Source organism: Alosa alosa, chromosome 6 (genome assembly GCF_017589495.1).
Source record: "Alosa alosa isolate M-15738 ecotype Scorff River chromosome 6, AALO_Geno_1.1, whole genome shotgun sequence".
NCBI lineage: Eukaryota > Metazoa > Chordata > Actinopteri > Clupeiformes > Clupeidae > Alosa > Alosa alosa.
This window is the reverse complement of record NC_063194.1, coordinates 729,028-801,116: the sequence shown is the minus strand read 5'-3', so window position 1 is coordinate 801,116 and position 72,089 is coordinate 729,028. Positions and strand designations below refer to the sequence as shown.

Genomic DNA, 72,089 nt, shown 5'->3' with positions numbered 1-72,089 from the left:
AGCGTACTTTTGCCTATATTGGTGCAGCAAAAGACGACCTGGGTTCTCTTACCCTATTTAACTTCAATGTCTGATCACAATTCCCCTTGTATGTGTTTCAATGAAATAAAACTGGATGTAAATAACTACGTGATTGTCTTTTTAAACGGACTCCTTATATGTAAGCTTTTTAACTTAGTTATTCTAAATGTAGTCAGTATTCTCCATCTTAAATGTATGTAAATATTAATCTTACACACCAAATCTACACACTTCAGTAAATCAATGAATTCTCAACAACCAGAGGTAAAGTTTAGGCATATGTATTGAAACAAAATTCGTTGCATGTATATGAAATTATAAATTAAAATGCATTCAAAACTTTAACTTTCAGTTGCTTTTAAATCAATAGCATTACCAAATCAACCGGTTACATATAACCCATGTATAATACAAGCAGTTTTTTAATGATACACTTTAAACCTATGGGCCCAAGATTAATTGCCTACCTAAGCCGGTGTTGCACCAAATTCTGTGACCTGTCGAATTTTGTGACTCTAGAGGGCGCTGTTTTATTGGAGTCTATGAACAGCGCCTGATGCAGGCCTGAACCGTAGCTTGGGGGCGTTGAGGCCTTAAAACTGTAGTGGCCACTTCACGCGAATCGCGCAACGAAAACAAACAGATTAACTCACGCAGTTGGTGGAGATGTCCTTGCACAGTCCATGCACCGTCACTGCAGCAAAGTTCACGCACACTTGGTGTGTGCAGTTTCTCACACGCGGTAGTCGAGTATCAGTTCAAACAGCAAGCTCCCTCCGGTTAGGCTCGCAGTCTTTTTCCTCAAAGGCAACTCATTGTCTGTCGAAGCCAGTTAGCATAACACAGTCGCAGCTACCGAGTTGCTAACTTTTCAGACAATACTGTTAACTGAGCTATCCTGACAAATTCGTTTTGAAAATGTCTCCATGTGATACCGACTTCTTTCGCATGCAAAGTAGTCAATAGGTTATCGGTCTGACAACCATGAAGTGTTCACTAAGCACGAAAAGTAGCATTAATCACTTTACAGTTCTCCAGTGTGATCTTCCGGTATCTCGTCTACAGCCAAAGAGCGTGAATTCTCCTTACACCGCATTTTCCTCCTCTCGTGACCTCTCACCTTCCCCACTGATTGGCTAACATCTTAACCAAGAAACAAATTATTTTATATCTTTCAGTCATTTTCTATACATTTTAGTATGACAAAGTAGCAATCTTTTCCACATGAATTTGTACAATTATTATTTAACATGAAAATAAAGAATACAGTGTCTGTGTATTTAAATGCTTACAAACAAAAGGAAACTTAACCATGTATTTCCTACAGGGTTACACTAGTACCAATTTACTTGTTAGGTAAATTGGCAAGACAGTATAGCAAATCAAAGCTGAATAAATCAATGGGCGCCGCGTTTCTAAGTTGCGTTCTCTTAGATGAAATAAGTTGAGCGATATTTTTACTCCTCTCAATATGTAACGTTAGTTGTAGAAAATAAGATGTGAAATCACATATTCTGTCAGAAATGTAATTAACTTATTACCTTTCCTCCGGTTGTTATCTGTAGTGCAGTCTGTAGTGAACTATTTTAGCTTGCTAACTTCTAAATGACAAACATCAGACGTGCTTGTCTCAACATTTTCTAAGATGACATGACTTGAAATAGATGAAGCACAACTTCTCAATATTTAGTTATAGAAAACATGATGTGAAATCACATATTCTGTCAGAAATGACATTACTGCATTTAAGCAGTTTGTTACTAGGTGAAATGTAATCTGTCTTTATCTTGATGCAAGCCAGGCAATCAGATTTAGGGTAGCTAAACCCATGTGTAATACAATGACTTTTCATAGGCCTACTTAGAAATATTTCGAGTATATTCTGAGGATGCTTCAATAGTTTAGGCTACCTCTTCTTTTGTGTGCATACATGCACAAATCTGTAGTTTTGTGATTTTATTTTTTACATTAATAAAGGTATTTGTATGATTTCGCTCTTGTTTCAGATGGAGAATGACAAGACCTACACAGACCTTCTCGCAAGCCTGAAGAGGTAGCTGACTGCTCATGAACTTGCGCTCACAATGCTGAAGACCATGAGGGGATGGAGGAAGAAGGTATAGATTTATGTGCGTAGGATGGTGCAGACTAAAAAAGTGTGTGAAATATAGACTTGTTATGTTCTTTTTTACTCACATTGTTGTCCCAGGCATATGTGGTTTTACCAACCGGAAGGAATGGGAGCTTGTGCTTAGTAGGCCATCATATGCAAACAGTGCAGGGGCATGGGACAAAGACCCCAGAAGAGTTTTACAGGTTTCTGGGATTGATAATTTAAATGGGGTTCACTTCCCTCCCTAATATCCATTGCTACTGGGGAACCAAGTCTTGGCAGGGATCAGGGGACATTGACCAAATGATGAATACATATTGTGTACTCCAAAAACGAGAATACCAGAAAGCACTTTTTTTCTCCATTGACATTGCCATTGTCAGTAGCTTCTTGTTATTTCAAGTTTGACAATGCAATGCAGAATCTGGTGTTGAACCTAGGTTTGGTAGCTACAACCAGAAAGAATTTGGAGGAAATCTATCACAACAGCTGGTAGGCATTTCTGTTGAAATTTCAGCCTCACCTTCAGCTGCTCCAACTACTACTCTGTTGTTTTTCCATCAAGTACATATTCCTGTATAGCAGGAGCTTGTTATAAAAAACGTACATAATAAAACTAAAGTAGCTTGTATGGCCCTGGAGTGTAACGGTAGGCGAATTTGTTTTATTGATAAACAAATTGCTGTCAGATTTGGCATTCTGCAAAAGGGGATGCGTTTAGTAATGAGTCATAGCTCTTCTGTGTTTAACCTTCAGGTTCCCCACACCACCTTTCTCTATCCTCCTCTGTAAGTGTGTGTGTGTGTGTGGGTATGAGTTTGTGTGTATGTGTTTATTCTCCACAGGCTTGTTCTAAGTATGTAATCCACTTTCAAATGTTTAGAACACATTGAGTTTTGAGTTATGTTGATTGTATTCCTAGCTTTTCATGAATAATAATACATTTTATATATGTATATAATTTTCATATTATACTGTTTTATATAAGGAAGTTGTATTTGTTGAATCAAATGTATTTTATGTCTCTTTTCCGAAATGGTCTTCAATGAATACAGTATACTTACTTCCTGTATTACTGGTAAGGTACAGTATGTTTTTTTTTAATGTCATTCTTATTGACTGTAGCATTTGCTTATATACAAATAAATGGTTTATTCTTATAGACCAAATACATCTAAACCATTGTTTCTGACTTGATTATTAGTTTTTATGCATACTTTTATGTTGTTGGTGAGAAAGTGAATGTGAATTCTGTCAACATTCTAAATCCCATTTCCTGCATTTTTTACACTGATCACTAAAACTTTTGAAAGGTTAATGATATTCCAATACAGTCTTTTTTGTTAAATAGCCCACAACTTGCTGAACATTTCATACACTCTATATTTTTCTCTATCTTGTAGAGAAATATGATGAAAATTAATTTTTATGTGAATGAAAGGGAGAGGATTTTCAAATACTGTTCATTACTATATCAACATTACCATATGTATTTTACATCATTTCATAGAACTGATCCTTCTGATTACAGTGGTATGTATATCCCATTGATGGTATGTATTATACTCAAGAAATAAGGTTTTTTGTGTGAGGAGGTCATCCAGCACCAAAAATGGAATGTTCGGCACGGGCACGAAAGGGTTAAACCCCATCTCTTCTTCGTCCTATATTCTGACCGATATACCATCCAGTATAGTGCCACTACCCTACACCCGAATCAGTGCAACCTTATAACCTCCCCAATATTGGTCCTTCGAACCGCACGCATTATACAAGATGGAGTTGGGAGGAGAGATGTCCCCCGATGTGAGACCGAAGCGTCAAACACGACGACCTGCTAGACTGCAAAACTATGAGGTGGACTATACAGGATACCGTCATAGAGACCAGTTACAATTGGGTTTATCATCTCCAAATATAGATAGGGTAGCGTTCAGTCCATGGAACCCCTTCCTGCCACTTCAGACTCACTCTGTTAGCGTCAACGGGGATGCTGCTCACTCTGAGACTCCTCAGCTAGCCCCTGGCCGCCTCCAGAGGAGAGATTTGATTAACAATGCCGTGCCTGAACAAATACCCTCATTCCTGTTGAGCCCACAACAAACCTCCCATTATCTTAAAGAAATGAGGGCCATTCAAGACGAGAATAACAATCTGCTCCAAACCCAACAGGCCTTCCAGTCAGGCATAACTGAGCTTAACCAGGCACGTAGCGAGATTAGAGAACTAATTGAGGTAGCCCGCTCACTGAGAGCTGACATTGGGCAGTCTAATGCCCCAACCTCAAAGTATAGCACCTATAAACCTCTTCAATCTAGTACCTTAGCCTCAAGGAACTTCCCCGTTGGAGTACAAACCGAAGAGGAAGTGGAAGAAGAGGAGGAGGAGGATTGGCCTGATCCCCCTTTAAGGAATGAACCTGATGTGGACCTGTATAAAGGTATATATAACCTTAAGTTGGAGGCATCAGATCTAGATCGTAGGCAACCCTACTATGGCCCTAAAGACCCTGCACAAACGCCTTTAAAGCCTCCACCGCCAATACAGCAGCATCTTCAGCCTCCAGCCTCTGCTCCTCATACAAGGATGTCTTACCCTGTGCAGGTAAAACATCATCAGCAATTACCTTGCCCTCCTGCACATCCCGCTCAGCCTCTCACACAGCCCTCTCCAGCCTACCCTGGGTGAATGTATTCAGCGCCCATCCAGCACCCACTGGCCGCCACCAGGGCACCTGCCACAAATCCTAGCCTGCCACTGCAGCCCCCTGTCATCGAGCAAGCGTATAGAGGCCCTAGACCCACTATACCTAAATTCATTCACCCAGACCCTAGTGAGTTTGCGAGGCTACGCATAGCTTTAGAGAACCTGCTTCCATATGATTCCACGGAGCTCTTCAGGTATCAAATACTTGTAGACCATCTAAAGCTGGATGAAGCTGAACAAATAGCCGATGCCTACCTAAACTCACCAACCCCTTACTCTGACACCATGGCTGCCCTGCATGATAAATTCGGCCAACCTCACCAGCTCGCCTTAAGAAAGATAGCCAGTGTTCTAGAAGCCCCTGAAGTCAAGCGTGGTGATACAGCGGCATTCCAGAAATATTCCCTCCAGGTGCAGTCACTAGTGGGCCTGCTGCAGACATTGGGCCCTGAAGGGGAGACTGAACTCATCTGTGGCTCACACGTAGCTCGACTCTTGAGTAAACTTCCACCAGAACAGCGAGCTGATTTTCGCCGTCATCATTTCAGGTAGCCCGGAGCCACTCACACTCTGTATGATCTGTCAGAATGGCTCCGCTACGAATCGTGGTGTCAGGGCTTTGACAATCAAGCCAGTGTTAAAAGCGGAAAGGCAGGGCACAAAGGTTGATGGTCGTCAAGGGAAACAAGCAGTAACGGTCCTACACGGTGCTGGAGAGGCTTCTGAGTCCACGTCTTCATCACACCGGGAGAGTTCAGTGAAGAAAAAGGTAAAGGCCAAAGCCTACTGTGCATACTGTGAGAGTACAGAGCACAGAGCATCTTAGTCAATGCAGTGATGTCGCCGAACTCTCCAAAGACCAGCTTAAAGAGTGGATCCAGGTCAACAAGCGCTGCTGGCGCTGTGCACGAACTCATCAAGCAGCTCAGTGTAGATTAAAGAAACCTTGCAACCTCTGTCAAGTTTGCAATCCTTGACGACGGATCAGGACAATGTTGTTGTCAGCTGCAGCCAAGCCTCTCGGCATAAAGGGATCCCCTGAAGCTCTCCCATTACGCACTGTGCGTCAGGACATCCAGGTACTTCACGGACACACTGTGTCTTTCCGTGTCTCCTCGGCTGCTACCCCTCAAACCAGCTATAAGATCGATGGTGCCTTTACAGCCAGCCGTCTCAGCCTAGCTCAGCACACCTATCCCATTGATCGCCTTCAGCAAAAGTTTAAACACCTCCGTGGCCTTTCCTTACCTGCCTTCAAAGAAGCAACGCCATCCCTCCTGATTGGCTCTGACCAGCCCCACCTGATAACGCCTGTCGAACCCGTCAGACTGGGCCCTCCGGATGGTCCTGCAGCTGTCCACACTAGGCTTGGGTGGACTCTCAAGGCCCCATCCAGTTCATGGGGGCGCCACCCTGCAGCTGCACAGTGTCTGTTCACCTCTGGCCCACCACTGACGAACGAGTTGTTCAAGCACGTCGAACGGCTGTGGAAAGTGGACATAGTGCCTCACCAGCGGGAGAAAGAGGTGACCAGGTCAAAACAGGATAAACAGGCCATCGCACTGCTTGAAGCCAAGACCATCCGCACTGAAGTCGATGGGGTCCTCAGGTACGCTACGCCACTCCTGCGCCACGCGGCTATGCCACAGCTGCAGGCACCCATGGAGTCAGTTCTGCCTATGCTACGCAGCACGCAGAGGTGTCTCCTAAGAAACCCAGAACAAGCAGATGCCTACAAGATAGAGATGCACAAACTAATTGAAGCAGGTGTGGTTAGGGAAGTCACCCAAGAGAACACCCCTAAACAAAGCTGGTACATCCCCCATCACCTCGTCACACACAACGGAAAAAATCGCCTTGTCTTCAACTGCTCTCACCAGTACTTGGAGCAGACTCTGAACCAGAACCTCCTACCTGGCCCTGCACTCGGCGCCTCCTTGCTGGGTGTCCTGGTGAGATTTCATGAGCAACCTGTAGCCGTTAGTGGAGACATCAAGGGGATGTTTCATCAGGTGCACCTCCTGCCTGATGACCGTCCCCTGCTGAGGTTCCTGTGGCGTGATCTAAAAGCTGATGAGCCTCCCAAAGTGTTCGAGTGGCAGGTTTTGCCGTTCGGCACCACCTGCAGCCCCTGCTGTGCCACATATGCTCTGCAACACCACGTCATCAATTACAGCAAGCCTGACAACGACCTGAGATTCTCTGTGGAGAACTGCTTCTACGTTGACAACTGCCTGCAGAGTTGGCTGAGCCTGCTGTCCTCTACTGGCTTCCAACTGCGTCAGTGGGCCTGCAACGATCCGAGTGTCCTGAGTCACTTACCTCAAGATGCCAGATCAGAGAGCTTAGACCTGTGGCCCGCTCAAGATAAGACCAACCCACTGGAATCAACCCTCTGCCTCAGCTGGAACTGGCAGACACCTCCTCTCCTTAGAGACTTAGAGACAGACTCCTTAGGTTACAAACATCGGCCAGTGGTGTATAAGACACCTACCCTGAGGAACATTTATAAAGTCGTAGCTACACAGTATGACCCCTTAGGTTATCTGTTGCCTTTCTCCACCCGGGCTAAGCTCATTATCCGGCAGCTGTGGGACAAGCAACGCGGCTGGGACGACTCCAATCTGCCCTCTGAGCTTCTGCAAGCCTGGTCCAGCTGGGAGGCTGAGCTCAAGTTACTGTCTCATGTCGCCTTCCCTCGTGCGTATGTGCCGACTGATGTAAAACTAGAGGGGGTCACCCGTGAAGTGCACATCTTCGCAGACGCATCAGAGCAGGCGTATGGAGCCGAGGCCTATATGAGAACCGAGGACGCTGACAGCCACATACACCTGGCCTTCATCCTAGCACGCTCACGGGTAGCTCCAAAACGCCTGCATTCAATTCCACGCCTGGAGCTGTGTGCAGCTCTCGTGGCCGCACAGCTGGCTCGTGTCCTGGAGAGGGAACTCACCCTGAAAGTGGCCCGTACGGTGTTGTGGTCGGACTCCACTACAGTACTAACCTGGCTACACTCCCAGTCTTGTCGGTATAAAGTATTCGTCGGAGCGAGAGTAGCTGAGATACAAGAATTAACAGAGAGCTGCACCTGGCGCTACATAGACTCAGCGAATAACCCCGCCGATGACTTGACGAGAGGAAAGCCCCTTAAAGCCCTAATTGAGCCAAACCGATGTCACAAGGACCTCCGTTCCTGCTCCAGAGCCCTGACACCTGGCCTGAGCGGCCCAGCACTGAACCGCCTGAGGACAAGACAGAGCTCCGCAAGGTTGCCTTCTGTGGAGTAACAGTCACCTCACCTGAAACGACTAGCAAAGAGGGTAAAGAGTTTGAGATGTGGCAAGAGCTCATGGACACCACCGCTCAAGAGCTCCAGCCTCTCAGCTCCACCCCCAGTGCTGCTGAGTATCGACAAGCAGAGGTAACCGCTCTCCAGAGAGCTCAACAGCAGTCCTTTCCTGAGGACTACCCACTTCTAGCTGCAGGGAAACCTGTCCTGTCAAGGAGTCGTTTACTTACCCTAGCTCCTGAAATGGACAAGTCTACAGGCCTTATAAGAGTGGGTGGGCGGCTCAGACGACTAGAAGGGCAGGCGGATGTATCACTGCACCCTATTGTCCTGGATGCGGCTCACCCAGTGACCCGGCTGCTTATCCGGAAGTATGACGAAGACCTGCATCATCCTGGCCCGGAGCGGGTCTTTGCAGAGCTGCGGAGGTCATATTGGGTCATCCATGGTCAGGAAGCAGTCCGCAGACACCAACACACTTGTGCAGAGTGCCAGCGCTGGAGAGCCCTGCCTGCTGTCCCTAAAATGGCGGATCTTCCCACCGCCTGTCTCCAACTACACAAACCAGCCTTCTACTCAACTGGCGTAGATTGCTTTGGTCCCATGTCAGTGAAAGTAGGCAGACGCCAAGAGAAACGCTGGGGAATTATATTCAAGTGTTAAACCACCAGGGCAGTACACTTGGATGTCCTAAGTAATATGGACACTGATGCCTACCTGATGGCCCTGAGGCGATTCATCGCCAGAAGAGGAAGTCCTGCCGAATTGTGGTCTGATTGAGGGACTAATTTTAAAGGAGGAGAGAGGGCCTTTGCCAACATGGTACCAGTCCTACAGACACAGCTCGCCCACCAAAGGATCAAGTTCTGCTTCAACCCACCTGCAGCCCCAGTCTGCACTCTACACCTGTGTGGGGTTCCAACCTGTTCCTGAGGAAGTGTTACTCACCGTTCTCCTAGAAGTGGAGGCTATCCTCAACTCAAAGCCACTGGGTTACATGTCTGCTGACATTGCAGATATTGACCCCGTGACTCCAAATAGCCTGCTCATGGGGCGGCCTGATGAATCGCTTCCCCAAGTGGTCTACCCAGAGAACGAGATCCTGAGTCGTCGAAGATGGCGGCATTCACAGGTACTGGCGGATCACTTCTGGTCCCGATTCATCAGGGAATACCTACCCGGCCTGCAGACCAGACAGAAATGGCAGGCCTCACCTCCTGAGCTCCTGGAGAAAGCAGTGGTCCTGATGGTGGACCCTCAGCAACCTCGGGCCCTGTGCTGCCGCACTAAGGCAAAAGGTTGTAACTTCAATTTTGGCGAATATGAGTTTTTGTCATTATTAGGACAATAAACATATGTTTTATTATGTAGTCAAACAATTCGGTTGTTTTTTTGGGAGAAATAAGATTATGTTTTTGCCGTAACTTCAAAAAGCCAAGGGAAACATCAGATACGGCTTTATGCCTTCCTTTCACGCTGCTACTAAACACTGGATTGAAGTTACGGTGCGAAGTTACGGCAAGCTGCCTTCTGACTGACCATCAACGTGAAGTTGTAATGACGGCTGGAGTTATGTCTAGGCTATGCATTATTCAATTAAATCACCTCAGACACACACTAACTTCAATAACGTGTATACAGTAGCCTACATGTTTTGCAGTGCTTGCTTTTTGTTAGATTGATAGCTTTGAAACGTAGCCTAGCCTAAATGCCAAGATCAAGGAATGACATATGCTGGTGCATTAAAGATAGGCTAATCTTGATAGCCTAGCCTAACTTAAAAGCCTAAACTCAACAACATATTCAGTAAAAAGCGTTGCATTAGAGCATGGCTTGTAGCCTAGGATATCTTAATTCACATCACAGCCCCGTAATACAAGGCTACATGTCAACTGGAAAAAAATTGTTTCTCATATGCTTTTGCCTGCAAATGATAGTCATTGACTGAAAACTACGCGAGTTTGTTGGCGCCGCAACGACACACCTTTCACACACACACACCAGCAGCAGGAATGAAGTAATATAGAGCCTACCTCATGTCTGATGAAGGGCTTGAGCTGGCCCGAAACGTCACGGTAATAAAAATATAAATTGGGAGCATATACTGGTGTTGCAGACATTTTCCTCTTTCTCATCTGTATTTACTAAATAGTCCATGAGCCACAGGGGGTCGTCACTACCACTTGGGATTCTCATTATATTTTTCTGAAAGCTACATATCTCTGGAGTATAAAATGGTATGATAGCAAGTTGGATCTTGTAGCTTTGTGGCTGTACAGGCCTTCAAAGTTGACCTCTGATTTAAAAAAAAAAAAAAAAAAGGAAATTCCGCCTATTGGCTTTTTTTTTTGTTAAAATACTCATAAGAGCCCAGAAATCCAAACCTTATTATTACTGGAGCATATGTGGTGTTTGATGTTGGCATACATATTTTGACTCATTATGTGATTTTGCTCTTCATTTTGGTTGATTCAATTCAAGATTTATGTGCAAAAAAAAGCTAATTTGAGTTTTCAGAGCATGTTATATTTATTAGGGCAATACCTGAATGCAGACCTTATTGTTAATTACTATTCTACCTTCCTTACTTTCAATTGCGAGTTGAAATTAATGTTAAATGATGACATACATAGGTCTGCAGTACAAATGTTTATTTTTTTAATTGTAGCCAAAACGAAAAACGAGTACAAAGGATCTTTAATCTATTACAGTTTTTTCTGATTGCTTAAACACATTTTTTGTAGCTATGGCTTTTTTTGCAAAACTCTACACACAAATAGGAAAACCTTTCACCCAATCAGCAAAACATTGTAGTTCTCTTGCAAAAGCTAACACACCTTGCTTAACTCTTCACACTTTCGTAAAAATGGTGTTTTTGTATCAAACAGTAAACACAAGCCATCACAATAGTAAGCACGCAATGTGCCAACTACACACTGATGGTATGAATAACAAACACATCTGGCTTTTGCTTTCTCTGTGCACAAGGTAGACTACTGTATGTCAGTTTGAGGTCATATTTTTGTCATAGTTCTGTAAACATACAGGGATCCAAACTTCAAGTATTAGTGTTTATTTACACACATCTATCTATAAAGCAAGAAGCGTCTGTGTGTGTGTCTGTGGCACGCATATCTCGCTGGCCGTTTGTCAGACTGACCTAAGATTTCGTATGTGGCTCGCGCGTGGCACAAATGTGTGCACTCTCGATTTTGAAGATTTTTGAATGCATATTTCAAAATATGCTTATTTACGTAGGACGTTTATCGCTGCACTGTACTGTTTCCAAGGGGGGCAGTTTCAGGGGAGCTCCACCCCATGGATCGTGTACTGACAGTGGCTAGGTCTCACTTTGATGATAGTCAGTCGCAATTTAAAAAACGGATAAGGCTACTCGGGAACCGCTTGTGGGTTAAGATGCAAGATGATTATCATGTCTGACCTCACCAATAAAGACTCCCTGTATGCAGTTTGCTTGCGTAAAATGATTACGCGGATTTTGCAACAACACGCCAACAAACACGGGGATGTAGTGACCACTCAAAATAAAAGTATGTGCAATAAACTGACACTTCAAATAACCCAAGCTACTTTGGACTTGAGACTTTAACTAAACAAACGACAATTCCAACTGCAAGGTCCCAAATTGAAACGAGCGATAGGCTAATGCCACATAGCTAACGTTAGACAACAAGTTGCAGACTGAGCGACGTCACTTATCACGCCATCATCAAACACGGGTATGTAATGACCACTCAAAATAAAAGTGTGTGCAATAAACTGACGCATAGGGAAGCATTCCTAATAGCATTAGGAAGTTATTCAGTACACACTGTAACTCACTTATGTCATTCTGATCTGTAGAAATGTCACATGCAGCCATGCCTACATTTATTAGGCTACACATGTATTAGAGGCCACATTAATTATAGGCTAATATATTATAATATTCAGTATTCATTATTGAATGCTTAGCTGGAATGATGTTTCCCTAGCATCCTATTTTTAAAGCAGGCATACCTGTGGACATGTAATTGAGCTACGGGTTTTCTTCAGGAATGGCATGTTTGAATGGGCACTGCACTAGTCAAAACAAACAGAAGTGTGTTTTTCCAAGTCACAAAACACAAAATAGCAATTTCACTGAGACAAAACAAATCAGTCTACATCAGGTCGTCTCTCTCAAAATTTCGTCTACATCACATGCAATGTCCTAGTCCAAGGCACCGGGGAAAATATATTCTGGAATATCCAGGCCTGACATGACAATATCCCCACATGTAGACTGATTTTTTTGCCTGTAAAAGGGCTATTTCTTTCTCTTCTTACCCTTCCCCCTCCCCATCCTCCTCTTGCTCATCTTTGTCCTCTTCCTCTAACTTCACCTCCTTGTCCTTGTCATTCTCTCCCTCTCACTTCTTCACCTCCGCATCCTCTTCCTCCTCTTCTTCCACCTACTTCTTCACCTCCACGTCCTATTCTCCAGCCTCCTCTAATTCTTACTTTTCTCACTCTTCCTGCTCCCTCTATTGTACCCATTGTACATAACCTGTGGCTTATTTATAGTGCTTAGGCTGATTGCAAAGTGAACTAATTATCTAAAACAGTTTTCACATGATAAAGTGTGCCAGAGAGTTGGCAAAATAGTGAAAATAATAGCCATACATGTGTATAGATTTGCTAGGAGTGTGTTGATCATTTGGAAATTGAGTGTAAAGCATGAGTTGTGTTTACAGTTCCGCAAAAAGAGTGCTGTGCAATGAATTGTGCCTACAGTTGTGCAAAGTGTGTGTTGTAAACTGATTGCAAACTGAGTGCAAAGCAGTGTTTGTGCTTTTAGTTTTGCGAACTCAGTGAGTGGTTTTGCTATAAGTATTAATAGTTTTAGAAATTGTGCTATAAGAATCACAGTTGTGTTTAAGCATTCAGAAAAAACTGTAATTGAATTCATCATCGTCAGAACAGGAGCACAGAGGATACCATCTCTATGGCACTTCACTCTGCCCTGTCCCACCTTGACAATAGCAACACCTATGTAAGAATGCTGTTCATTGACTTCAGCTCAGAGTTCAACACCATCATCCCCTCCAAACTGATCACCAAACTCAGTGAACTGGGCATCAATACCTCCCTCTGTAACTGGATTCTGGACTTCCTAACCAACAGACCTCAGTCTGTTAGTTTAGATAACCGCACCTCCTCAACCATCACCCTGAACACCGGCGTACCACAGGGATGTGTGCTGAGCCCTCTCCTCTACTCCCTCTTCCCCTACGACTGCACACCTGTACATGGCTCTAACACCATTGTCAAGTTTGCAGATGACACTACAGTGATTGGGCTCATCAGCAACAAAAATGAGAACAACATTCTCATCATCAGGACTGAGATGGAGCGTGTCACCAGCTTCAAGTTTCTGGGTCCACATCTCTGAGGACCTCTCTTGGACCCTCAACACCTCTACCCTGATCAAAAAGGCTGACCAGCGTCTCTTCTTTCTGAGGTCCATCTGTCTCCTCAGATCCTATTGAACGTCTACCGCTGCAACATCGAGAGCGTCCTCACCAACTGTGTCACAGTTTGGTATGGCAACAGCTCTGCCCATGACTGGAAAACACTGCAGAGAGTGGTGAAAACTGCCCAACGCATCACCAGTTCCTCACTCCCCTCCATCGAGGCCATCCAGGGCAAGCGATGCTTGCGTAAGGCGCACATTATCAAAGACTGTTCTCACCCCAACCACAGACTCCGAGAGGTGTTACAGGTCTCTTCGCATCCGAACCAGCAGATTCAGAGGAAGCTTCTTTCCTGTGGCTGTCACCCTACTGAACTCTAGCTCTGCATCCCGGTGACATCCAACAAACTAGCCCCCATCACCCCCCCGTCCCGCCTGATGCCTCCTTGCCTGTGCCTGTTGAGGTGTTCATGACCATGGCAACTTTGACAGGGACAACAAGGAGGCCGACCCCCCCCCCCACAACTGCACACTACCTATCCCACCCATAGTGTCTATTTATTTACAAATGTACATACTGTAATTACACTTATACTGTACAGAGCGATATTCTACTGCTTTTCATCCTGCACATACACTTATTATTAATACTATTGTAATGTTACTGTTTCTGCACTACTATGGTACTGTAACCACACTGCACATTTGTAGTTGTACATACTGTACATATCTGTCTATATGGTTCATACTAAATATCCATATTTATTCAGTTTTTCTAATATATTCTGTTAATACACTGTATATATCTATATTCTTACTACTACTATAATGGTACCGCCACTACATTGCACATACCTGTACATGTTGTTCATACATTGTTCATATTATATAGCCATATTTATTCTGCTCTTATAAGGTAATTGCTAATACACTGCACATATTTATATTTAATTTATGCTACTCTAAACCACCTTCTGCAAAACAACTGTATACTACTGTCTACACTGCACTACATTTCTTGTCCTGTCTATGCACCACCTGCCTATACTGTGTATATCACATTGCACTTTTCTGCTTTTTTGCACTTCTGGTTAGACGCAAACTGCATTTCGTTGTCTCTGTACTTGTTCTCTGCACAATGACAATAAAGTTATATCTAATCTAATTTAATTTAATCTAAAAAATTATCTGCCTCTGCTTTGCCCATTTACGGATCATGCTATAAATAGCAGCAGCAATGTCTGCAAAAGTTGAAACATTGTTATTGACCTTCTGGACCAGAGACATTCCATCAATGATTGTTGCTGTATTATATTAATCTGGAAGATTATCTGATAGTGATGCAAGTTTCTGCAAATGCTTTGCAAGTGCTGCTTTAGAGGTTTTCCTCGGGGTCCCCTCAGGTGTCGCCAATGACCATGGTTAAGGTCCAAGAGGGTGACAAAAGACTTCTCTCATGTCCAGTCTTTAACATGATGGTCTTGCCATGTGCCTATGTTTTCTTTTTTGACTCATGCTTGTAAATGTCTTTAAATTTTGCTTTGTCAATGTATCATGGAATTTGTGCTTAGGTGTATCTGACTCCAACCTTTGCCTGTAGTGTGAGCCTGAATCAGTTCACCTCTTGTGTTGCTTTGCCTGCTGTAGATATGCAAATTAACTCATGTTCCTCTGAAAATGGATTGATCCAATTTCAGTTTCTGTCTCATCAGATCTAACTGTGTAGACTGTTAAAACTGTTGTAAATGTCTGTAGATCAAGTCTTGGAAAATAGTTATTATTTCTTTTCAATGGAAATGATTTTAACATCAGCTGAAAGACAATTTTAAGTATGATAATAATAATAATAATAATAATAATAATAATAATTAATGATAACAATGTGTAAAGTATGAATATTTTCACCAACCAGTTCATCTACATCTCATTCCCACATTCTTATTAGTCAAAAGTACAACTGAAATGTATAATGTAGATCATTTTAGCACCTGTGATGCAATTACTGTAATTTCCCAACTATTAGCTGCAGCTTATACATCGATTTTGCAAAATTTCTTCAGCTATGAGGTTAATACACGGGGGCAGTTACTATGGTATATGGTTTCGTTTCTTTTAACTTGCATAAAACACTGTCCTGCGGCTTATACACAATACGGCTAATACACAGGAAATTACTGTATGTATTTCATGTGCCCTGGACATTATGAAATTATAATTTATGTTAAGCTGGGTACATGTGGTGATGTCAACAATTTTCATATGGTATTCCTTGAATGTAAAGGTAATATGTGATTGGTAATCATGATGTTTTGATCTCTTGGAATATCTCTTATGGGTAGTTTTAATAAAAATACTAATTTACTGAATTTTGGGGGTGTTTCGAATAGTACATTTACAAATAGTAAAGTCTCTGCTGGGAGGTAGGAAGGTAGAAATACATTGATTAATGAGGTAGTGGGCATTTCAATTAGTGCTGCAACACGTTGTGTCTCTGAAAGCGTAGATTTGCACATTATTACACATAAATCTTGAATTTTATCAACCAAAATGAAGGGCAAAATCACATAATGATTCAAAATATGTATGCCAACATCAAACACCACATATGCATCAGTAATAATGAGGTTTGGATTATTTTCTGGGCTCTTATGAGTGGTTTAATCATGGAGATTTGTTAGAATAAAATGGCAAGATATTTTTTCCCTGAAAACAATGCATTGCTTGATTTTCTTGATTTTTATTGGGAATCAACTAGGAATCAACCTCAACCTTCTGTTTTCGGTGGTCGGTTGTAAAAGGACTGTTTGGCTCAAGGCAGATTTTGAGATGTCAAAGTTATTCAGATAGCCTAGGCTAAGTGCTCCAAATTACATTATCATGAATTTTCATTGGTTCTCCCCCATTTTACAATAACACACCAACATAACACATTAATAATTCTGCTAATTAATAATGGAATAATTGTTGTGCACTGTAATAAGAAGAGTCCTACGAATAACAGTGCAGCGCTGTAGGCCTAATAACCTGGTTTTAAAATTGGTTGCAGTTGGAGCATGTTTTATGTCCCCAGGAAGTGCGTTCCAGGACTGCACAGTTAGGCCTAAGCTGCTTCACCATATTTTTACCTCTTATGGCCACCCTACACCAAACAACTTTGACAAGATTTGGGAAAGATTCTTGAAAGATTGTAGTCTTTTAACTAATGCCCCCCATTCAAGCTTTACGCAAAAGACTCCAATCTTTCAAGAATCTTTCCCAAATCTTGTCAAAGTTGTTTGGTGTAAGGAGGCCATTAGGGAGTTTTGTTAGTGGGCCTAAGTCCTTCTCCTGTGATCTGAGGTCTGGAAGGCCTGTAAAAATGGGAACATGACTAACAGGTATCAGGTCCTAAAGACTAAGGGAACGATCAGACAGGACGGTTTTTTGCAGTGAGCTGCGATTTTTTTTTATGTTGCTTCTTATTGGCAGTAAGCTCTGCGCCTAGAGCGCCTCGATCGCGTTTTTGCGCCTGCTGTGCCTCTTATTTTTGCGGAGGCGTCCTGAGCTGAAAAAAAGTTAAACTTTAAGTGAAAAAACGGCTGCGTTTTTATGAAAACATAGTGCACCCTGGGTTTTATAAGCGGCAAAGCGTGTTCACACCCCTTAAACAAGCAGCAGTAGGGCTATTGCGGTTATGTTTTGTTAGGTTTATTGTGATAGCGTGCTTACTTAATTAGAAGTCATAATGAGCTGTTCCTGATATCGCTGAGGATTCAGATAGGGTTATTCATGTTTAACGTAGCCTAACTCCGAAGTGTAACAAAAAACAAGTACAAGTAACAACTACACAAATTCTCTGCTCTTGTCCGATACAGTGGCAGCGCATGCGTTGAGTGTTGAAACTGCCCCAAGTATAACCGTCCTCCAAACTGCGGGTCTGAAACTGCGGCTCTGCAGACAGATATTATTGTCCGCGTCCGCGAAGGCACAGAGCGCATGCCCCCATTCCTTCCACAGCAAAATGTCGTCAGTAGACTTTGATGTACCCATGGATCCAGATATGGAATTACTCGATGATGAGGATCTGGAAAGGTAATACTACATGAGGAGCTATTCCTGACAAGAGATTGACGTGAAACATTATTTATGTGTTGGTGTGTACACGGAACGTTATTGTTTTCAGCACTCATTGCAGTTAGCTCGCGAATTAGCAAGGTCCCAGTGGCCTTGTTTTAGCTGAAGCTAAACCACTGAATGGCTGCTTAAAAGTAGCCAGTCAGATAGTTGGCGAGCACTCATATGCAGAGCAACTCCTGTTTGTTCCATAGAAGATTTCTTTCAATGCTGTCTGCCTGGTTATTAGCTGTCAGCTAGTCTCAGCCTCACAAAAGACTGCGTGTTGAAGACACGTTTTTGGCCTGTCTTGCTAGCTAGCCAGCTAACGTTAACCAAGTTTGGCGAATCAAGTGCTACGTTAACTCCATTTGTAGGCTAACGTTACATACTATTGGAAATGGTGACCATCTGACTACAGCTAGCTGCCTTAACTGGCTAATGATTTAGTTCTGAACTAGAACAATGGAAACGGGGCCCTTTTCCCCACAAGGAAAGGTAACCCAACCTTACATATCATAGCATCTAACGTTAGATAAAACGGATGTCGCAGCCGATTGCCATTCAAAAACACCAGTCTGTGGTTGTGGTAACAGTTACTTCCGGTGTTATAATTTACATTACTAATCTATTAGCTGTTGCTTTTTCACTTTCCGACAGTAGGAGAGGTGAAGCTGCAGCACTCTTCAATAATATCTGTGCGCAGTGCCGCCCGCTGTAGTTTTACCATAACAGAACTCCAACTCATTGCAGCCACTTCAACTTTATTCATTTATGGTGAATAAATGTTACATTACTGTGCACTAGGGCTGTCAATCTTCCATAATTCCTTTTGAATTTCATTTATTATTTTTAAAGGTGCACTATGAGTTCCTGCATGACGTCACTTCTGTTGACGTTCAAAGTAAATACCAAACAAAACAGAGCAAGCTCGCCCCTCCCCCCATGTACTAACTGCGCATCATTATATTATTGATTCCAATGGTAGACAGCCAGTAGTCATACGTAATATCTAGTTATTAATTCACAGGACATTCAATCATTTTACTAACACAACGGTTATGAAGAAATATGTATGTAACTGACTGATGTCGAAACTATGTACAGTACCAACCTAATTAATTTCCAATACCCCAATGTTGAGGATGTAGCTAACTTCGATAATCTCCTATGTTAAACGGTTAGCTTGCTAGCTAGCTAGCTAGCTAGCTAGCTAACTGTGGAACTTGACATTGCTATGAAATGTAAAGTTAAGCTTGCCGAACTTAGTTATAGCAGAGACAATGAGGAGACGCAGCACTCAAAAAATCCACCATAGAAATGCATGGGGTTAGTTTGTAACGGCAATATGGCAGTTGTCTACACATATCCTGCCCCTTCTGCAGCTAAAAAGTCGACATACGAATACATGTGCCAATCATGTGGTGTGTTGTGAATACATTGTGCCAATCATGTGTTGTGATCTCGCCGCTGGAGCAAGGTTGGTGTTGTGAAGCCTTGCGCATGTGCATTTCTGGCGAAATGGATGCCCGAAAAGTGCCCAAAAAGCATTACAATATGGCCACTGAGTGGAGGGACTTGCCTAAAAGGACTTTGGTTATAGTCAGCCACAGGCCGCTTGACTGTGACTACATTCGTGTCACTCTGGAAAGAGCAAAAACTAGGAATATAATGGTCACCTAAATCCCATAAACACACAGATAACTCTTACACCAACCTTATTTTGTGCCTTTTATTCACGTTTGTTTAAAGATTTAGTAAGTATAATATAAGCCCTTTTCGCTCCCCTTTTCGCCGATGCAGCGCCATAGGTTTCCATTATATCCAAACAGTCTTTCCCCTAACCTCCGCACTGCCCTTCTCGGCGATTGGCTGGAACGTGGATTGTTATTTTGGTGCACAGCCTGTGCCCCTAGTGTTTGTTTGATGAATTACGGCCCCTGTGTTGTCTCCCGAGACCGGGCTTTTTCACAGTGTATTCAGGGGGCAGGCAGCTAGTAACCTGACTCTCGCCAGATGAATTTTGTTCCGCCTAGCTCCACTCATCCATCTGGAACCGATCCATTGGAATGGTGCTTCAGAAGGCTGGGCCTAATCAAAAAATGCTTGCATATGATTGAATAAGCCACTTGTCCGTCATCTATTGACGTGCTACTTCAACCACTCACATCGAAGCCAACCCGTGACGCTGATAAAAGTCTCACAGTCGCTTCTACGCTATGTCACATCTATGAAACTCCCGCCCTGCGTCCTGATTGGCTTAACCATACAATCTCGTGCGGAAATCACTCTCAATGGAAGAGGTCCCAGATGGATGTGAGTGAAGCAGTGTTTCCCATACATTGACTAATCTGTGGCGGGGCGCCACGAAATAAAAATCGGCCGCCACAGATGAATTCTATGTTTAATTTAATTTAAATTAAATATAAGGTCAAATCCTTGCATTGGCATTGAGTTGCGCATTTTACGCACGCAGCCTTTCCTTGCCCCGCCCCGCTCTCTCTCGTAGCCCGCTGCCCCACTCCTCTGCATGTGCATTTAACAAAATATTCACGATTGTTGAAGGATTGTTGTTGCCACATAGAAGCATTGCATAGAAGACGTCTGGCTAAATTGCTATTAAATCCGCTTAGCATCGTGACCATGCTGCGCACATTTGTTCAAAACTGTTGCATTAAAGTGAACTCTGCTAAGGTCTTATCACAACATAGTAGGCTACATTGAAGAGACTAAACTAAGTTAAGTTATGAAATCAAGCAGTATCTCAAAGCTAATGTTAGAATACCGCTTGGATGTCGAATTTAGCATGCTTAGCCTACTTACAGCTGCTTGTCAATTTCGTTGAAGGGCTCATTTTATTGACTCTGACACTGAATGTTTGCAAAATCCCGATGTAAATGAAAAAGTGTTTTCCAAAATTCAAAAGTGCTTGTCCCAAAGAAGTACGAACCTTTATTTTAACTATGTAGAAAACGTTATGAATTGCATCCACACATCACCAGCCTTTCAACTGTGTTACAATTACAAGGGTTCCCTCAAACGTCTTAAAGTGACAGGCACTCAATTAGACCTATACACTACCAAGACGATCTTAATACCCCCCGTTGTCAAAGTCAGCTACCGCCACAAATTGAATCCAATTCTGTGGGAAACACTGTAATGCTAGGCGGAGCTAAGCGGAACGAAATTCATCTGACGAGAGTCAGGTTAGGCAGCTAGTGGATCAAGGAGAGATGCTCACGATTTGAGACAAAAATGAAATCACGCTGAAACCATACAGGAACTCATTGCACCTTTAATCAATTTATTTAATGCTCAAATTCTGCCTATTATTAATATTTACTATGCATCTCTACACTGTATAAACGGACCTATGCATTGCCAATGCCACTATAAACACGTGGTTGACTTGTTGATATTGAACAAAAGCTCAGTCTACCAACGGTATCTGTGCAACTTGAGTGGTTTTAGTTTCTTTCCCGCTGATGCGCACACACACTGAATGAACGCTCATACCACTACCACTTAATTGTATGCCTTTATGTTTGATGATGCCAAATATTGCATGCCAAGTATTTCCTGACTGGGGAAAATTCTGCTTTTTTTTTCTATCGGCCCGCGATTCCATGAATCATTATGCCAATCAGACGAGTGACAAAAGCACCGCACATAGAGGAGGGAGGCAAAAACCCAGTAGGCTAATTCTCGCGATTATTTTTTCGATGCACCGATTTAATCTAACGATTCATTTTTTCAGTCCGAATCGATTTTGATTCGATTATCGATTATCTCCCCATTAATTGACTAATAGCAATTTATAACTAGAAATGCAATTCCGAGGAATTACACGAGGGGATGCAGTCTGCTGGTTAGGGTGTTGGTGAGGCTGTTGAGCTTGCTGCTAGCTGGTTTGTAGGGTAATTGTGATACCTGCAAAGGTGCTTTTGGAGTAACCAAATTTGAATCTTGTGTGACATGGCATTCTTGAGATATCATACTCAAGGTGTTTTTGACCTTGACATTTGACCTTCAACCTCCAACTTCATCTTTGAGTCCATAAAAACACTCATACCAAAATTGAAGCATGTACGTCAAGCCGTTCTGGAGATATAATGCTGAATGCATGAGATATGGCTGGGACTTTTATTTTGACACACAGGAAACACTTTAACAGGATGTGTAGTTCAGGTAGAGCTAGATTGTATGCTCAGAAGCCGAGACAGTTGAATTCCTCACAGGTGACACCTGTGGCAGTGTTCTGATTAGCCTGGGAACTGCTCTGAGAACTACTTAACGAGCGCCGCTGGCTCTATTATGACATCACAGCCCCCATTCAAGTCTATGGGGAAAAAATACTTTTAATTACAAATATCTCAAAGTATAAACTTCTCAAAAATGAAAAACAGATAGGACGGTAAAGCCTTGGAAGATCTACGGAACGGTGCTTCAACCAAATTTGTACGTTAAGCGGTTTAGGCTGAATAGCACGCACAAAAAGGTAAAAAGAAAAATAATAATAACTAGAAATGCAATTCCAAGGAATAACCAGTGCATGAAAATGCTTAAGTTGTGATGTAAAATATCATGTATAGTTAAAACAGATAATACAGAGATGGTTACTACGGTGATGCTAGGATAGACATGGTGGTTGCATAGCTTAATAAAAGTTGATAGTTTAAAAGTAGACTGTTTAAAAGCTGAATGTAGATAGTTTAAAAGTTGTTGATAGACAGTAGATAGTTTAAAAATTGTTGATAGACAGCTAGTTTAATAGGGGTCATTCCACGTCAGTCCAACCAGGGCCCACGCACTTAGGTCTCAAAAAATTCTGAAAAAATTACCAGGTGTACCTATGTTACCCAGGAGACACACTGTAAAATTACGTAAGATCAATACTTTCCAAGATACAGCCAATTTTACAGGGGGAGGGGGGTGTCGATTTTGTTCGGCCTCTTTTTTTTTGTCAAAGTTCACAAGCCCACAGTGCAAGAACTAAACCATGTAGAGGGCTCAAATTTTGCATGCTGGTACATAAATAGGAATAGTATGTAGCAAAATCGTCATGGTCATAGCTGTCCCTCAAAGTTGATACAAATTTTATTGGAGTTTTTGGCTGGGCTCTGTTTAAGCCTTCAGAAGACATATTTGTAGTCAACATAGGCTCTTGATTTATTTTCCTTACTGAGATAAGTAGAAACACTCTCACAAAAAGCAATGAACAGAAAACAAATCCCTTCAGGGTCTGAACAGCAGACCTCACAAGTCTGAAAAATCATTTTGGTTATAATTTTTAGAGCACCCAAACACCTTGTGGGAATATACAAAGATTTTTTAAATATGTATTTCTTTATTCTCCATGATCCCTTCTTTTTGAAAACTTTTCACTTGTCTTATGCAAATCTTTCTTTTTTATTTTCCACCCTGAACATGGGCAAAATGCCCCATTGACATCAAAGTTGGCATGGCTCTAATGTTTGCTAGCAGTTATGCTAAGATTTTTAACCATGTTAACCATGCTACTTAACTAATGATTTATAGCAGTCTTAGCAATGTTTAACATCTTAACTCATCTTTACTTAGCTAACTTAACTAACGTTTTCTAGCAGTTTTGCTAAACATGTTAACTATGTTAGCAATGCTAACATGCTAACTATGTTAACCATGTGACTTAGCTAACCTAGCTAATCATTTTTAGCAGTTATGTTAACAATGTTAACATGCTAACCATGTTACTTAGCTAATAATTTTTAGCAGTTTTGCTAAAAATGCTAACTAGCATGTTAACATGCTAACCATGTTACTTAGCTAATCATTTTTAGCAGTTTTGTTAAAAATGCTAACTACAATGCTAACATAATAACTATGCTAACCATGTTACTTAGCTAACTTAGCTAATCATTTTTAGCAGTTTTGTTAAAAATGCTAACTAGCATGCTAACATGTTAACTAGCTACAGTGGGTAGGAGTCATAGTTGATGACAAGTACAGTTACAATGGCTGAACAGTTGAAAAGTTAAGTAGTTTAAAGGGTTAAATTGTTTAACAGTGAAATATTGTAGTGAGGACTTTTATTTTGAAACAGTTTTTTGAACAGGATGTGTAGTCTTAATAAGGCCAGATTGTATGCTTAAAGCCTGAGACTGGTAGTTGATACAGATGGCCTGAACACCTGCCATAGGATTCTAATTGCTTAACGGCCGTATTATGATGTCACAATCAGCAATGTTAAGTCTATGGGGATTTTTAAAAAGTTTTTCTTTAATAATTTAAAAAGTATAAAAGTTTCAAAGTTGAAAAGACATAGCAGCTTGGTCCGTTTGAATACCTACGTTACAAAGTTTGAAGTTAAACTGTTCAAGAGAAATTGCGTACGGAAAAAGTGGTAAGCGGAATAATAATAAGTTGTTGTTGTTGTTGCCTTGGAAGAACAGTACAGTGCATTTTCATGCACTGTAATAAGAAGTCTCTGGATTTCAATAGAGGGGATGCATCCCCTCTAAATATATAAATACATGTTGATTTACATATCTGAATGAAAAAACATGAATTCTAGCCTGGCGGACTATCCTATATCATTGAAATGTATAGTCTGGCATCGAACCATTCACCTCGCTTAATCCAAGGGGCAGGCAGAGAATTGTCTTTCAAACTACCTAGGCATGCAATAGGCCAGCGCTACGACCATATCCGTATCCGGTCGGCAAAACGGCAAATACTTAAGTGCATTGTGTTGCTCAACTTTCAAAGAAAAGCACAAGTCCAACTTCTCCAAAGTTGACGCCAACGCCAATTCAAACAACCGCTCTTCGTTCGCCATAGCCACCTTCCTTGTTGTTCACCGTCGCAGGACTGTCGTTATCCTGTTAAGCCCGCCTTAAGACTCTCTAACAAAATAGAGCGCTGTGATTGGATGAGGTCCACGGCGTCAGCCAATAGAAATCCCTACGGGTTGATACTAGACGTACAGGCTGAGCAAATTAATTTGCCGCCGCTAGGGTGCGTCTAGATTTCTAGGCTACATGAATTCCTTAACATTGCAATATATGTGTATCGGTCTAATTGAGTGCCGTTAATGAGGGAACCCTTGCAATAGACCTCTGAAGTTCGCCTACAAAAAAGAACCAAAACGGCCATCTTTGCCCATATAAGGAGATCCGGTTGTTAATTGAAGCTAACTACCTAGGCAAGTTGCATTGTTAGCTCTGGGGTAGCAAGTGTGCCGCCTTCACGTACCAGAGATCACAGTATCCACTCGAAGGCAGAGGACAAAAGTGTGTTAAGGAAAACGTCTGCATTTCAGAGTTTTTCCATCCCCGCGAGAGTTTAACAGGTGTGATAATTCAAAATCCCCATGGTATTTTCCCATAGGAAAAATCGCCAGATACCGGATGTCAAACATGGCAGCTTTTTGTAGGCGAACTTCAGAGATCTATTGTAACACTTTTGTACACAGTTAAAAGGCTGCTGATGTGTGGATGCAATTCATAACGTAGTTAGTTCAAATAACGGTTCGTACTTCTCCTTGGGACTAGGGATCGACCGATAAGTTTTTTTCAGGGCCGATACCGATATCAATTATTACCAAAACAGGAGGGCGATAACCGATATGTAAAACCGATATGTCAGTTGTCAAAAAGGGGGGTAGAGGGTAAAGGCTATATGCTGCAAAAATTTTATTAAAAATCATTTAATTATGCAAACTTTTCTTTCTTCTTTTGATACACAATTGTCTATCAACTTGCATCACTTTGTAAGTGTAAATCCTGTGTATCATGTTAATCCAAGAGCTGAGTGATAGCAATTATTTTCATAGAGTAGGCCTGCACAATGGGCTATGTGCTTGTTAAGGGACCTGTCACAAAGAGGATGCTTTGCCATCGTGTGTGTGAGTGCACGAGAGAGGGAGAGGGAGAGGAAGAGGTGCATGCGTGATGGCAAGTGTTACGGTTTAATAGTTTAACAAAACAGTTTTAAAATAGTTCTTAGGCTATTTAAGCATAATACTTACCTTTAAACGTAATTGTTACCGAGAGGAATCCCAGCCTACGAATTCAATAACAAAATAAATCGTAATTAAACATTACCTCGATTAAGGCTACTTGGGTATGGCTTAAGGCTTGACTACACGGTGGTAGCGAAAATCGAAATCTGCTTTTGATAGCCTACGGTGCGCTCCACAAAGCGAAAAAATATCTTAATTTGCTGTCTATGTTATTGTCAGTGTTGGGGGTAAGCATAACCACATAAATCAAATCAGTGTCTTAATTTGCCCTACTTCTTGACTGCAATGTAGTGAATTGACTGCTTGACATGTCATTTTTTTTTTCTGTACAATAAACAAACAAAGCTTTATGCCGCAGAATTACATTCATATTTGGCTGACTGCAGACGCGCCACTTCCCTCCCCATATTCCAAGATTAAGATAGTATGAAGTGCTTTTTGTATAGGCTACTATCATAAAAAAAATCGTTAAAAACGAATAGCTATTTGCAATTTGACAAAACACTGGTCCTCATTTTGCGAATCACGAGGACGATATGAGCCTGTTGCATTTAGTTAGATGTCGAGTCCGATAATGTTTGAAAACCACTGGCTCGTAATCACAATAATTTAACACACGACAGTTGGATAGCCTACTTCATCATGTCCCCATACCTACATTTTTGTGAGTAGCATAGAGATCGTTAAAAACAATAAAGTATGGCTCTCCGTTTGGGACATCGAAAACTTATATTTTTAATAGACTACCGTCGAAGATGCTGACTTGCAAAAGCCTCGGGATATCACGTTATCTCCACTATCATCAGTCATGCCCCTTGATCAAAGTGGGGAATGAAATAAAAGTTTGAAAGCCACTGGCTTAACAAGTTACCTGCAGTCCAGAACACAGAATCTGTTGCAATATTCTGATGATCGGCGATGATATCGGCAAATGTTTGTTTTCCAAAGTAAGAATTTCACTTCACAATGCACCTTCGACAATGAATAGCTCATTACACTTGTTACTGTTAAACGTAGGCCTACCTGGTATCATTACAAACATTATTCTGTGTCCTAAAACTGGCATATTTTATGGCATTGTGTCATGTAAGTACGTTGCAAAATCTAGAGAAATGTGTGAGGTGGTCAGCAGGGGACAATTGAGACACACATTGGATTGTGTTATTACTTGAACATTCCACACTATCCACAGCTGTAGTAGGCCTATCAGGGGCAGGAGGATTACTGTTAGTGCAGGCTTTATATAAAATTATTACACGGCTCTTCAGAGTGCTGCAGAACGTTCCATTCACATGAATGGGCCTTCCCAACGTTCGGGCCTATGTTAAATAAGTCTCTTCAGGGCGGAACAAGACCCCTCCGCTGCGCGTCGGGGTCCGGTTCGCCCTGTCGGGACTTATTTTCCCAGTAATGACCGGCGTTCTATACATTATCCCTTACTTCTTCAACAGAAGGCCTCGAGTGTTGTCTTGTTTGTGGAGCGCTTTGCTTCACTTCTGTAATCTCTTCTTGAAAATGAGGGCTTCCCTCAATGACCCTCCGTGAATAAATAAAGGTTGAATGAATGAATGAATGCAGGCTTGCCCAAATAAAGGCCTGTGGTTTGTGCAGCCTACAGTAAATAACAGACCCGCCAGAATGTGCGTTATGATGCTTTACGAGCAAGATGTTTTTGGTACCCTACGCACACTGCATGTTCTTAAATAACAATGATCATCAGTAATGTTCGACCATTAATTTGGGTAAATGGGCAAGCGTGACCACCTTGATTGGCTGATGATTGTATGCGCTGGCATGATTCCAAACACCTCCCTTACGATGATGAGTGACAGGTGACCGGTCTCAGAATGCGTCTACACAAGGGCGGAAGATGATGAATAACTGGGGCCGTGGGCTATTCACAAAGGCTTTATCTTACTACTAGGAGTAGGCTACTCCTAAATCACACTTAAAGATTTTAGCTTGGAGTTTTCTCTTAAAAGTTATTCACAAAGCCTTTCAGACAACTCCTAAACTAGGAGTGAGTCTTCGTGGCTATGGATGACGTCATTACTCATGCACAAGCTTGACTGAAGTGACCACCTTGATTGGCTGACTATTGTAAAGCGGGAATTCCAAACACCTCTCTTCCGATGATGACAAATAGCCTAGTAGCCTAATGAAACAGGCCTATGGATTGATGCAGTAGCCTACCTTTGGAACATTATTAAATTAATCTGTCACCAAATGCCTAGGCTACGTTTGCAAAGAGGAGAACATTTTAATTTGATTCACAATGAAACGTTACATTTCATTTACATGTTAACAATGAGTAGTTTTGGTTGTTGTTAGTGGCGTTATTGCATCCCTTTTATGAATGCAAAATTGTTCCCTCAGCGATTGGAAGCTCCTGTTAGCATAGGCTACGCATTTCAAAACATCATAGCGTAAAATGCCACAAAAAGCTGTTTATGAATAGGTCTTAGTGAATTAGGAGTCCTCTCGACTTAAGCTGTCCCAGACTTAGGTGCTACTTTTAGATCTAAAATGCTTCGTGAATTACTTTTTGTGAAAAAATTAGGAGTTAGGAGTGACACGCCCATTATTTTTAGGAGTTGCTCCTAAATTCGCCAGTTAGGAGCTACTTTTAGCCTTAAAATTCTTTGTGAATACGGCCCCTGAACAAAAAGGCCTAGCCTAAATGAATCAAGGCAAACAAATAGCCTAGTAGCCTAATGAAACATACGGATTGATGTAGTATCTTTGTAACATTATTAAATTATTCTGTTACTATGCCTACGTTTGCAAAAGAGAACATTTTAATTTGATTCATAATAATGTTACATTTAATTTACATGTTGACAATGATTAGCCTAGTTTTGGTTGTTGTTGGCGGCGTTATTGCGTGTTAGTTATGCCTACAATGCAAAATTGCTTCCTCACGATTGGAAGGTCCTGTAGCTGCATAGGATTTCAATGAATCGTGCTCTCACGACAATCACGCCGTTAAACTTAAATAGGTTAACATCACTCTAAGTTCGCCTTCAAGCAAGGAAAACGATGATTTGAAGACCTCTGTTTTCGTTGGAAGGGCAAGGGGTAGCAACAGGGCAACACAGAGACAGGCCCGATGGCAGGGCTGTTATTAGAGTATTAAAATATGGGATATTCTACGGAAAACATTAAAAGCGGCAAGACAGCGGGGAAAGTTAAAATACGTGATAAACACGGAAAAAGTTGGCATGCATTGTTTTAGGTCCCGTGCACAGGGATTATTTGTAATATTATTAATCACATATGATTATTTGTGAAATTGTGCAAACAGGCGCAACACATTTGAAAAGGAAGGACTGGTAGCATGCAAGCTCACGGGAAAGATTGATTTAAGAACGTTATCACAGTGTGTGGCTGTGGCGAGGCGGAAGACAGCGACAATTGGCAGGGAGGGTCATGTCTTTTTTTTAACAATTCTGTCGGAGGTTCATTGAACAATTTCTAGCAGGCAAGAGAGGGTCATGCAACTTGCAACTGAAGCACTCAAAATTCCTCCGGTGGCCCCTTCAAGAAATAACGAAGATTGCTGCTGGGCTATATGTCTTGGTTCATGTCTGTTAACAGCTCATTGCCGTCAAATGCATAGCCTATCTCGCGGTTGCATCCATTACAAACAAACATGCAATGTGAACGTCTGGGATTGGGGAGAGCACTAAATGCTCTACTGAATAAGCACGAAGTCAAACCTTTAACTGAAAACACTCTTTAATAATCAAAAAAAATAAACCGCTAATGAAGTAAACTTGTGACCATCAAAAATCGTTTATCGCCTGTAACTCTGTGATAACAGGACGTAATAGGAAGGCATTTGGCTGAGCAACGGAGGTTATTATGCTCTATATTTTGTCCAAATGATGTCTGTCTATCATCGTTGCACTCGGAGAGTTTATTAGGGCAGGGCAGGCATATTTCTGGCTATTAAATTATTTCTAAACCAGTCTGCTAAAGTCTGTAGTGAAGTCTGTGTAGGGTTTTCCAGGCTCCATTTCTTTTTACAAGTACACAATTTACTTAAGTACAGTAACAAAGTACTTGGTTAACTTCTACCACCAGACAAGAGTGATGTGCTTCTCGCGCACAAGGCATGCTCAACAATCACAGGTGGCCCAACTTGGAATATTGAACTGAAGCTTGACTTCAAAAAGTATACTTCAAAAAGTATATTGCAAATGAAATTGCAATTGCAAAATCTGTCAATTAGATATTTTCCCAAAATCTTGCAGTCCTACTTGTCTTCCATTTTCATCCCATGCCATTAAGTCACAGAATTCTGGGATTTCTTGGTCTTTTGTTTCACACCAGGGTGTGATTTAAAAATATCTGAGTCCTTGGTTCTTTCTGAACTTTTTATTTGAAAGCAGGCTATGCCACCTTTATAGAATAGGCTTACTTTAATTTATAGAAAATGTCTACATTAAATGTGTTAGGAACTGCATCAGATTTACATTGCACCACACGTTACTCTAAAGTTCTGTATTAAAATGTAACATGGCCTTTCTAAAATAAAACAAATCAGTGACTCAGGTAGGCCTATAACATGATAATTATTAATAACTTTGTATTTGCTTTGCATTTTCATTTCTAGGGAAGCAGAGGTGTTTAAAGAGCAAGGTAATGCCTACTATGTCAAGAAGGACTACACAGAAGCTTTCAACTACTACACAAAAGCAATTGGTAAGTTTTTTGCATAGTTGAATTTGGTCGTCTTTTTTTCTTCCTCCTAAAAAAACATGAATAACGTCCTTGATTTTGGATTCTATTTTTTTTTCTACAATGTGGTACATATGTTGCTCAGACCAAGCTTGACATATTGGATATTTTGTTTTTTAAAAAGCATTTGTCTCTTTTAGCTACATGAAGTGCATAAACAGGAATTTAAGTCATCACTGACATCCAGTTATGTAGAGATGCAGGACAACAAATATGTAAGGGATAATGTATTGTCCAGCGGTAATTATAGGAAAATAAGTCCTGACGGGGTAAACAGAACCCCGACGCACAGCAGATACATTATCCCGCTTATTATACGGCTACTTGACAAATCGAGAAAAGAAAATTAACACAATGGGTCTTTAAAAAATATTTTTCTACCGTTTTGTGGCTATATAAATAAATTATATATATAAATAATTGGCCACACAGATAGAACTTGACAGTTTCCGGTGTTGCGTGGCATCTTACTAGCTGACTTTCACTTTCAATGAAATCCCATTGCAATAATCGAACAGACGTCTTGCGGAATGATATGAGGCTGAAATTAAAGCAACTTGTTTGTGCTTTATTCTGAATAACGGGTCATATTTCCAACTTTATTTGTATTTATGCTATATTTAAATATTTAACTAGTGCTATAGACATCTGTTTTATTTGACTGCTTCATTTCCACTTTAAGTAATGTAGACACGAGTGACATGAGTGCGGGGCACTCCCCCTTCGACATTCAATTACATTAGATTCTGTCCTCAATACAACTCTGCACACCAGCATCGCACTTTGCTACCACCTAAATTACAATTCAGTTCTATTTTGTCGGCGCCACTTCAAAAAATCCATTGTTCATCCAGTGTTTGCCAGTTAAAAACCTTGGCACTGATGTGCGTAGCAAGTGACAGTGCACTCATCTCAGCACCGGTGTTGGCTCAGTCCACATGGAATTAAAATATCACTGAAGCATTTCAAGTTTAAGCTATAGTCTACTACGAGCTAAACATTGTTTACACTCCTACACTGTTACACGTGAACTGAACATAGTAAATGAACTAGGCTATTTCTGTCACATCATTGAAATGTGCTGCAGGCTTACATTTTGCACATGCACTTTTGCATATTTCTTAATATGAAAAGTTCCTTATTTTCAATTGAACTCTAAAGATAATGAATCTAAGTATAAGTATATACTCGTTTGATCCCGTGAGGGAAGTTTGGTCTCTGCATTTATCCCAATCCGTGAATTAGTGAAACACACTCAGCACACAGTGAACACACAGAGGTGAAGCACACACTAATCCCGGCGGAGTGAGCTGCCTGCAACAACAGGGGCTCAGGGAGTAGTGAGGGGCTTGCTCAAGGGCGCTTCAGCCGTGCCTACTGGTCGGGGTTCAAGTCCGGTTACAAGTCCGAAGCGCTAACCAGTAGGCCACGGCTGCCCCTAGGCTATATGGAGTGATTTTTGTTTTGCCTCAGGCCCGCTGCACATCTTTTGACATTTTATTTGAAATAATCAAATGTCTTAAAGTTAAGATCATAAAGTAACTTTTTTTTGCTTTCATTTGATTCCCAATCAAGATGGTAAAAATGGCTTTACATTGTTAATATGGACTTCTGGAATGTTTAGTTAATGTAAAATAATATAATTTTCATTGTGATAAAATATGCGATTAATCACGATTGACTATAGAAATTCTGTGATTAATCACGATTAAAAAATAATACACACACATAAACACACACACACATATAAAGACACAGGAACACACACAGCAGACATGCACAGGCAGAGACACGCACACAGGGGTGCCATCACTTGTGTGAAAGTAGTATTACCAAATTTCTTGCCAAGCCCAAAGTGTTGTATATTATATTTATTTATATTATATAAAATTCATTCGGAAGGGGTCATTACCTATTCTCTTTGTGATTGCCTTTATGTAACACTACTCTGTAATATAGCCTACCATATAGTAACACATAGGCCTACTCATTATGTAAACTAAATCAAGCAATCCACATCCTAATCACACAGACCATTAAGTCACATTATGCTGTTACAGACTGCTGACAATTGCCGGGGGCTTCTCCCCCAGGAAATTTTACAAAAATTCTGCCTGTTAAATACACAAATTTAGCGCAGTTTGGGAGGGAAACAAATACCTAACAGAGTACTTGGTTGCTTCTTTCTGACTCCGATGACGTGAACATTGGCTACCTGCATAGTGTTATCACTTCACTGCTTGACACTATAGAGACATTTTATATCAACAATGGAGATTTTTCAGTTAACGGAGATCATCTGATCATCTTCCTAATTAATTTCTAAACCATGTAGGAGGCTAATTTTGCATGCTGGTACATAAATAGGAATAGTACGTAGCAAAATCGTCACATTTGGTCTGGATGATCCTGCATGGTCATAGCTGTCCCTCAAAGTTGATAATTTTACGATGTTGCTACATACTATTCCTATTTATATACCAGCATGCAACATTTGAGCCTCATACATGGTTTAGTTCTTGCGCTATGGGCTTGTGAACTTTGACAAGAAAAAGGCAGAACACCCCCCTCCCCCTGTAGAACTGACTGTATCTTGGAAAGTATTGATCTTACATAAAAGTAATTTTACAGTGTGTATCCTAGATAACATAGGTACACCTGGTATTTTCTTTTCAGATTTCTTTGAGACCAAGTGCATTGGCCCTGGTTGAATTGACGTGTAATTACCCTATTGATATTCTCCTTAATGTAGTCTTACCATGTTATTGTTTTTATATTATTGATTGAATGGACATTATTGTTTATTTTGCTTTTTTCCCTCATTTCCATTGTTTATTGTGTTAGGCTATTGATTGAATTGACATTGTTTATTGTTGCTATTCTCCTTATTATAGTCTGACCAACATTTCAATTTGTTCCCTGTTAAATTTAAGTATTATATTGTTTTGTATTTGTATGTCGCTTTGAACAAAAGTGTATCCATAACCATAACCATATCCATAACATCTAGTTACTGATTATGTGAATTTTTGCAGTGGCGCTCATATTTTAACAGCTACGGTCTGAGACACTTTTGACCACATATTTTGTAGTGTAAACGCTAATGCGTTCTGATACGTCTTGGACAATGTATGGGAATTGTAATGATTGTGATATTAGCAAAAAAGTGAAATCTAAACACAAGTGGCTAGCAATGTTTCTTGCTGTACATTTTGAATACATGTACCAGTGATTGGATCACCCAAGATGCATTCTAAAAATAAATGTACTTTTACAGACCCTCTATGTCTCTCTCCATTGAAATAGATATTCATACTTGGCACCTTCCATATATATAGATAGATAGATAGATAGATTGATCCCCAAGTGGAAATTCAAGATGCGTCATATGCATCCATCAGGGCTCCAGACTATCTTTTTGCATTGGTTGCACTGGTGCGCCTAACTTTTTTTATTTAGGTACACCAGCACAAAATTTAGTTGCACCCAAATTTTTCATCGCGGCACCTTTTAACGTCACAATTTCAAAGACCCCTTTTTATTGCTCTCCATATACATTTCGTGTCTGAGCTGTTGTCAGAGCATGGACCAGGAATGACAGTACTGTATTGATTTGATTTGGGGCCTCCACCACCTTGACGACATCAGTAATATTAAATACTGTGATCATTCACATCAGTGTCAATGTTATTACAGTGTTGGTGTGTAGGTCTAATTGAGTGCCTGTCACTTTAAAAGGGACGTCAAAGTAGTCATTCTCATGGTTTTAGGCTAGAGGAAAATAGCCGCGCATCATCTAAGGATATATGGATGCAATTCATTATGTTTTTTGATAAAATAAATGTTCAAAAAACAAACAAGTCAAAGACTGTGTAGCTTATTTTGGGAAAACTCAACAGTAGGCCTAAATGAACTAAATTCCATAGCCTAGGCAACACAAACTTGAGAGGTGCAGGTCAAAATCAACATCGCTACTCGCTCGGATCACGACAGCTGTGTGCGTGTGAGGAGAAAAGACACATAGGCTACGGGAAGCGCACGACTGTCATTCTTAAATGTAGACTATATCGATACTAATACTAATTTCAGGGTATTGCGATACTTTTGCAGTATTGGTGCACCATGCACCACTAGTCAAAGTAGAACAACCGTTTAGTTCGTGGAGAGACAGCAGATGCGACTAAAGTCTAGGCGCTCAACCTTATGACATTAGGTGCACCAGTGCGACCCAGGGAAAATTTTAGTCGCACCCTTAAAAATTTGTCGCACTCTGGAGCCCTGTCCATTCATTTCTCTATCTATCTACATCCACCCACTCATCCATCTATCCATCTATTGACGTTCATCTAGCCATCCATCGTTCTGGGTGTTTTTAATATGATTTGAGTGGGGGATGTTTACATTTATGGGGAAAAGTCAATATCTTATCTTTTCTTCTTCCAATGTTAAGGATCTTTATCTGACTCGCTATGACATCGCTATAAAATATGTCAAACTGACCAGAACCTTGTAGACCATAATGTCCCCATAAGCAGTAGAATTTCTAAGTGAGTTCATGAAGCGTCTAAACTGGCATTGTATAACAAGAAGAAACCCTTTTGAGTGAATATTTCTGAAGTATTAACTAAGTATAAGCTATTCAATTGTTTATCTCTATTTGCTTGTTTATAACAGACATGTGCCCGAAGAATGCAAGTTATTATGGTAATCGTGCTGCCACTTTGATGATGTTGAGTCGTTATAGAGAGGCACTGGAAGACTCCCAGCAGGCTGTTAGACTTGATGACACATTTGTGAAGGTAAAGTTGTCCTTGCAAAGATTTTCTAACATTTTGAGTTGAGTTGAAAATATACCCATCTTGCTACCCCGGCTTCAAACTAACCTAGGTAATATAAGTAATACTGCTAAACTGGGCCGCTGTTGTTGGCTGATGTTAGGTTTCTGTGGTTTGATGGAGAGAATGTTAGCAGGTATGAAAATCATTTAGTTGAAGATAAGCTAAGCTTTATGAGTTCACATTGCACTATGGATGGAACAGTACAATGTGCCCACGGTTCGGTCAACGACATGGTTTTAGTATCAGTGGAGAGAGCTAGATGGAGTGTCTGTCAATTTTTTTTCGAGTGATGTTTCATAGAATTCACTTAACTGTTTCAATGTGTGTGAGTGGGGACAATATAGGCCTAACACACATTTATACATTTTTCACCATATGACTGGTGCTTTAATAGTACATCCAGGATATTAGGTTACGTTCATGGTGCAGTTTGTCTGTAAGCAGTACGATGTCGAGGCAGGCTACCAGTTTAATTTCAATGAAACTTGGTGGAAAGTAGAATGGACTAAGAAAGAAGACATTAAAATTAAAAGGAGACCTGCTGTATTTCTTCTTACTTGGCCTTGGTAGCTGTCAACATTGAGCATTGAAAATAAAGGGAGATTTCACGGGTTTTTCACCCAAAATACAGTAGAATTTCAACACTCGTCTTTCTGCTGCTATCCTTCTGCTAACCACAACAATTCAGACTGCAAAACTGCTGCATTAACTAAATTCAATTTTTTAATTTCAATTTGATTTCACTTATAGAGCGCCAAAACATTACACATGTCTCATGGCGCTTTACAGAGTGTTGAACAATCAGAGAAGGCCCATGAGTAACAGGGGCGAGGAAAAACTCCCTAGAATTGGAGATACATATGGGAAGAAACCTCAAGCAGATCCACGACTCAAGGGCCTGGCCCATCTGCCTAGGGTCAGTTACAGAACAGTAAGTTAGTTAGGTGTAGAGAATGGAACATGGTGTTTAAAGCCACCTGAGGTGTATGTATGATAATGCATGAATCCTATTTAGTGTCAAAGTTCAAATAGTCCAGTGTAGGAAATGAATTGTCCAGGGGGATTAGGAGTTGTCATAGGGCAAGTAGTGGGTCGCTAGGCTGCGCAGGCCAGGAATCCGGGCAGGGGGACAGCAATAGGCGATGATGGGGCAGTCGTAGGGATGGGACTTCAAGTGAGATGAGGGCCAAACACAAGGATGGCTGATGACTGGTAATGGTATACCTCACAAGTGAGGTAAGGGGGAAGAAAGAGAGATATAGAGTGCGTTAGTATTACTATAAATGAGGCGTGAAGCTAGGTATAACTATATAACTATAGGTATAACTATATATAATTACAGATAAGCAAATCGTGCTCTTGATAAAAAGTTAAAATATGTGAGAAATCCAGAAAAAACGGTAGGGTTGACAGGTATGTGTTTACCTTCACCATTGTGGAGCTCACAGTGGATAAGAAAAAAGTGGTGGGCCTACCTCTTCAAAATAACAAAGCTTTGGAAATAACCGATGTACTGTATCAATGCAGTTCATGTCTGCAAATCATACCGTAGGGGGTGTACTGTTCGGTTCGATAATGTACTGTACTGTGCCATCCTTATATCACAAGTTGGCCTAAGTTCAAACTATGAGCTATCTTGAACATACTTGTCCCACAGGGTCATCTCCGTGAGGGTAAGTGCCACTTGTCACTTGGGAATGCCATGGCAGCCAGTCGTTGTTTCCAGAGGGTTCTTGAACTTGAACCTGACAATGCTCAGGCTCAGCAGGAGGTAAGTCATCAAGAGTAGTTAGACATCCCATGTCAACTCAATTAGTGGTTCTCACATAATACTTTTATCTATGTACAGTATGTTCAAATAAATAGCAGTGTGTTAAAACAAGTGAATAAAGTGCAAAATATTTGTAATATTGTTTATGTCAACATTTGGAAACATTCCACATTAATTTCCAAGTCAAATTCTACCAACGCAGATGTGCATCAGTTAGCAAAAACAATGGTTCTGCAACTAAGCATTATTTCAGTGATGTGAGTAAAGTGAAGTTCAATCTTGAAAAAAATCTTCAGTTCATGTCAACTGTTAGAGATTGAAGCAAAAAAAAACACTGCTTTTTTCTTGAACAGACTAATATTAATTTTCTTTGCTATAAAAAAATAAATAATGTGGACTTGACATAATTTGGTAATAATTTGATTTGGAATTGAATGTGGAATGGAACTTGGAACTTTTTTTAAAACACACTGCAATCTATACGTGTGTGTGTGTGTGTGTGTGTGTGTGTGTGTGTGTGTGTGTGTGTAAAGAAAGCAATTAAACTGACTTCTCATGAGCTGAGAATTGAGACTCAAACATTTCATCATATGCTTAAATGGACAAGCTGTATCTGATACATTATTGTTGTAGCTGCTTTAGGTAAGTAACATTAACTATAGGCTAAACAATCATGCCCCTGCCTGACATTTTGGGGAACATGGAGCAGAAAAGTAATGATAGCTAGCAACACTAGCCACCACAGATGAAACAAACCATTAATGCTAATGAGAATAAATACATTTTGTTTGGTCTGCCTTGATACCGAAATGCTTCGTCCCAATTTGTGCTTTAATCACTGCAAAAAATAAAGCCTAACCTCAAATCTCAAACTACATTCACAAAACCTCTGACAACTTACAAAACTGAACAATCACCTCAAAACAGTTGTACCTGTGCTCATAACCAAACAATGTCTTTAGATCAGGGGTCTCAAACCCTCTTGGGAATGAGGGATACCTGAAGGACCTAAAATCAGTTCAATGGTAATTCTCCTAAATAATAGGCCTATGTGATTTTTACTTTTAAATTATCAATATTATGTAGGCTTATAAGTCTTTATTAGGGATCGACCGATATGGATTTTTTAGTGCCGATACCGATTTTTTTCCATCAGCCTTAGTCGATGACCGATACAGGCTGCCGATTTTCTTGAGCCGATATTTGGAACCGATACTGCTTTTATTTTGCTCCCTCAATTTACATCATACAAATAACACCTAATTACACAAATGATGATAACAAATGTTATAAGTCTCAATTTAAAAAAGGAACATTTATTGAACTTATGGATGGGTGCACTGGATATGGTTAACTGTGCAAACTGCTTTCATCAACATCTTACAACACAGCCTTGATGATGCATTGCTTGCTGACATATTATAAGACATAATTCAAGTCATCACAAAATGTCCTTTGTCGACACATTTAAATAATTTAAGAAAACAATAAGCCTGAAAAGTAGCTATTGAAATAAAGTGCTTGATTTGTCATTTTAGACTGCATGGTGGTTTAAATTTTTCTATGTCTATATTTTTCTAAAAAAAAGCTGCCAGATTTGTCAACCACAGAACATAAATCAGCAGAGGAAAATAACATGGAAAACGTTGTGTCAGATGTTTCTGTTCTAAACGGCATCAACGTAAAAAGGTATAAAAACGTATCTCACAGTTTTAAAATCTCTCCTTCAGGTAGCGCAGCACTCTCATATCGCTGTGATGCGTGTGTCCCACTGAGTGAGACAGACCAGACGCACACACAAACTTCTGTTTGGTAGCTGACGAACCACCATTGAACTGGATTGATAATGATAACGTTAGCAAACGGCTCTAAACGAGTAAGGCATACACGGTATGTCTGATACATGATAAACGTTAACACGAATTAATATTCAACTACATGTCTCTCATTATTAAAGCTCTGATATCACTGCGATGGCAACTCCACCCCGCTCGAAGGGAGAGGGGGAGGGAGACGCACACACCACACGCGTCCAAAACTCAGCCATGTGGTCGCTGAATAAAACTCCCACAAATACCTCGGAACAACGTCGGCATTACTTAATCATATGATTGACCAGTGTTTGTAACAGCTACCGCATGAATATGGATAGCCTACAACTTAGCTATTTGCAGCTCCCTAAATACAATGGCAAGCAGTTTTATAAACGATCATTAAGCATTAAAAAAAAGTAGCCTACCTATCTATCATTCGTGTTTTCCATTTGGACCCACAAACTTGCTTCCACCTTCAAAGTGTATGGCAATATTTCAGCTAAGTCAAACAGTTAAAATATGCTTTGAAAGTTTAAAGTTTACTGTTGTCTTGAAGAGCAGGCTTTCAGCACTCTGCTTGTGGGGGAGGGTCAGTCTGCACGTGAATTGCAGCGTCTCCAGCAACACAGAGCTGCCTGTGGACGCCTGTATGTAAATAATGCGGGGAAAAAACTATCGGTGAACGCAGCGGCTTATCGGCCGATGCCGATACACGTAAAAAACGCAAATATCGGCCCGATATATCGGCCGGCCGATATATCGGTCGATCCCTAGTCTTTATATATTAAGGAACTGTATTTTCATCTGATTCTTCAATACTTAAATATCAATATGCAACAATACCAACATTTTTGTTCAGTTTGTTCATTTCACAGTTTGCATGGGTGATCTAATCTATTTTTTTAAACAAAAAAAGCAATCTTTTGGTTGCAATTGTTAGCATTACCCACAATTATGAATTCAGGGGTTGTTTAAGTTCTGATTTCAGCGGACAATTCGGTTTTGACATTTCAATAGTAATCTTTCACACCACCCTAACTTATGAAGACGCCTTTTATAGTTATTGCACACCTGAAATTTTTCCATGATCTGTCAAAAAAAGGTTTTGTGTTTCACCAGGTAATGCATAGTCCTGCAGTCATGCATGCCACAAAATTTTCAGCGCTATTGCTACACCAGTAGCCTACGGAGGAGAAAAGGCCTGTGAGCTAAAGCAATTGTTTTTCAGTCCTTGATCAATCATGCAAGAACCGTATTTGACGAATACGGAATGGCCACAGAACTTTAGCAAAGATATGCTTCCATTGGCTACACCTGACGAGCAAGTTTTTTTCCCCCCTTTACTGTCTATGTGTGCGAGCAGCATGTATGCGTTCCTCCGTTGTTGTTTAAAGATTGAATGGGAAACGGATTCTGAGCCAAAGGCCAAAATTTAACGCAGCTACAATTTTTAAGGTATCACCAATATCAATTTTACAGATGTATGGCTACATACATTCTTAAAATGGTTCTGGTCTAGACTTAAATCTATTTAAAATTTCACAATGGAGCGTGTTTTTAGAGCGTGATCTGTAGGCGACTTGTTGGCCATTTTTAGAGGGTGCGCTGGGGGGCGCCTCATAGCCGGCACCGTGTTGTAGGCCACTGCTTTAGATCATTCATAAAACGGTCAAAATGAAAGCACTACTGAGCAGTCATTACACACTAAATCAAAAATGAAAAACACAATGTTCAGGGCAGGGCATATAGCTCCAGTACACACAGCGGGGCCCGTTGGAGCTGCAGCCCCGCTATCTTAATCTTCAAACATGCATGTTGCATCCTATAACTGTCGGGGGCTCCGTGTCAGCAATGCTGCTGGAGACAGGGCTTGACGTATGGTTGTGGATAACCTGCTGCAAAAAATGCGACATTGTATGTCTGCAAGAAATTTTCTTATCCAAGCAGGATCTCAATTTCAATTTAATTTCACTTATAGAGCACCAAAACATTACACATGTCTCATGGCGCTTTACAGAATGTTAATGTTGTTTAAGCCTATGAAGTAGTATGTCAGGTGGGTCTATGGTGTCAGAGGCAGCGCTGAGTTCCAGGAGGACCAGTATTGATACATATCCATTATCAGCAGCAATGAGGAGGTCATTAAAAACTTTAACTAGGCTGATTAAGTACTGTGGTGAGCTCTGAAGCCAGACTGATACAATTCCTGAATTTTGTTCATATGTAAGAAGGCACCAATTTGTTTGGACACTATTTTTCTGGGGAAATTGAACTCTTATTGACAGTTTCCATGGAGCAGGGGAATCCACAGCGGACCTCACAATGGGAATAGTGAGAGGACGGATATCAGGTGGTGTGGCTATCCTTTGGCACAAGAAGCTGGACTCTGTGATAAATGTCATCAGGACTGGAGTTGATGGTGCATTGCTGTACAATTGAAGTTTAAAAATAAAGAGCCTTTTATTCTCAGTGTATACACCTTATGAGTGTTCACAGAATGAAGATATATATTTAAATAGGCTTGCCTATATAAATTCCTTTATTCATGATATAGCACGAGTGAGAGTGCGGTTGGTCATGGATATTCCCACGGTTGTTGTTCGGCTGTAGCCACGAGGCCGGAGGCCTGGCGCAGGCAACAACAGCCGTGGAAATATCCATGACCAATCCCACGATCACGAGTGCTATATTGCTTTTATACAACAATTCTACCACAAACTAAATAATCTGAAAACACCCCAATATTGTTTAAAAATTTTAATTTCGACATCGTTCTTACACATCAAAAAACAGTTCCCTTTTCAATAGACAGCGTCTTGGTTGCTAGGTAACCAACATTCCAGATCCCTCTTTACGGGTCTTTGTGGTTTACGTGTCTTCTTGAAAGAAATGTTGAAAGTCGGGCTGAAATCACATTCATATCTAGCTTTGCTGCATGCATGTTACAAGGACACTGGGCCATGTTATGTAAGGGACATGGTACTGCAAAAAAACGGAAACATAGCCTACATTGCAGAACCACTCAACTTTATTCATTTATGGTGAATAAATGTTACACTACTGTGCACAGCCCCATATGTTTTTCTGACACAATGCTAGCACGTTAGCAGCGGTTAGCTAACTATGCTAACGTTAGTTATCTACAAGTCTCCTCCAAGTGACAATCATATTATAGGCCCTACACAATGCTGGCAATGCTGAGAACAATTAGCATCCTCGTTTATCTTACTTACATTGAGTTGACTGTGTAGCTTAATCCACAGATGTGGTGAAGCACTGTTTCGTTATGGTTTGCTAAGGAGTAACCCATTGCTTGAAATAGTGGAGAGCTGGGATGAGAACAATGTGTCAAATCTTCGCATTGTATCGCGGAGTGATTTTATTATTAGCTGTGCAAAGTCTGAGTTGAAATGTCCAGGGATATTCCAACTCATGGAACATCTCTCGGCCAATCAGAAACAAATAAATAGTTCCACAGAACCCAATTGTTGTATAATATAGTGTTATACCATAGTGAGAATAGGCAAGAGAAGGAGAGTTGAGAGAGAGGGAAGGGGAAAGAGGAGAGAAGGGAGGTTGTACAGCGTGACACATGAAAAGTCCATGACAGCACTATGCTATAGCAGCATAACTAAGGCATGGTGACACCAGTTGACACCAGTGCACGCATGACTGGGGTGCCAGTCACACGAGGACTCAGCAGGGTGGTCCATTCCAAAAAACCCTGAGGTGGTTGAAGTTCCACACTGCACCATACCTAACTATGGGAGGCACTAAAGTGGTATGTTTTAAGTCTAGACTTAAAAATAGGGAGGGTGTCTGCTAATGGAATAGAGGGAGGGAGATTATTCCAGAGGAGGAGTGTGCGGTAGCAGAAAGCTCTGCCTCCTGTAGTTTTTGAGATTCTTAGGGTTACAAGAAGTCCAGTATTCTGTGATCGTAGCGGTCGAGGTGGGTTATATGGGACTAGGAGATCTTTAATATATTCATGTGCCCGGCCATTTATGGCTTTGTATGTGAGAAGTAATATTTTAAAGTCAATGCGCCTTTTAACAGGTAGCCAGTGTAGAGATGCTAGGATGGGGGAAATATGTTCATATTCTTTAGTAGGGGTGTCTGTCGTGTTTCTTTTTTCACCACACGTGTTTGCATCCCTGTATCTGATAAGTAAGCAAGTGGGTCAGACCACATCACAGCAGAGAACCTTAAGTTTGCTAGCCCGAAGGTAACCGTACTGCTTGCCATTTGCTTTTCTGGATTCATGACCCATGTCCTGCTAACTGAATCTATGTTGTCTGTTACTCTTGTGACTGTCATCATGGACAAAGCTGACAAGGTTGGGAGTTTGGATAATTATAGGCCAATAGCTCGATCCAGTGTGCGCCCGAGTGAACAGCCACTTGAGCAAGGAGCGGGATATTCGCACCGTTCAGCTCCACTCACTAGCTCTGATCTCTAAACGTCGCAGAGTACTGTCGATAGGAAAAATAACGACCAAAATCGGTGCTACTGGAGTGGCTGCAGCTAATGGCCAGTACATCCATTGAGCTACAATGCTAGGTCTGGGGGGGATAATCTAAAAGTGCCCTTTTTTGGATTGTAGTTTGTACAAAAAGTGCCCTTTTTTGGATTGTAGTTTGTACAAAAAGTGCCCTTTTTTGGATTGTAGTTTGCTATGCTTTACGGAGACGTGGCTAACAAGCCTTATCCCCCCAGCTAACGTTGAGCTGCCCGGCTTCAGTGTAGCTCGTTTGGACAGAGACAATAAACTTTCTGGCAAAAAGAAGGGAGGCGGACTGGTGCTATACATAAACAACAGATGGTGCAATCCCGGACATGTTACAGTGAAGGAGACTGTATGCTGTAAGGATGTGGAGTTACTAGCGGTCAGTCTACGACCATACTACATGCCGAGGGAGTTCTCACACGCCATTGATGTTTGTGTCTACGTTCCGTCTCAAGCCCTTATTCATCTTCAGCCAATGTACAAGCCAAAAGTTCAGAGGCTACCAGTTGCCACGCGCACCTTCAGGAAGTGGACACCGGAAGCGGATGAGGCTTTGAGAGACTGCTTTGAGTCCACTGACTGGAGTGTGCTACTGAATGGAGAGGACTTAGAGGAGGTCACACATTGCACTACTGACTATCTGAACTTCTGTATGGACATTGTTGTTCCCACAAGGACTGTACTCTGCTATCCAAATAACAAGCCTTGGATAACCAGTAATGTCAAGACCCTTCTCAATAGGAAAAAGATGGCGTTTAAGAAGGGGGACATGACTGCAGAAGGAAGATGGAACAGAAGTTGCAAGAAAACAACATGAAGGAGGTGTGGGACTGTATGAAATCTATCACTGGCCTTAAGAAGAGCAGCAGCTCTGTGGATGGAGACCTGGACAGGGCGAACCAGCTGAACCACTTTTACAACAGGTTCGATTGCCCACCCCCCAGCCCACACCCCACCTCATTACCAGTGCAACACTCACCCCCACCATCACTGGATATTGCACCCCTCCCCCACTCAAGGCCTGTGCTGCTGAACTGGGGGAGCCACTGAAGCACATCTTCAACTGGAGTCTACGTCTCGGACAAGTTCCAACACAGTCCCCAAGAAACCACACCCCAGTGAGCTTAATGATTCAGGCCTGTCGCTCTGACATCACATGTGATGAAAACAATGGAGCGACTGGTCTTAGGTATGCTCAGACCCCAGGTACGCCATGCACTAGACCCATTACAGTTTGCATACCAGGAGAAAGTGGGCGTGAACGATGCCATCACTTATCTTTTACACAGGACACATTCTCACCTAGACAAGGGGAAAAGTGCTGTGAGAATCATGTTCTTTGATTTCTCAAGTGCTTTTAACACCATCCAACCCCTCAGACTGGGAGACAAGCTCTTGCAGATGGGTGTGGACGCTCACCTGGTAACCTGGATTACAGATTACCTGACCGAGCGACCACAGTTCTGACCACAGACTGAAGAACTGTCTCTCTGACACTGTGATCAGCAGCACCAGAGCGCCACAGGGAACTGTGCTCTCTCCAGTCCTGTTTACCCTGTACACATCTGACTTCTGCTACAACACCGAGTCATGCCACATGCAGAAGTTTTCTGATGATACTGCAATTGTGGGGTGTATCAGGGACGAGCAAGAGGAGGAGTACAGGAGCCTGGTGGAGGAGTTTGTGCATTGGTGCAAACTCAATCACCTTTAACTCAACACTTCAAAGACCAAGGAGATGGTGGTGGACTTCCGCAGGTCTAAGCCCGCTCTGCTACCAGTCTCCATTGATGGGGTCAATGTGGAGGTGGTAAGCACCTACAAGTATCTATCTGAGGAAGTAATTTGTCCCCAGGGCCATTGAACTGTTATGCCTCACTAAAGGGAAGAGGAGAGATAGACTAAGCAGAGAAGTCTGTCTGCCTCTCCACCCTCTCCATGTTTTGAGTACTGACTGTCCTACTGCTTTACTACTGTTTTACTACTGTTTTACTAATGTACACAGCCTAATGTTTTCACTACTGTTTTACTGCTACACTGTTTTTCATGCTATATTAGCATACATGATCAATGGCTGTGGTCAGGCTTCTGCTACAATACTGAATGAATGAATGGTTCTAACCCTATTACCTCAACCTGTTCTTGCACTGACATAGTTTTTTATTTTACCTTGTCTACATTATACTTTACTCTCCTATTTGTCCATATTATTTGTGCTGGTCTCTAGACCTTATTCTTGCACTGTTGCACTTTTGGACTAATGTTGGACTACTTTTTGTACCTTCACCATGACACTCACTCTCTTGAGCACCTTGCCATGCACACATAACTAAAGGACTATGGTTGGACTACTTTTTGCACCTTCACCTTCACTCACTCCCTTTAGCACCTTACCAGTCCTGGCCCTGTCACTACAAGCGTCTTATGCTTGATCACCCTCAAGCACATTGGACTTTCTAAATTTAAATTATATAGTTTTGTTAGTTTTCTTATCTTTCTTATCTTCTACTGTCTTATTGTACAGTGGAGTTTAGTTATATGTTTATACTTATGTTTACCATTTCTGCTGTAAGTGCATGTTGTGAGATGTCTGTATGCTACTGAGACCCTTGAATTTCCCCTTGGGGATCAATGAAGTATCTATCTATATCTATCTATCTATCTATCTATCTATCGCCTCTTAACAGACTGAAAATGTCATTAAAAGGTCTGTACAATATGAACAGAGTCCTTAGGTGACAAAACATTTTCTACTCATTAGCTGTGAAGAAACAGTTTGAACAAATTGCCGGATGGAGCAGTGTTCATACTGAGGGTTGAGGTGTGGTTATCTGACCTAACAGACTGCGGTCTTTTGGTTAGGAAGTCCAGTTACAGGGGGAGGTATTTTGATGCCCAGTTCACCGAGTTTGGTGATCAGTTCAGCATTCAACACCATCATCCCCTCCAAACTGAAGTCAATGAACAGCATTCTCACATGTGTTGCTGTTGTCACGGTGGGACAGAGCGGAGTGAAGTGTTGTTGAGATGGCATCCTCCGTACTCCTGTTCTGACGGTAGGCGAATTGGAAGGGGTCCAGTGAGTGTGGTAAGCAGGTGAGCCAAGACCAGCCTCTTGAAGTACTTCATAAGGATGAGTGCAACTGGATGGAAGTCATTAAGGCTTGCCATCAAGGCAAACACAGCTGCTTGGGCTAGTGACAGGATGAATATGTCAGTCCAAACCTCAGTCAGCTGCACAGTACAGGCCCTGAGGACGCATTCAGGGATGCCATCAGGACCAGCAGCTTTACGTGCATTAGTAATGCTCAGTGTCGCACACACGTCGGTGGGAAGAGTTGTCCCTGTCAAAGCGTCCACAGAAGTGGTTCAGCTCATCAGGCAAGGAGGCATCGGTGGTAGGGGGCTGGTGTTAGTAGTCTGTGATTGCCTGGATGTCTTGCCATATACGTCTGGGGTTAGACATATTCTTGAAGTGATCCTCGATCCTTAGCTTCTGGTTGTGCTTGGCCTTTTTGAGGTCCCTCTTCAAGTTAGCCCTGCATGAGCTATAGGCCTGAGCATCATCTGATCTGAAGGGCGAAGTCACGTGCCTTCAGCAGGAGTCGGACCTCACTATTCATCCATGCTTCTGATTAAGGAAAGTGGTAATCCGTTTGAGGGTGGTGACACTGTTGATGTTGGAGTTGATACAGTTCAGATTGGAGGAAGCATGTAAAGTCAATATCCGTGTGGGAGTCATGCATCTAAAACACAAAAAAAGCAAAAATTTCACAACTCTGTGGATTCAACATTTACTGTAAATCCAGTAAAAAAGTATTGCGAATGAGATTGTGTTTACAGTTTTGAGAAAAGTGAGGAAGGTTTCAAAAAATGTGTTTCAATTGTGAAAAACTGTATACTGAAAAAGTTCAGTACTGTAAATGAGAAGTACATTACAGTCTATAGCTTACAATACACTCTAATGTCTTCGTGATAGTTTCTGTCCATTGTTGATTCGAGCCTGCACTGTTCAGCAACCTGTTTGCACTCTGAACTAGCTTATATTGGTTGTGTCACATCATTTGAAACAAGTACAATCATTTTTAAGTCATGTTTAAGGCATGATATCTATGCTTTCTTTCTTATTACCTTTTTCCATTTGTAATTACCACAAGTTCCATTTGTGATTACCACAATCACAAGTACATCACAGAGCAAAATGTGTTTTACTGCATGAGAATGTGTTTGAGATTTGTAAAAAGTATTAGATGAAATGTGTTCAGGCATCTGAGCATTTAGTTCAGAGAATGGGGTTTAGTGTTTTAGCAATTGTGAAAAACTAAGATACAAAATCCAATTGGTATTGTTTTTTAGTACAGATTTATTTACCTAGGGCTCTCTCGTAAGATAATTTTGACTTAAAATAAGCCAAACTCTGATTCAATTAAGACGTTTCATCACGAAAACAAGCAAATTTGGCTGCCAGAGCGTTAAAGCAACACTAAAGCACTTTTCCTCTGTCGCACGGACACTATTTGTTTTTCCAGCGCCGGCTTTGCAAATAATGATTTCCACAGACACGGGCTGCGAAGCGAATGCAGAAGTGCCGTTCACCCTGTTACGAGTTGATGAACCACTGAAATGATTTAAGAAACATTATTTTAAGGTACAAAAAACTCTTTGGTGTTGCTTTAAGCAAATTTGTCTTGATAAGGCGCCTTAATGGGACACCATGCAACGTTTTCGTGTTAAATCATCTTCGTCAGTCGGTATATGGTTAAATGACTCATTACAGGGCGTATGAAGACACTTTCGCCCGCCCCTACTGCGTGTAGGAAGAATATTCCGCTTGCAAGTTCGGTGCATCGTTCCCGCCGACCTTCAGTCTCTCAAAGTCTCTGACATTGCGAGAAGCAGGATCAGTTTACATCCTGCATCCCCAACACAGAGGCAGGCTAATGAAACGCTAGCGATTGTTGCAAACGTGTGTATAATGGCAGAGCCGGCGAAGAAGCAGCGAAAACCCTTGACGGAAGATGCAAAGAAAAGGAAAAGAGCTTCAGACTGAGCGAGGGCACGCACACGTATCGACACATACAGATGCTAGGGGGAGCTTCGTAGAGAAAAAGCATCAGGCTTGCCTGGTGTCCCTTTAAAATAAGTCAAACGAATTAAATGAAATCAAAATGATCTTACAAGAGATTTCTAATTCAAGAGTTGCAAAGCTACACTTTGGATGTCTTTTCAATTTTTCATTAATTTATGTAATTACCTGCAATCAATAACATGCTTTGCAGTAAAATAACGGTATCCTAAAAATGGAAGTGTATTTTCTATTACTTTTGTAGATTAAAAATGCAGAGTCTATTTTGGAGTATGAGAAGATGGCAGAAATTGGCTTTGAGAAACGAGACTTCAGAATGGTAATATAATGATCAAATTCATCATGTTTTCTCTTTTTATGTGTGTTGTATGTTTTCATGATTGGATTGTTTGAGAAGTAGCATGCATTGATAAAGGTGCAACTAGCCTTACCTCTTTTTTAAAGAGAGATGTTCAGCAGCTTTATTTTTAGAAGTTCACAGCTAGTGAACATATGATGTCAGTCCTGACAGAAGCATAAATGGACATATTTATATAAATATGCCTACATTTCTCTTATTCATATTTGTCTCGTTTCATTTGACTTGCATGTCTCTCACTGTCTTATATTTTGTACATTTGTAGGTAGTTTTTTGTATGGACCGAGCACTGGAGTCTGCATCGGCCTGTCACAGGTTTAAAGTTCTGAAGGCAGAATGTTTGGCTTTACTTGGCCGCTACCCGGAAGCCCAGTCTGTTGCCAGGTAACTATAATTGTTTGTGAAGGGAGCTGAGGTTGGACAAAATAAAGATTGTCAAGCATACTGTCATATGAAGAAATTACTACGAGGAACTTAGTCAGACGGACTCTTTCTGCGTTCAATTCAGCTTGGACTATGTGCGATGAATTTGTCATGCATTGATTGAAATGGGTCAAACCTCACAGATTCTTCATTATTATGGTAATGATTATATTCACACGCCCACAATGCATATTTGGCATAGCGGCACCATCTGGCAACAGATAAAATTACACTAAAATTTTGCTATTACACTGATGGCACATGATCAATTTTGATGCACTTCTCCTAGTTTTTTAGGATAACTAGTCAACTGTTATCTGCATTGCACTGCATATCACAAAATGTATATCAAACGAATAACTTTGAAGCTTATCATTGTACCCTACATATTTGTGGTGTAGTGCCACCTAGTCTACCATCGGTGTAAAAGGCCACACCCAACAGGAAGTGAGCAAGCGCTTCCAATGCTTGCACGTAGGTGCTCGGGCCCGCCATTGCTGCTTGCGGCTATAAAGGATGGTTATTGCTAGATTTAGACAAGAGTTCATGAAATTCCTTTACGGTAGGTTTCAGCACAGCGAAACACCTCGCAAATTTCGCCCAAAAAACATTTCGCCTCGGGCGTGGACGGCAAAATGGCAAACAGGAAAACGGTAGTGGCTGCAAGTGGTGCCTAGTGAGGTAATTAGGATATCAGCTAGTTCAAAAGTTTGAATACTTAATGAAGATATACAGGGGTATTTATGCCTTAAGTTGATGTTGCCAATAAACAACAATTCATGTTCATAGAAACAACAAGGTCACTAAGACATAATATATTTCATTCCCACCTCCAAACACAAACACTGAACTGATTGGTCCTCATTTGAATAAAGTTAAATTTTCGAGCGATACAAAATTCACATCAATGGTAAAGCATGAGGTCACACGAGCTGTTAAACATGGTCTACTATATGGTCCATCCCTCTGCTTTAAGTTTACATCTTGAAGTGTTTATGTTAGCACCACATCCTATACAGTTAGCTATCAGGGCAAGATGCAGTGATACCTCGTATTAAAACAAACAAACAACAAATAAAAACAGCGGGGGATTTAAGTGGCACCGAAATGAGGCACACTGAAATCCATATTGGAATCGGGTTTTGGTGCCCAACCCTAAGTAGCAGTGCTTAGAACAAAGTTCTATTGTAACACCTCTGACACTATAAATCTTGAATGTGCTGAGAGAGTTAGCTTTACCAAAGTCCTTTTAGGCAAGTCCCTCCACTGGGCGGCCATATACCAACGTTTTATGGGCACTCATCGGGCACAGTCTTTGGGTCGAACTGCGCGTGCGCAAGGCTTCACGACACACGACAATCTTGCTCCAGCGGCGAGATCACAACACATGATTGGCACGATGTCTTCACAACACACCATATGATTGGCTCAATGTATTCACATGTCGACGTTTTGCCGAGGAAGGGGTGGGATATGTGTAGACAACGGCCATATTGGCGTGACAAACTAGCCCCATGCATTTCTATGGAGTATTTTTTGAGTGCTGTGTCTCCTCATTACAAAGTCTCTGGCTTTACCTATGTCTAGATAAGAGCAAGCATCTTATTTATTGATCCTGTTTATTTTGGCATTCAAGATGACTTCAGCTTTACACAAGAAAATATATGAAATTGAAATTGTTCTAATGGTTGGTTAAAAGAAGTCATGACATTGTGGACTGTGTTGTTTTTTTCCTCCATGTTTCTTCATTCTCTATATTCAACATAATTGTCACATTTCCTTTCCTAGTGATATTTTACGGATGGACTCAACCAATGGTGACGCACTGTATGTGCGTGGTTTGTGTCTCTACTATGAGGATTGTATTGATAAAGCAGTACAGTTCTTCATCCAAGCACTTCGTATGGCACCAGACCATGAAAAAGCCAGACTGGCTTGCAGGGTAAGTGACTTTTTAGACTATTATTCATGTTTTTCTTTTGTGTTGATTGTCAGCTTTTCCATATCATTATTGAGAGAAAAATTATATGAAAAAACAACAACTTACTCAAAAAGGACACACAACATATCAAATGTTGAAAATCACAAATTTGATTATGTCATGGAAAATATATGTTAATTCTGAATTTGATACCAACAACATTTTTCAAAAAAGGTTGGGACGGGGGTAACAAAATGCTGGAAAAGTTGTGTAATGACGAAGAAAACAAATGGATGAATGTTTCACAACTAATTAGGGTAACTGGCAACACAATTGGGTATGAAAAAGAGCATTCCAGAGAGGCAGGGTTTCTTAGAAGTAAAGATGTAGGGGTATTCATCACTCTGTGTAAACCTGTGTGCACAAATGATGAAACATTGTAATTTTAATGCCTCTTAACATGAGGGGTTCATGTGCAGTAAGCATTTGATTGTCAGTATGCATTTTGGATAACCAAAAGTAATATTGGGAGTTTCCATAGTCATTTACAAAACGCATGAGCATACCTTGGCAAATAATGGTCTAAAGCACTCATATTTTCAATCTATATTGATCTACTTTTGCACACAGCTTCACAAGACCTGGTGCTAGGGCTCAGTTGTGTTTCTAAGTGATATCAAGTGACCTAGAGGGCTGAAATGTGGTCAGTTCAGAGATGCTTGTAATCCGGCAGAAAGAAAAACTATATTGTAGCCTCTGTAACTCTGTGTCAGTGCATCACACAGTTATTTTGACTGGTTCTCAGCTTTCTATAGAGGTCAAACATTTGATGGTAGGCCCCAAAAGAGGTGGGAACAATGTCCTCATAAGTAGGCACAGTGCAATTTCAGGCAAAAACTTGAAATTTGTATTGGATGTTGCATATGTTGGATGTTGCATGTGTTAAAAGATGTCATGACATTGTGGACTGTATTGTTTTTTTCCTCCATGTTTCAGTTCAGTTCCTAAACATTTACAGAATTTTGTTAAATGAAGAGGTAAAGCAGCACGGGGTATACATGCTCCCGTCCCAACTTTTCTTTTTAAACATGTTGCTGGTATCAAATTCAAAATTAACATATATATTTTCCATGAAATAGTCCACATTTTCATTTTCAACATTAGATATGTTGTCTATGTCCTTTTTGTTGCTAAATAGATAGATAGATAGAGAGATAGATACTTTATTGATCCCCAAGGGGAAATTCAAGTATGGGTTTACAAGACTTGTATATTATCACATTTTGCTTTTATTTGCATTTTACATATGTTAATAAGATTGGATGAATTCCTCTTTCTGCAGAATGCAAAAGCCCTGAAAGCCAAGAAAGAAGAGGGAAACAAAGCTTTCAAAGAAGGCAGTTACACTGAAGCTTATGAACTGTATTCTGAGGCACTCACCATTGACCCAAACAACATCAAAACAAATGCCAAACTCTACTGTAACCGTGCCACAGTTGGATCAAAGGCAAGATGCACCTCACATTCACCTGTTCATGCTGTCATTTTTATCATTCTGCCCAGACAGATACAGACAGAAAGACACATACAGAATGACAGACAGATACACATAATGTCACATAATGATAGACTGAAAGAAAGACATAATGACATGCAGACATCAAGACAAATATACATTATGATCTATATGGAGGAGTAATAAATGAAAAGAAATAAAATATTTCATTAATTTGCCATTGTAAATGCATTGAAAACAACAAGTAAATGATGAATTAATCCATCAATAAATGCTTCTAGTATTATAATCTCGCATTTCAAATTTCAATTGGTTATCCATTCTCAAGCTGTTTTTCCTTTTTCAAATTTGATTTGCTTAACTCATTGAATGCCAAGCTGTTTTCGGAAGCTTTGTCCTAGAGTGCCAGCAATCTAGACCATTGTTGATGATTTTTGTACAGCCACAGCATATTCTGTGATATCGCTATGAACACATACAATGGCTCGTTTAAAAGGTGGGACTTTAAGCTCTCAGTGGGTGCAAACCGTGTATTTCTACACGCCTCTGTTCCTGAGAAATCCCAAGCTAAACAGTGGCTAGTTTTCATCAAAATCGCTGTTTTTTTTCTAGAAATGGAGATATATCGTCTTTCATGAAATATGAAGTGTTGCCTGTAAACTTTCCGGGAAGTGATCAGCGAGACCTGGCGAGACTGCCACCTAGTGATAGATCCACGGAAATGGCCTGGTTTTGACCTGACGTGCATGCGTCACTGATTCGACCCAAAGCGGCAACCGAGTTATGATAAAATGTCCAGATTGTGCGTTTTCATTTCGTCATATATTTCATTTCCATTCATCACAGAGTTCCCAAAATCACATATAAGGTGTGTTAGAGTGTCTAGTTTTGTAATTAAAAAAAAAAGCTAAAAACGTAATATTACGTTTTTGGCACTCAACGCATGGGAAGGAAAAACGTAATATTACGTTTTTGGCACTCAATGAGTTAATTGATTAGCTTTATTGATACTTTACTTTGATACTTTATTTTTTTAGGTAGTTTTAGTCAGTTTAGCTGGGGGCCAAGCAGCGAAGCTGTGTAGGCACCCATTGTGTTTGTATGTTTTCTTCCCTATTATTCCACCATGGGAGTCTGGCAGCCCATAGAACCGTCTGGTAAAAAGTTGTGAAATTTGGCACACTGAATGGCGACAGTCCCATGATTAATTTCATCAAGTTTCATGTCGGCACCTCGAGCTCTCTAGCGCCACCAACAGGCCAAAGTTGGATGTGTGTTCACACACGTAACTTCTGACCCCTTGGCCCGTTTTTGAAAAATGAGGGATCGTTGGAATCCTTGGACCAAGGACCACGTATTCATTTTTGAAAGCGTTTGCCCGTCGCAGCCAACTGAAATCGACGGCAAAGCCACCAAACAGGAAGTGAGCTCATCTCAGCACCCCTTTCATGTATCATAACCAAACTTGGTTTTCACTCTGACATACACCATCAATTGTGAGACCTTATATAAATAGATGTGTGCCTCCTAATAATGTCCAGTGAATTCATTACAAGTGGACTCCAATCAAGTTGTAGAAGCATCTCAAGGACCATTGATGGCAGTAGGAATAAGATGCACATAGCTCAATTGCAAGCATCATAACAAAGGGTCTGAATACCTATGTAAATTGGATATTTCAGTCTTATTTGACAGTGCGTACTGCAATGGCACTGGAGAATGGCGACATGGTGATGAATTGTTACCTTTTTAACTGGATTGGCACCAAGACAAATTCCAATCAACTGTGTGTTGACATGGCAATAAAGTAATGAATTGAATTGAATTGAATTATTTTTGTTTTAATACATTTACAAAACACTCTAACTGCCTGTTTTTTGTTGTTGTTGTGGAGTAAAGGAGCATTGTGCATAGTTTGATGTTTTTTAAAAAAAAAAAAATGAATTGAATCCATTTTAAGTCTGAAACATAACAAAATGTTAAAAACAGAAAGGGTCTTAACTTTCCAGTTGCACTGTATATAATTACCAAACACATAAACACACACTCTTATTTCCTCAAAGTCATGACATCAACACCATATCAGCATCTGTCAGTTGTAGCAAGAAGTCATACATTAACAACAAACAAGCATTTTTTTGGATGAAGAGTGTGTTTAATACTTACTTGTGCTGTGTCTTTTCAGTTAAATAAACTGGAGCAGGCCATAGAAGACTGCACCAAGGCCATCAAGCTGGATGAAAGCTATATCAAGGCTTACTTGAGGAGAGCACAGTGGTAGGCTTTTAGATCATTTTGTGTTGTATGTTGAATGATAAAATGTATTTTAGTTAAGGCTGGGACGATTAGTCAACGTAAATGTAGATGTATTAACCCCAGGACTTACAGCCCGATTTAAACCAAATGATGTGCCACAGACTTTTGGGGTAATGCAGTCCACTTCGCTCAAAATCTTTACATTAACATGTAAATCACACTGAGAGGACTGCATTACCCACAAATCTGTGTCTCGTGTTCTCACCTAGTCCTGCTACACAATGAGTCAATGACACCATTGATTGCCCTGGTGCTTACCATCTGAATAGCTAAGGGGCGTGTCATCGCCATTGATACATTTTATTGTATATTTTATTCTATATATTTGAAAACTAGAAGATTCAAGGATTCTAGTGGTGTTACTTGTATGTTTCTAGGACAAAAAACTTGTGGAGCTTTAGATGTGTGTTTGGAACAGACCAAAAAGTCCCCCCAGGGGGATCGCGACCTCAGAGGGTTAAACTAACTGAGAATATGCATGTGTTTGAGATCGGGATCAATATGCCCTACCATATTGGTTATGAATTTTTAAACACCTCTGACCTGTATGTCACCTTTTGTGACCTTTTTTACATTTATTCATTTATCTTTTATCTTTTATTTAGGCTTTTATCCCAAATAAGTGAGGGGTAACATTCAAGCTACAGTGCAAGAATAGTCACTCTGTAGGTGAACATGATTGCCTGTGCCAAGAGTTAGGTACGGCCTGATTTTTTTCTTATGTACAATAGAATAGTGTAGAGCGACGCAACTGTGGGATACAGATGCAACATAGTCCGAGAGGGCTAGATGATCATGACATCCAGGTTTCTTTAAACCTTGGAAAGAGTGATAGATAAAGAGGTGATTTAATCTTTATTTTGTCATAGATCACGTATGTGTTTGCGATAGAGCACGTATGTGTAGACATATTTAAGGAGCTACAAGTCCTCTTGCTGAACATGTGGGGTCATGGCAGGCAGCTCAGTTACCCTCGATCTAAGGTCCGAAGGGATTGGGACACAATGAAGAATCACCTTCTGCAAACTGTATACAAGCATGGTTGACATAAAGGGCAGGGTTACATCACCCACATGCTTAACTGAGGTTAAGAGTATCAGCAAGGCAGTCTTGAAGGATGGCAGCTCTAAGTCAGTCTTCTCCAGAGGCTCAAATGAGTCCCCCTTTGAAGGCACCTTTCTACACAATTGTGAGGTCCCTGGGAGCCACTGCAAAAACCTCAAGGGTTGGTCTCAAGGCCTTTGAGAAATTGTGAGGTCAAAGGGTCCCAAAGATCACACCTGCCAAACCAGATTTAACAGGCATGTTCATGGCCAGAAAAAGTATAGTTAAAACTCTTAAAGCTGCAGTCGGCAAGTCTGGCAGATTGAGGGGACTTAGCCAAAATGTTGAATGTTTACAACTCTCATGCCTCTTCCCCACTACCATCGAGCACCCTCCTATCGAGTTTGTGCTCGTCAGTGCGTGTGCACCAGACTGATTGACAGTCAGATCTCACACAGCCCTGCGCTGATTGGACCAGAAGAACAGGGAGCAGTGGATTTTTGCAGAACAAATAACAGGCACTAGGTGAAGGTAGAAGCGTGGGTTTTTTCTAAAAACAGCTGATTTATGTTGTTCTGTCAGAGCATAGTGTCGGTTTCAGTGAATATGATCAAAAAATCTTGTCGACTGCAGCTTTAATGGCACAAACAAATAATAATTATATTTTTTGCATGACATGGGAGGCCAGCTTCATGAAGGTCCCACTTTGCTATTGTTTTTTATTTATTGACATAACAAAAGTTCTGTTCTCACAATAACTTTAAAAAAAAAAAAAAAATGAAATCACGAACAGTATTGAAGTGTATGGGTAAGTATCAATGACCATAACCAGTATTGTTATATAAATGTTCATGATCATGAAATGATCAACAATCATAGGTGTTTGTATGGGGTGCATATGTACACCTGCCATTGTATAAGTAACTATATGTGTTCTCTCTAAATAACTGTTAACCATTATGGATACATACATTTATGTGCTCTTTTGTTTAGTTATATGGACTCTGAGATGTATGAGGAGGCAGTGAGAGACTATGAGAAGGTTTATCAAACAGAGAAGACAAAAGGTAGGTTTTTTTACCAGTCCTCAAGTGCTTACTCAAAGGAAGATGAGACTGCAATACCATTGTTGTCTTCAACATTACATCAGAATGACCTGAACTCTCTTGTGTTGCAATTGAATTGACATCACTGTTTATACATTTGCCTATTCATTTAAATCACTTTCTGAAATATGGCTCCAGTATGGTTCCAATATGGCACGGTGCCAAGGTGAATGTTAATAACCAAACCGAATAACAAGGCGGATTTCGATGCCTTATCAACCCACCTCCCCAGTTGTTACTTACAACAGAAGCATCCAACATTACATGCAAAAGAAGCATCACTGCTCTCATAGCACCAAAGCCCACTGTTTTCGATTGTTTTCGAATTAATTTCCGAGGAACTGTTTGGTATTCACGCATGTCCAAAATGGCAAAATATTTTTTTGTAGTTGCAGTGCCCCCTAGAGATCAAAGAGACCATAGCTTGATGTTGCTTGGCAACCATTCAGATAGGAGAAATATATGTATTGGCGGAAGAGTGATTATCTATGAATAAATCAGTTCCATTTCTAGTTGCTGTGCCTTTACTTTAAGAAACTTTGCCAGGTATTTATAGTAACAGTTTTAGAAAAGCAATAAGCCACTCAAGTCCGTAGGTTACACTGATTATACAACAGCTAAGGGGGGTTTTAGGCAACCGCTAGCGTGTCGTGCCTAACAACGCCCCTTAGCTGTTGTAGAATCAGTGTAACCTACGGCCTCTCGGGGCTTATTGCTTAACCACATGAATTCCAATACAAGTTTTTGCCTGAAATTGCACTGTGCCTATTTATGAGGGCATTGTTCCCACCTCTTTTGGGGCCTACCATCAAATGTTGGACCTCTATAGAAAGCTGTAGTTTTCGTAGAAAACAGTCAAAATAACTGTGTGATGTACTGACACAGAGTTACAGAGGCTAGAATATAGTTTTTTCTTTCTGCCGGATTACAAGCGTCTCTGAACTGACCACATTTCAGCCCTCTAGGTCACTTGATATCACTTAGAAACACAACTGAGCCCTAGCACCAGGTCTTGTGAAGCTGTGTGCAAAAGTAGATCAATATAGAATGAAAATATGAGTGCTTTAGACCATTATTTGCCACGGTACAGTTAAGAACAAAATTATTCATACTCCTGGCAAATATTGATGTAATGTTGATTTTTCTCTTGACCAATATGTTTGTTCTGACACTACCACATGCCAAAAGGGATGTTTTTCAACCAGGGGGACCTGGTGACCTTCTCAAAAGTAAACGGTAACACTAAAGCAAGAGGCTACACTGAGATTCTGGAGGAAAAGATCAGGCAGTGTGCCAAGAGACCTGCCAGAATAGGCATCATTGGACCATTAAACCATACAATGATCCAAAACATACAGCCAAACAAGGCAAGAAATGGTTAACAGAGAACAATGTCAACATTTTAGAGTGGCCCAGCCGGAGTCCAGACCTCAATCAGTCAAAAAAGTAAAAAAATCAAAAAAGGCCAAAGTGATGGCAAATAATACTTTCTGCCTCAAAATCCAGATTGCTGCTTAAAAGGTGCGGTCTAAAATCACTGTGGAGACATGGAGAGGCTTGGTAGGTATTATAAGAACCATTTCGAGAGCTTTGATGGTAAATAAAGATGTTTCCATTGATTATTTAAGAAGGGTATGAATAATTTTGGACATGCCATTTTTCATAAAAATGTTAAAAAAGATTTAAAAAAAGTTTTTTTTTTTATTTCATGTTTCTACCACATTGTCTTACAACCTTTTGGCATGTGGCAGTGTCATTTTCAGTCAGAACAAACATATTGGTCAAGAGAAAATCAACATTACATCAATATTTGCCAGGGGTATGAATAATTTAGTTTGCTGTATGCTCATGCGTTTTGTAAAATGCCTGGAAACTCCCCATAGGACTTTTGGTTATCCAAAATGTATACTGACAATCAAATGCTTACTGCACAGGCTTGGAATTTCACCATTGTAGGGGCAAGGCCACTTGGCCTTCAGTTGGGCATATTTGGTGGGGGGCACAAAGGCCACATGTCAGGGCACCAAGGCCAAAGTTAACTATACAGTAGTATGCTATAAAAATGATCAAAGTTGTATTCACTGCAGTAGACCTGCATCACTGTATGAAACATTACAAAAAACATAAAACATGACTTATTACATATAACTGTAAATCATTTGATCATCTAATATTTTCAGATATCTAGGCTATATTTAACATTTATTTTGTATTTGGCCTGTTATGAAATCATGTATTGAACAATTTAAGCACAGCTCAGCTTTAAGAAACTCAAATAGCCTAGATACTGTACATGCTTAGCATTTTGTGATCATTAAGGCTACTTTCACAAACTCTTATTGTCAGCTGTCCTCTGATTTACCGATATCTAGGCGACATTTGTAATATTTATTTTGTATTTGGCCCGTTATGAAATGATGTGGAACAATTTAAACACCGTGTAAAACTTAAATCCCAAATTTGGAGACATCCATGTATGTTGAAATTTACTGCAAATTCAAAACGGGATTAGTCTGGAACGGCTAACTGTACAGGGGACTGTTTTACACCTTTCTGTTCGGTAAGGTCTGCTGTTTAATCTGATATATGGTTTGTCATATGTTAAACGAAGGGTTCGTGAAGTATTCCACCGAGATGAATGGGTAGGGAGATGGACTATAAAACCTTCAGTAGAATTTATGATTAAATTGAATGATATTTACTTTTTCATGAACCGTTCACCACAGCAATTAGCGGCTAACATCGTTTAAAAGCTGAGAAAAAGCTCGTTCATGTGATACTTGTGATGTCTGTGTGATGAGTAGGCTACTTCGCGAGTAGTTCAACCAAGAAGAATGGGTTAATTTGGACGCACTTTCTTTCTTGCGCTGTCACTTTCTCCACTGCGTAATTTGCGCTGTGAATGCTAAGATTATTGACAGGCCATAGGCTAACTATATATCGCTATTAGTAGGACGCAAAGCAGAATATTTAAAGAAGGGGGCACCAAGGCCACCGTGGCCTGTAAACCTCTGATTTTCAAAGGCGCCACGCGACCAGCAAAGGCACGACGACGGCCATGGCCGTCGTGGCCGCCGTGAAATACCTACCCTGGTAGAAGCATAATCCTGGTCTCAAATGAAAGGTAAATAAAGATCGGACAAAATTTGTGACCTATGAAAATTTAGTTTTGCTTTCTATAAAATCCAATATGGCGGAAAAACAACAAGTGTCAGGAACACCATCTCTGCAATTCACTAACACCGGTTCCGGCTGGACGTTATAGAGTTGGAAAGATGTCAATCTCTCAAAAGCTCTAGGAGCAGGAGCTGGCCAAAAAAGTGGACTGACAGGAATAAAAAAAATAATAAGATGGGGAACTTAAAGGAATGTTCCGGAGCAAAAACAAAAGCTTTTATTTATTTTTTTTTATTTGACCTTAATGTAACCAGGGAAAGTGAACACATTGAGATTGTTATCTCTTTTTCAAGTGGGCTCTGGCCAAGGCAGCAGCACACAAAAAGACAATAGACAACATTGACCAAAGGAAAAAGACTGCAGTAACGAAGACATACAAAGTTAAAACCGAAACAATACCAAATTCAAAAACAAGGACAGACAGACAGAAATGCCTTTCTTAATCATCTATCTTTCTTAAAAATCTATTAATGAGATGAAGAGCTCCAGTTTTAAGTGTTTTCGCAGCTCATTCCATGCAGCTGGAGCACTATAATTAGGCTTAGTAAACTCTACGCAATTTGACAAGGTACACCGTTCTCTTTCAGCAGACAGAAAAACTGTATTTGCAATGTCTTCGTACATCAGATCCTGAGTGTATATGCTTAATTGCCGGTAGCATTTTACTGAAATGCAATATCTTTAATACCTTAATCAGCTTGTTGTGCCTTTCTGTTTTTCTTTTCTACCAGATCATAAGCATCTGTTAAAAAATGCCCAGTTGGAACTGAAAAAGAGTAAAAGGAAAGACTACTATAAGGTGTTGGGTGTTGACAAAAATGCCACTGAAGATGAAATCAAGAAAGCTTACCGAAAACGAGCACTTATGCACCACCCAGGTACTTTAACCACATTTCCTCCCAATATGGTTAAGCCTGACTTTTTAGTTACACAGTATTTAGCTGCATATATATGGCTATGTTACTGGTGAACAATATGTAGGTAAAATGCATATACTGATATGGCTGTTATTGGTGAGCAACATGCAGGTGTCAACCAATAGGAATTGGAGTAGAGCAAATATGTATGTTCACACAAAAAAAACTGTACTTATCTTGTAGACCGTCACAGTGGTGCAAGTGCAGAGGTTCAGAAGGAAGAGGAAAAGAAGTTTAAGGAGGTTGGTGAAGCTTTCACTGTGCTCTCTGACCCAAAGAAGAAATCCCGCTATGACAGTGGTCATGATCTGGAGGATGATGGCATGGGAGGTCAGTAACACATTGTAGATGACCGTAACTGCCCAGGCTATTCTTTAGGGATTTTGTTTTTTGCTTCAGGTCAGAAACCCTGCAGAAATGAAAAAACAGCTTTTACACCAAATATGAGTTCAAACCTGTTAGCGTCATAACCAATAAAAACCAATAGCCTGTGACTTCAACCGAATCAACCATTGTCACACTATGACGCTGACACATTTCCCATTCTTCCCCCATCTGTGTGTGTGGCAATAGCATGGTCTAGCCAGCTCCATTAGTTGAGAGTTTCCCAAGAGAAAGTCTAAAGCTGAAGTTCCTTTCAAACCTTTACTGTAAAACTAAGCAGACTAACAGAGTACATCTCAGTTATTTCCTTCAATGTTTAGAGCAATCATGTAGGCTAGCATTACAAGTTACAGTGTGTTGGCCTATGACTAATGTATATGAGAAATCCCATAGAGATGCTAACGGTACATAAAAAGAGTTCTTTGTTTACAACTGACTATTAAAATACTGAAAGGCAAACATTTTTTTCTCCATTATAATACCGTGTAGGAAAAAATGTGACTCTTTAACTCACCAATGCCACTTGAACTAAGTAGCTGCACAAAATAAACATTAGGCTACTGTGTGTGTGTCTGATCATGTGACCTGCTCTGTTGCAGCCAGGGGCTCCTCCCACTTCTGCTCCATGCACCTTCTGATTTAGTGAATGCATGGGGCTTCAATGAGTGTGTTTTGAGTGTTTTTGCCCGAAGTAATTTAAATACTCGATTATGTCAATTTACACATTGTTAAAACAACAATCACAATATTATCGTATATGATATATATCGCACATCCCTAGTAATGTCATGTCAATATAATGTCAATGCAAGTCATTGCAGTGGTTTATTTTGACCAGCAAGTATGAGAGAAGTATGTTGGGAAGAGTGGGTTAGCTTCATCAACATATTATTGCCCCCCACTGATTTCCCACTGGTAAATCAATGCTTTTGTCTATGCTTACCCTCAGATGTGGATGCTAACAACATATTTAAAGCATTCTTTGGAGGACCTGGAGGTTTTAGTTTTGAAGGTAATTTCTGTGCTTCATCTTAATGTGCTTAATGCAATACAAATTATATTTCTGTTTGTAAATGAATAATCTCTTTTTTTTTTTTTAAGCTTCTGGACCAGGGAATTTCTTTTTCCAGTTTGGCTAATGAAGAATGGAGAAGTATGCAATTGTCCTCATCCTGATATTAAGTTTATATGGACTGCCTCACAGCCACAGCCCTAAATTGTCTGCCAGGCCAATCATCTCAGAACATCAACCAGGAAGTCTTTAATTTCGTACAAACCAGGCATATGTTTGTGTGAAGTCTCTACTTAGAGGCAGTCACGGAAAATCATGGATTTCTGTAACCCATACTCATTCCATATCAGTGCTGTGAGATAGTGTGGCATATGTTATCTATTTATGATTTTTTTGGTAACAGTATGCATCCCTAATGAATGTTCAAGAAAAATACTGTTGTCGTGTTATTGGCTCTTTCTTTTTGGTATTTGTGATAGTAGGAGTGTGATTCATAGTCTCTTCAAACCAAATTTGGTTTCAGCTGATGGCACAGATATATGGCAGAAAAAGAGGATTTGTGAGGTGAAAAGAAGCACATCACTAGAATATTTTAGTGGTAGGCCCTTCTGAGATGAAAACATTACTGCTTACAACAGTCTTGTCTTTGTCTCAGAATTAAAGCCCTTTTTTTATTTAGTAATGACTGAATTTTTAACTAATTCTCCTGGACCCCTAGGAGAAATAAAGAGCAAAAGAATATCAAAGCCCTCATATTGATGTTAAATTGAGCTCAATTGTGTTTTGAAGGAATAGGCTAGACAAAGAGATCTTATTTTGATTGTTTCTTTCCTTTGGGTTGTTATATGCTGCGTGCTTTCCTGACCACCTCTGAATGGGTGTTCTGTAAGCATGCCTTAAAATATGTCATGTAAAAGGTGTGCCACACTGTTTAGTAAAGATATTAGATAAAATAAGTTAAATAAGGATGTTTAAAAGGCAAGGCAACTGTATTTATACTGTATACTGTAGCACCTTTCAAACACTGTGCCAGGCACGTGCACACACACACATCACATCAAAGGGTGCTTGAGACTCTGCCCTTTTTCTTCCATTAGAGAAAGTGCCCTTTTTTATGGAGTGTTTTTTAAATAAGTTAAATATACATATTCCTGTCTGCACACAGCTTCCCTGTCAGTAATTATTGAATAAAACAAACTACATATGAGGTCGGGAGATTAGACTTTGTTGATATTGAGTTCCCGCACCCTCTCTACCTCCCGCCCTCTAATGCCGCGTTCCAATTGTCTTGTAAAACGACTAGTAAATCGGAATGATGTCACATCCGTATAAAAACCCGAAGGAGCTAACGAGCCGGGATATGACTTCAGGGGGTGTTCCATTTGCAACTTCTGTTCCTTCCAGTGACTAGTGAAACCAACTTGGGAGGACGCAGCATTCGTCTCCTGCGCACAAGTTTCCCTACAAAACAGCTGCCATCTTAACCCACATAAGGAGTAATCGCACCTGTTAAACTCATGTGGTAACAAAGAAGTCTGAAATGCAGACGTTTTGCCCCTACACACTTTTGCCATCTGACTTAAAGTGGGTTTCGTGATCTTTGGTACTTTAAGACGGTAGCCTAAACTTTAATTTTTGCTACAGTACATGAGGGCCAGGGGTGTAGTGGTAAAATAAGGTGGGTAAACTATGAATTCTGTGATCATGGTAAGGTGGACTGCACCATGCAGTATCAGGTTTTTAAAAAAGGCATTTAAGAGTTCCTAGAGTGTTGATGAGTGTACATATTGTGAATGTGGATAATACAGTGTGATATTTGAATGTTACAAGTTGCAGTGGTGAATACACTCTTTTGAGAGGTGGATAAACTATTTCTGAAATTTCGGAGATGGATAAACTGTTTAGTTGCGTTTAACCACTACATCCCTGATAAGCGCTAACCGAAGCTAACTTGCACTTAGTGCACAAGTAGTGCAACAAATTTAAGACATGAAGCAGACATAAAGCTAAATTTAGAAATAAATAAGGTATCACTACAGAAAGGAAAAGCAGTAAACCTAATAATGTCTTTAAATACACCTGATCAAATTTAACATGGACAATTTCTCTAGCAAATAAAAATCAATATGACCTCGTGCCTGGACACTAACCAGGTTGGATGTACTGTATGTCTGAACATAATGTCCCTTTTTTTTTTACCTAGAAATCACCTGTGTATGACACTACCAGTTCCCTAGTACTAAGTGTGGGTGCCACACATGGGTGAGCATAAGTCTGAACAAAAAGGTTAAAACACTGGTCGATTCTCACCTAGTGAGGGTGTGTGTTCCGTGGAAAATAAAGTATTTAAATGTCAGATCAATACTGATATGTAATTTTATGTTGAAGACAAGATGTGTCAAACTGAAAAGACAATGAGATTTTATACTGTATGGTTCTGAGGAAGTTTACTCTGCATTTTACCCATCTGGGGGCACACACACTTACAGTAGTGAGCTCACTACGAGCACACACACCCGGAGCAGTGGGCAGCCCTTGATCCGGCGCCCGGGGAGCAGTTGGTCAAGGGCACCTCATCTGTGGATGTGGGAGAGTGCTGTTCAATTATTCCCCCCACCCACATTTTTTCCTTCCAGTCAGGGATCGAACCAGCCACCTTTTGGTCAGAAGTCTGATTCCCTAACCAGTAGACCAAGGATGCCCAATACCAGAAGCACTCATAAATCAAGGGACTGCAAGAGACTCCTTTGACTTTGACAGAATCACAAGCCAGTTAAGAGGCATATCAAGGACAAAAGATACAGCTACAGGCTATATCAACAGGTACAGTGTTTGGGTTGTTACTCAAAAAAAGTAATGTATAACACATTACCTGCTACTGTATGTAGCTCACTTTGAATTAAGTGAGCAGCCACCATCCTTCCTCGCAACAGTAGCACGAGCCTGAATGATGGGAGACCAAGAGATCATTAACAATGTGGTTGAAGAGTAGGTCAAGTTAATCAACGATTGAGAAGGAGCTATGATGGCAATTTTAAAATAATATTATGGCGAGCCCAGATAGACCATTTTAAAAATTCTAACAGTCATCATCAAAATGTGAATATGTCACTGATTACCAGAGCTGTACAGCTGAAGGCTTGGAGATCGCCAACGTCCCGTTCAGTACGCTTCAGGCCAAGCCTGCCGGTCGGTTTTCCCAAAACTTGGGGCTGTGTAAGCACCATAGACTGTATATATAGAAGTATAGGCTCGAGCAACGCGAGCAAAGTGTCCATGACAATAACTAAAATACAAATGAAGTCTATCAAAATAAAGATCCAACATTATATCTGATAAAGTAGCATTTTAAATGGTTTTTTTTTTTTTAACCACAAGCTCCACGACCCACCATGAACGGTTCCGCGGCCCACTTTTGGGTCCTGACCCAAGTCAAGAAACGCTGAACTACATGAAGTAAACAAAACAAAAAATGAAAGTGAAAGTTTTGTGTGCTCACGCAAAACCTTTTCACATGAAACTTTCATGTGCGCACATCCCTTACAGAAAAATAATATATTCACATATATGCAGCTTGAACATATTCCAGTATAAGCACATCTATGTTAAATAAATATATTTACATCTATGTGAAATACATATATTTCCATGTATGTATCAATATATTTCAAAATATACGTAAATATTCAATAATGGCCACTATTTTATGCATATAATTAAATCTATTTAAATATATGGCAGTAAGAAGCATGATCACATGACCCTTGATGAAGATTCTGATCACATGATCTATATATTTCAGACATATATTTATCTAATATAGTTCATATTCTACTATGGTTTGATATTTTCCGCATTGATCATTAAATATTTCACTTGTGTTTACTTAAAATTAACCATAGTATCAGTATAAAGAGGAAGAAACACACAACATTTCTGTTATCTTTTCTATTTTATTGAAAATCTTTGTTTTTGTTATGGAACCTCAGTTCTGTCACTTTGGCATTTATTGCCTGGCCCAGCAATCTGGAGTGAGTGTCTGGCCTGGGAACTGCTTCAGGGTGGCCTCTGAATAAGACAGAACATATACAAATAGAACATGCAGAATATTAGTGACACAAATACAGATGCTAAAGTGCGGAAACACTGTTGTGTTATCACGATAATTGGAGATAAATACAAAGTGAGTTGGAGAGAAAGACATACAAATAAAATAAACTCACCAATTATCGTCTTAGTCCTTTCAGAGTCCAGGCATTCCCTCTAAGTGCCTCCTAAAAAATAGCAAAATCATTTAGGACCTCAAATAGTTACAGTTTACTAACACAGAAAAGATCTATGATGGTGAGGCAAAAATGGGAAGCAGTCCACACAGACAGCCTAACACTTTTAAATGAGACAACACAACTAATATATCATATACACAGAAGAGAGAAGCACACAGATACACACTGAAAGGAAAAGTTAGTTTCATTCTCAAATTTACTAAACTTGTACAACCAAGAAGCTGCTATTTCATTAAAGTGAAACATGTACATTTTAATGTAAAAGTTCAAATCTGTATGAAAACACTCTACAAACCTTGTTGAATAAAAGCCTTCAGACTCACAACCTCCTCTTGGAGAGCCATTATCGCCACCTCTTCTGTAGGTGGTTGTCAGTTCTTGGTTATCTCCCACAGCTCACACTCATAGAGAGCTCTACCAGCCTTCTCTGAAACCTGCAAGTGAACAGAATATACAGCATGAATGAGAGTGGCTTGGTAAAGGGTATACTCGCGTAATATGTAATGTCCTGGGATATTCCCACTCATGAAGTGTCTTCCATCCGAGACTGCTATCTGAGACTGTAGGGAAGCTGTACCAACCATCATAGAAAGATTTGATTGGAAAGGTATATTTTCAGTTCACTTTGTGTCCCCAGTAGCTTGAAGCTAATTTCTTGTCATTCAAAAGATCAAAACTACTCAAACAAATGTATAAATTCTCAGAAACAAAAGGTTATGTTCTGCATTCGAAAATAGACCTTTAACAAAAAAGTTATATTCATAAGTAAACATTATTTTTTGATTACCTTTGGTCTATGTGATGATGAAGCATCAACATTTGTCAGTGAAGCATACTATGGGTTGGGCTTGGGTCGTCTTGGTCTCAGGTCTTCTGGTCCATCCTCGGTGTCCCTTGATGTAGCTTTCGAAAGTGTTGCCTCTCTAAAATGTAAAAAAAAGGGGTGTCAGTGCTTAAATGCACTACATGACCATACATGGTCCTTTTCAATACAATTAAACTTTTACATTTCCATAATTTAGCATGGGTGTGAATGGTTTTGCAAGAATGTCAGTGCACAAAGCATGACAAAGTATGATAAGGGATCAGATTCCAAAAATAATTTGGTGGAAATGCATGGATTCCAGTTTCTTCCAGTAGCAGCAACTGGAATCCATGCATTTCCACTGAATTATTTTTGGAATCTGATCCCTTATCATACCTGTTCATTCTTACTCGTTGCTCGACTTATCATGACTAAATTCAAGATGGCTGCAAACGCTAAACTTTGTGAAGATACTGTCTGTTTAAATCGTCTTGTAAGTAAACTACCAGCGCTTTTTCAAAGTTCTCGATGTCTCGTTTTAAATGTCTGGGCCCTCGGAAGTCTACCAATGAAGTGTGGAGATACATTGAGCCTCGTAAATGGGTGTAAAACAGTGATTTATTTGCATGGCTAGCCCGATGCAGCACCACTATTGAAAAAAAGCTGTTGGTAGCATCGGCTAACTAGCGCCAGATTTTGGAGTGCAGGGGACAAGCCGAGATGGGCTATGAGACATACGTTCACACTCGGTATCATGTTTCAATACACTTTAGGTCAATATCACACCGGAATTCTCCTTTAATGTTACAGAAAGTAGCAAAGGTTAGCTTCCAGCTTCCACCAATAATACCATTTTTAATTCGGACATTAACTTCTGCAAATGTTATATGAAAGCAATTTAGCATACAATGAAGATCTACTTACCAGCAATTTTGACCACCATGGCCTCGAAAACCGGCCAACTACCTCTTGGCTGCCTTCCTCCCCTCCACCACATAGTTTCTAGCAAGATGTTGTCCCATAACGTTAGGAGCCGTTGAAAAAGTCTTCATCATTAACGTTAGGTTTACTAATGCAGTCAGTCGGCAAAATGCTGGTTTTGCCCTCATACTCCCCGCCAATCCACTTAACCAGAGCAAACGTTTTACATTTGGACTAGTAGTAGCTGTTAGTTATGCTTATGTAGAACTAAAAGCTGCAAACATTTTAACCGTTATTCCAAATAAGTTAATTGAATATATTCACCATATTATGTTCATGTAAGATATCCACATATACTTGCATATATACATTCTTGTACTATATATGTATTAAATATATTGTAGCCATCTATTTAAATATAAGCTGGATGTAGCTGCATATATGTGAATATATTTTTTCCCTTAATTTTTCTGTATGGGATTAAACTAAACTTTAGATTTTTTTTTGCTCATGTCCCCTAAGGGGCTCCGTAGGAGAGAAATGGTATTACACAGAAATTTAATGAAACCTTGTCCTGTTTCTGTTGTGTCATCTAACATTCCATCTATTGTTTCTCCACAAAGCAATGTGGAGCCATTCGGCTCCTTGTCGGGTGGTCTGTCTTGCAGGTCCCTCAGTGATTGATCAACCCAGCACTGCTGCTTTGCTGGACGATGACCATTGCAGCATGGACATCACACAGTCGATCCCAGGGAATGATGAAGCTTCCACCTGGCTGGTTCCAGCTTCCTCCACAGTTGGTCAACCCAACACTGCTCCCTTGTCCACCTGCAGCCCACCCCAGCATATGATGTAGGCCTACTGTCCACCTCTACTGTTCAGGGTCAATCTGGTCCACAGCCTGCTGTAAGTATGTTTGCACTCCAGCAGGAACCCGGGCAGGACAATAATCAATCTCTCATCCAGCAATTGCCAGGGACTATGACGACACCAACCCAACAACAATGTATGAGAACATCAACTCGCCCTAACTTGGGGGCGCCACTTACTCGTCTCATTGAGGAAGTGTAACGGACAAGCTGCCATGAGGACATGGCTATTGCAAAGTGGGGAGGGATGTAACAGGTGTCCAGTGGAAGGTTGTTGTGGTGATATGATTTTGTTTTTGTTTTATTGTTTTCATGTTTGACATGAGTGTCCTTCATTTTGGTGTTATGTCTTTGTGTCCTGGTTTTATGATTGAACAACTCTTCCTTTGCCTCGGTGAGGTGTTGTACATGAATGACCGTTAGGCTACATCATGACATCACAGAGGTGTGTTGGAGGCGTGTTGATGAACGCACTTTTTAAAAGGTCTGAAGACTCAGGTGGCAGGTGGCCGCTTTGTCTGGGAAATGCGTGAGTCGGGAGAGCACGCCACGAAAATTGCCATTAACAGTGAGTTGGTGAGATATTTGAAGTTGGATATCATTGTGTGTAGCCTACAGTAGTTAACACAGATCATTTAGCCTAATAATTAGTGCCACTGTAGTTGGAGAGGCGGCAGGCAGCTGCATCTTCCCGCCTGGGTAAATGTATGTTTTCTATTTTTGCTTATACTTGTGTTTATTTAAAGTATACGGTTTTAATTGCGTAGGTATCAGGCTTGTGCAGAATTCCAGAATTTAATTGAAACTGGCTATTAGAGATGCGCGGATGGGCTATTATTTCAACCGTAACCGCATAGCAAAACTTATCATCCATCCGCCATCCATCCGCACCAACGTTTTTTGACCAATTTTCAAAACCGCACCCGCCCGCCATCCGCTGGTTGTTTTAATGTATATGGGTGATGCGTTTCATTGGTTCAACCGCCACCCGCCCGAATTTAATTAAAATATTATATTTCTTCACGTCATCCGCCCGATCCGCGGTTCTAACCGCGGAGTCCGCGGCTGTAACCGCGAACCGCGCATCTCTACTGGCTATTAAATTCCAATTCAATTATTGAATTTCAATTGCATTTCAATTGAGGTAGCAAACAGGAAACAGAATTGCAATTCGAATTGTGCACAACTCTGGTAGGTATGCCATATTGTAAGGGTTTCCTTGCCCTTAACCTGCCTTGTTTCACGTTTGCAGTGTGTGTATTATTTGCTCATTGAGATTTACAGGTGTGAGAGACTGGTGTGATTCATAAGTGTTATTTATGCCGTGATTTATGAGCGTGATTTTTGTGGTGTTGCTTTACTTTTTACACGTTGTCTGCATGGTTGGGGGTGCTTGAACCTTTGGGTTTGTGGAAGTACAAGCCATATGTTTCTAAATGAATTGTGAATAAATTACATAATCCATTGTCTGCCTTTTTGAAGCCACTGATATATCAGTTCCAGGTTATACCCAGTAAACAAAATAAAATCCTGGCGACGTCCCCTAAAGGTCCCCTGGCGAACGTCACCTCCTCGACATTGTGTATAGGGTTCCCTTTACGTCCCGCGGACTTCTGTTCGGGAGGTCTAAAAGACGTCCACGAGACTTTGAGAGGACATCCTGTAATGGTCACCGCGACGTTATGCACGCGATGTTTATATTTCCGCGATGGTAAAAAAATACATGAAGCGTGTTTTGGTATGGTATTACATCCTGTAAGTCTCAGCGTTGCTAGGAGAGAGGTAGACAGAACATGAACACACGTTATTGACTTGTTCTACAACTACACATTGCACACTCCTCCGAATGCATTACATTAATGATGAGTAGACATGGACATTTATACCGGGCTAGGATGTACTGCTTTTACATCTACGGTGTCATTTTCTTAATAAACTTAATACGACGTTTTAATGGGCATATCCCGTAGCATATTGTTCAAAACATCATCAGAGTAGGCCTAGGCTAGCCTAAGACAAATTGTTCAAACCATATTGTTTCAAAATATTAAAAACTAATAATAGCCAAAAATAGGCTACTAAATGAATCGCAATGCATGCTGGGAAGCAAAACTCAACATTAAATAAAGTACATGAAATATAACTAGAATGCATTGACGTTATAGCCTATCCACTCGTTTTCTTGGACCTGTGATCAAACAGGGACAGCCTATAGCCTAAATGTAAGCCTATCTTCCTGGAACATTGCAGATAAAGAAAAATGTATCGTTTTCTCTAGGCTATGAATGCTCTTTGTAGCCAACTTTAAGATGAAATAAATAGATTCCAGGTGTTTCTAGACTCTGGTGAGGCAGAGAGCTTCTGCTCCTTGTCAGAAATCTCATCGGATATGTGCACTCTTTGCTGTTTCCACAAGGAGCTCCTGTAACATCGGGGACAGTTATGCGTGACACTTTTAACGCGAGCATGCGTCAAATAAATTACAATGACATTTAAACAAGTCATGAAGAAGCGGGTAGCCTATCCTTAATTCTTCTGCAATGTAGAGCTAGATCGTTTTGCTTTACAAATTAAGTAGTCACTTCTGTTGCTAGACA

At 40.6% G+C, this 72,089-nt stretch overlaps 1 protein-coding gene and 1 long non-coding RNA gene across 2 annotated transcripts; one reads left to right on the top strand and one right to left on the bottom strand.

Annotated features, from left to right (window-relative positions):
- The first annotated feature begins 17,505 nt into the window (after window positions 1–17,505).
- dnajc7 (DnaJ (Hsp40) homolog, subfamily C, member 7) lies at window positions 17,506–63,046 on the top strand. The gene is made up of 14 exons (XM_048245635.1): window positions 17,506–17,655; window positions 30,297–30,385; window positions 35,096–35,220; window positions 36,917–37,030; window positions 48,682–48,756; window positions 49,061–49,179; window positions 51,007–51,160; window positions 52,482–52,646; window positions 54,841–54,932; window positions 57,009–57,082; window positions 61,030–61,176; window positions 61,399–61,545; window positions 62,549–62,611; window positions 62,701–63,046. Exons 1-14 carry the CDS (start codon window positions 17,585–17,587, stop codon window positions 62,736–62,738), a joined length of 1,473 nt encoding a protein of 490 aa, XP_048101592.1. The 5' UTR covers window positions 17,506–17,584; the 3' UTR covers window positions 62,739–63,046.
- Window positions 63,047–66,549: 3,503 nt separating this feature from the next.
- On the bottom strand, window positions 66,550–67,779 carry LOC125296776. The gene is made up of 4 exons (XR_007193855.1): window positions 67,685–67,779; window positions 67,193–67,331; window positions 66,835–66,885; window positions 66,550–66,679 (listed from the first exon to the last, which is right to left on the bottom strand). It is a non-coding gene; the product is annotated as an uncharacterized LOC125296776 (long non-coding RNA).
- Window positions 67,780–72,089: the final 4,310 nt, after the last annotated feature.

Excerpts from the sequence above, each read along its gene's own strand:
- dnajc7 (XM_048245635.1), top strand. The coding sequence starts at position 17,585 with ATGTCGTCAGTAGACTTTGATGTACCCATGGATCCAGATATGGAATTA. Across the intron at positions 37,031-48,681 it reads ATGCTCAGGCTCAGCAGGAG|ATTAAAAATGCAGAGTCTAT; the intron begins GTAAGTCATCAA and ends TTACTTTTGTAG. Across the intron at positions 54,933-57,008 it reads TACTTGAGGAGAGCACAGTG|TTATATGGACTCTGAGATGT; the intron begins GTAGGCTTTTAG and ends TCTTTTGTTTAG.